At 41.8% G+C, this 72,089-nt stretch overlaps 1 protein-coding gene across 1 annotated transcript; it reads left to right on the forward strand.

The window, feature by feature from the left end:
- Positions 1-334: 334 nt before the first annotated feature.
- On the forward strand, positions 335-35,462 carry thbs4b (thrombospondin 4b; the record flags this gene model as incomplete). The annotated part of the gene is made up of 22 exons (XM_080743316.1): positions 335-416; positions 6,792-6,989; positions 9,954-10,207; positions 13,062-13,161; positions 14,576-14,658; positions 15,306-15,357; positions 15,907-16,058; positions 16,844-16,981; positions 17,753-17,830; positions 18,188-18,340; positions 19,027-19,131; positions 19,664-19,771; positions 20,959-21,118; positions 24,050-24,168; positions 25,529-25,581; positions 26,112-26,305; positions 29,317-29,495; positions 29,990-30,038; positions 30,268-30,464; positions 31,290-31,462; positions 33,144-33,283; positions 35,404-35,462. 22 exons carry the CDS (start codon positions 335-337, stop codon positions 35,460-35,462), a joined length of 2,826 nt encoding a protein of 941 aa, XP_080599442.1.
- Between the last annotated feature and the right edge of the window lie 36,627 nt (positions 35,463-72,089).

Genomic DNA, 72,089 nt, shown 5'->3' on the forward strand with positions numbered 1-72,089 from the left:
AGCAGGTCACTCCTTCTCGGCATGGGGCCGTCTGAGGAACGCTTAAAGCATCCGAGGACCTGGTGCTCCTCCCTCAGAGCCGTCCTCATTCACACACACACACACACATACAGTAGGCAACAGGCATGCATTCAAATGCAGACACAAAGGACGGTCAGTTAGCTGGCTGCTATTAGGCTCCACTGTGAAAGCCTAAAGAGACAAACACACACTATACATTAGGCTACTTATTAGATACAAAACATAGGCTGCCAAGAAACCAACATCTGGTCCGGATAGAAATCAGTCACAGCCAGAAGCCCCCCGCTGATCCGGGATCAGCTGGAAGATCAAGATGGGATTGTGGACGTTGCTAATCGTGGCCTCGCAGCTGATCTTAAATCTGTGGGTGCAACATGCGGACGCCCAGGCTTCAGGTGAGTGAGACCTAAATGAGTTATTATGAGAGTTAACCTATGTATTATTGAATGTTCACAGCATGTTTAGCATTAGTAAAGTAAGTAATGAGTAATAAAAGCACATTAAATGACAAAGCCTCGTAAATGTCGGTGTGGCAAAACAGAAAGACAGAAATAACTTGTGGCAGGGGTCTTCAAAGTTTTCAGGCCAAGGACCCCTTAGTTGAGAGAGAGATGAAGCAGGGACCCCACAACCTTTTCATAGATTCCATATAGTTTCATTGTTTGACAGCACAATAGATAGATAAGGGGAAAATCAGTTGCCCAGAGTCAGCACAGCAGTTTCATCAGTGTATTTTGGACTTGACCTTTCACTCTGTACTTAGTCTGCTCTTTTCCCCCTCTACATGAAACCTCTTTGCCTAAAACTGCGAGGCGTTGTGAGCTTGTAGATCTGCTATTTTTGGCAAAAGTTCTCAGAAAAAAAAGGTTTCTATCACACAAACATTTTAAGGACCCCCTGTTGTAACTCTGAGGACCCCCTAGGGGTCCCGTACCCCCTGTTGAAGACCCTTGACTTTAGTTTACTTTACTAGAGTTTAAAAGGCCCCTTTTACTGTAGCCCACGTTAAGTTTGATTAAGCATTTTATCTGACATAAAATGTGATTTTTATCCTCCACTTCCCATTATCTGTCACATAAAGACTTCATTGTTGTACCTTTGGGGCATTCTAAAAAAGTGCCTTTGAGCTGCTGAATAAATGGCTCTAACAGACAGCAGTAAATTAATGGAATAAACCGCATCCCGACCCAAAGTCCACACAGAAGGAGACGTGCCATGTGACACTCAAAGCAACAATAATGTTTTGATAGACATGGATATCCTGCAGTGGTCTAGAGGAAATCTAGAGGACATGGCTACTGAAGATATGTTATGTAATGGTTGGATACAGGTGACGGATGATATGATAGTGTGTGACGTGTGTCTGTCTGTGTGTGACTGTGTGTGTGTGTGTGTGTGTGTGTGTGTGTGTGTGTGTGTGTGTGTGTGTGTGTGTGTGTGTATGCGCAACTGTGCGTGTGCGTGTTGTGCAAACAGCTTAAGACTATACTTCCAGAGGCGTCAATTGGGTATGGCAAGGTATGGCAGCTGCCATACCTTGGCTACAGGGGGAAAAAGTAAATGTACTTCTTAAAATAAATTCATCACGCCTGTTGCTAAGGTATGGCAACATGACTGGTGTCTTGCACGTGCACTAAAGGTGCTCGTGCAAGACACCAGTGATGTTGCCATACCTTAGCTTTTGCTGAACTGACGCCTCTGTATATTGTACTTTGTTGTTTGAAAATAGCAGATCTTGTACAACTTTCAAGAAAAAAGTGTGTGTGAAAGAAAGAGAGAGAGAAATTGAGGGTGAGGGGAGAGAGAGAGAGAGAGAGAGAGAGAGAGAGAGAGAGTGCAAAACCAGGGGCGTCACAAGGGGTGGGAAAGTGGGACTGAGTTACTAGGGCCCAAGGTGGAGGGGCCCTAGTAACTTGAGCTATTGAAAAATAGCAGATATACAAGCTCACAGCGTGGCACCGAGTGCCGCGCTGCGAGCTTGTAGATCTGCTATTTTTAAAAAGTCGTGAAAATGTGTGAAAATCTTTGAATGAATGTACTTTTTAAGCGAACATTTGTAACTCAAATTTTGCTTTTGGGGGGTCCCTGGAACTAAATATTTTGAGATGGGGGTCTGTGGCCAAATACATATCATCTTTGGGGGTCCTTGACATGAAGAAGTTTGAGCACCACTGACATGGAAACATAGGTTTCTTGCACACATTTTCACAGTTTTTCAAAAATAGCAGATATACAAGCTCGCAGCGCGGCTGTGAGCTTGTATAGTATCTGCTATTCTTCAATGGTTAACATTCATGGGGGCCCCGCAGTGAATCCTTGTACCCAGGGCCCAGAATTTGGTGTGACGCCCCTGACTGTGCAAAACAATGGGAAAGGGAGACAATTTCAGTTAAACTGCATCACACAGCATGCACTCCTCAAACCAAAACCAGATCTCCCAGGCAGGTGACATGAGCTCAGGGGGTTAAGCAGTCTGGCATGGATTTAAACACACTCCAAACTATCTGCACACATGGGAGTAATCACTCCAATCAATGTCTCTGCAGCGCTGAACTTGAGAGAAACAGATACACATTTCTAAACATGCATGCCATGATGTATGCCTGGCTGGCACACATGTTAAATTGCTCTCCCTCTAGCCTAGCGCGCCGCACAGACATATGCCTTGCCTTGAAATTACGCACATTGCCTGCATATGTGCTGAGTTTCCTCTACTAACATCAAAAGGAAGCAACACTGTAATAAAAATTAAGTTACAATGATATTTCCTGAAGTCTCAAGCCTCAAGTCTGAAGTCTACATACTTGCAGTGGTGGGCTGTGTGGGCGGTAACAAAGTACATTTTCTTGACTACTGTACTTTGAGTATCTGTACTTGTATTGTTGGATAGCCTACTGCATTTCAAAGAGTAAAAGTACATTATGAAGTAACCACTTAAGCCCTATTTCAAATGTAGAGAACATAGCAGACCTACAAACTCACAGCTTGCTGCAATGTGACACACTGCTTGTGGATATGCTAGTTTCACTATTCATGTTTTTTCTTTTTCTTATTTCTTTCTTTTTACAATTTCTCGAAAATCTTTCAATGTTTGGGGAAAATGTCTACATTTACATACGGCAATGCATTGAAAGAAAATGTACTACAGCAAGTACTACAACACCTTGACCCAGCGTCATTCAATAATTGAGGAATATTTGACCGGGAGTATATCTACTGTATACTTTGACTCAGCACTGAGTACTTTGTCTATATCACTGCATACAATACTTGTGAAAAGGGAAAAATCGAGGACATTCCGCGATAACGGCAAAATGTCTTAAATGACATTTTTTTCCTATTGATTACTTAGTAAAAAAAAAAGTCAATCAATAGGGGAAAAAAAGTCATTTTGTGAGTGAACTACTCCTTCAATGGGATTCAGTTCAAGTAATGTTATGTAGCTTGTGGTCTGGGGTTAACTTGGGGGTGAAATGAGACCTTTTCTGAGGGGTCCCAGGGGTACGGAAACCTTGACCCTCACAATGGCCTCTGTCCAAAAGACAGATGACGTGCGTGCGTGCGTGTGTGTCTGTGTAGGCTACATAGTTTAAATAATACCGGTGGCAACCATAAAATTCAAGCACAATTTATGGGCCAAGTCACGATGAGTCAGGCAGTGATAATTGTTTGTATGCGTCACATCCACTGGGATGGGTAGTGTTGAATGCTAGACTAGTAGACTGGCATCGGCAGACGGAATACAGAGCGAATGAAACATGAGCTTGCGGATTCGCTCCGTTCCCAGGCTGTACTTGAAAAGCCTTTCACTAATCGGGACAGTCATGCTATTAAGGAGAGGTTCAGGTCGAGCCAGGAAGATACAGCGAAAGAATGCCTGTTTTGTGTGGTACAGTCACATTTAACTTACATGCCCTTTTAAGACGACTTGTTGTGTCGCTTCCTAATGCGCTGCAGTCGGTGTGCCCACTGGTTGGAATGAAGAGAGGCAGGGACGTGTAGAGAATGTTAGAGAGGCAGGGTCTGACATTTCTAAAAGGGCCTTTTGGTGAAAATATCGGAAATAGCCAACCTCCAAGCTCACTGAGCTTGGAGGTCGGCTATTTCCTGGTACTTGATACCTCACTAAACGTAAGCATAAAAATACTGGATATGTGGCGTACGGCATGGATTTCTACACAGTGAAGGCAATGTTGCATTCAAGTTCAGGAGAGTTTGGACACGCGGCAGTTCTCTTGAATACTGCCTTCGGGTATGGCATGGAAAGAGGGCATTTGCATTTCTTTTACCATAGTAAAAAACTGCATTCATGGTCTGGAGAGGGCACTTTTTTTTTACAGACGGATAAAAGGGCAGGGGCTCAAGCCCCCTTTGATGTCTATGTGTGCACGTGGCTGAAGAGAGGAACATTGAGGGCAGATGGTATAAATAGAAAGCAAGAAAGAAAGAAAGAAAGAAAGAAAGAAAGAGAGCTCATGTGGGGATCAAGCTTTGCAGTCTTGGCTGAGAAAAGGCAATTTCTGGGAGCATTTGGGAGCAATTTGGTGCCTCACGACAGCAGACCTTGGGACCGCTGTGAGGACACTTGTGTATTCACGTTGTGTTCAGATGGTGGACTATAGAAATTCACTGCACATCCTCCATCATGTGGCCAGCCCAGTTCCTGACTCACTTTATTAAAAGAAATGTCTAACCAAGTCAAGAAGGTCTCTCTTGCATTTAATCCCTGCCAATACAGTAAATTAATTTCTGTAAGTGGAAGAAAAAGGATAAAGAAAAAAAAATCCATCATAATGGCATTTCTAATAAAAGTATAATTTGAGCAATGCATTTACTGAGAGAGACTCTAAGTCGAGCTTTGAAAAACCTAAAATGACACAATACACACGAGTAGTGAACAAAGTTCTCAACCCCAGTACTTGAATCCAAGTAAAGATACCAAGTTAAACTATAAATACTAATTACAAAGTACATTTTCTTTTTAATATCAAAGCATTGTTGTATTGACATTTTCTCCCAAAGAATCTAAGATTTTCCAGAGGTCTTCAGAAAATATCAATAATAGTGAAAATAGCTGATCTACAAGCTCACAACATGTCACATTGAGGTTCAGTGAGAGCTATTAGATTGGCTATTTTCACACTACAGTATATACAGTATATATGAAATAGGGCTTAAGCATTTTAATTCAACATGTACTTTTCCCCTTCCAAGAAATGTAGCAAAGTCAAAAGTGCAATATTTGTCTTTGAAATGTAGTGGAGTTCTACAGTACACAAGCAAATGTACTTGGTGACTGTCTGTCCACTGCAATACCATGGTCACAGTTCTGTCTTGCCAAGGACAAGCTAAAGTCTTTGAGACAGACAGTCAGACAGACAGGTTTGGCTCAGAGAGTAAGCTTGTGTTGACTGATTATAACTGCATCTCACTGGAGCAACAAGCGTTCCCGCTCAATTATCATCATCTGTCTGCCTACTCAGTCAGCCTGTGTTTACTCTCAACTCCGTGACGTGAATACACATCTGGGCTGTCGGACAGAAACCTCATATCTCTGTACCTTATTTTTTATATATCGTCGTTGTCGGATGGAAACCCTGTATGTCCAAAACCGTTCGTTTTGTATTCATGATTTTAAAACGATTTAAGATAGTGAAAACAGCCGATCTGCAAGCACACAACGCCTCGCACCTGCGAGGCGTTGTGTGCTTGCAGATCTGCTGTTTTCACTACTTTTGTGCGACGGCCTTGTATGAGGAAGCTGGGCTTTACTTTACGAAAAAACATAAACATTTGAAACTTGGAGATATGTGGTTTCTGCCCGATAGTGACGATATAAATGAATGAATGCCCTGTTTTTCCTTCATCGCATGACGTGTCATGCAAAATATTTAAAATAGCCAATCTATTTAAGCTCACAATGAACATTTTGAAAAGTGTTCACCTATAATACCAGTAAGACACCTAAGGGCGAAAAGCGAGCTGGTCGCGCCATCTGTCTTGGCCATCTGTATTTGCCATATATGGATTGTGTTAGTGTGGTTTAACAGGGCATCATCTGGGATACGATCCCTTTTATGCCCATATATGGAGATCCCTAACAAAATCCCTTTTATGCCCATATATGGAGATCCCTGCTCTGAGTATCTTTTTACACCCTATCATTGCTCATCAGGCAGATCGAAACCTCATATCTTATGCATTTTTCAACCTTATGTTTTTTCATGACCTAATGCCCTACTTCATCATACTGTACTACAGTGTCACACAAAAGTAGCAAAAATAGCATATCTACAAGTTCACACGGTGGGACACATTGTGAGCTTGTAGATTTTGGGTTTGTGGGGGAAATTCTTGAAAGTGTTTAAGTGTATCTGCTGTGGACTTTATAAATATAGAACCAATGAAAAGTATTAACAAGAGCTTTTGACTAAAATAGTAACAACATAGGATCCATTGGAAGACATGGGTTCTTTCCTGAAAAGTATCATTTTTCCCACCCGACAGCAAAAACACCATTCATCATCCATTACTTATGTGCTTTAAAAATAATATATATGTATATATGTATTATATATGTATATATTTGTATAGTTTTGTTTAGACTGATACTAGGTCTTGTTTTGGGTTCCTGTGATGCCAGTTTACCGAGGCACCACACTGTCTCTCTCTCTGAATGTGATGTATGTTTACCGTGCTTAGTGTCGCTCTGGATTGGAGCTTGTCAGCTAAACGTCCTAAACTGTAAATTGTAATCCTCCTGTCTGCAGTGTATGATCTGCTCACATCGCCCGACTGCCTGCCAGACCTCCTGCAAGGGGGCCTGATCGAGCAGGGCGTGAACGAGGCCTTCATCCTGGCCACCTTCAAGCTGCAGCCCAAGACGGGGACCACGGTGTTCGGCCTGTACAACCCCCGGGACAACAGCAAGTACTTTGAGTTCACCGTGCTGGGCAAGCTCAACAGAGGTAGGAGCAGGATCGATCGATCGATTGATTGATTGATTGAAGACTTTGAGTTTGCATAGGGCACTGTTTCTCAAACTTTCAAATTTCAAGGTCTCCCCTTAACTCTGACAGTGTACAACAAATGGAACCAAATGTACCAGTTAAGGTTCATTTTAACAGGTTCATTTGGTTCCATTTGTACACTGTCAGAGTTACAGACTTATGGGTCAATTTAGACCCCCATAAAGGAACCCACAGAGTCCCTGGAATCCATTTTGAGAACTACTGGCATAGGGAAAGGTACAGTTTCATGACAGTACAGTTCATTGGTTCAAGGTCAACTAAAAGGATACCTCAAAAAAGCTTTTGTTTCAATTAGCCAGTAGCTATGCCCCTCCCAAAAAGATTTTGTCCAATGCTAGCTAATAACTTCCTGCTTGCAAAGGTTTGCCTTGGCAAGCTGCCGGTTGCTAAGCTAGCATTGGACAAAAGCTTTTAGGGGAGGGGCATAGCTACTGGCTAATTGGGTCCTTTAAAAAAACTCTTATAACATACAGACAAATAAAACACAGTACTATGCAGAAAATATAAAAACTGTTGTAAAGCACAATGGACAAGGACAGGAAAGAAGCACGTTGTCGGGTTAGCGACGGTGCCGCTACAGTAAATATCCGTCATGCTTCTATACTGAGGAGCAATTTGAGGATATGATTTGAGGGTCTCAAATGTTTGGAGCCCGCATAACTCTGAGAGCGCACAAATGGAACCAAATGGACTTTGCACACTCCCAGAGTTACAGACCTGTATAAGGGTCCAATTTGAACTCCCCTCGAGGAACCCTGAGGGTCCCTGGACCCCACTTTGAGAACCACTAGTTCTCAGTGCATTCCTCAGCGTAGATCTGTTATTTCCTTCTCAGTAACACCGTTGCAGATCAATAATCCCTCCCCTCACCTGTGCATTATTCATTTAATCAATTCTTCTTCTTCTCATTTAAATGCACTTCCCTCCCCCCACCCAGTCTTCCTCTTGTCACCGTTCCCCAGACTGTCACCCTCTCTGTGTCACCTCACAGCCCCCTGCCTTTCTCCACACCCCCACTCATCTCTGCTACATTCCATGTTTTATTCAATTCAAAGGAGCTTTGTTGGCATGCATGGAGAAAGCGCCTGTTTACAAGCAATTGTCAAATGAAAACAATACTAAACAATACAAATTGGGAAGTTATGTACAATTAAAAGGGAATAAAGAATCTCGCAAACAGAGCTGGGGGGAGGCGTGAAAATGTCAATCTGCTCAGGAGTATTTATAAATGTTGTCGAGGGTAGCTTGACAATCATGCAGTCTTATGCAAAGGTTTAAGTTATTTAGACAGATTCCAGGTTCATTTGTTGACCTGGCATCCTATAGTTTTTGATATTATACCGTTTTAGACTGATACTAGGTTCCTTCCTGGTTTACCTGTCATCCTAGTTCCCTGAGGAACTACACTGTCCAGGCCATGACTTGTCCTGTAGTCCGGGACAACTAATCTTTATGGACAAGTTCATTAACAATCTACTTGTCTGTTGGACAAGTCTGCTAAATGTCACAAATTGTTATTGTAGCTTGGCATGAAGCTACCATTTGTCTCTCTTCAGAACGGGTACACATTATGGTGTATCATTATTTTATGCTTTAACTATTGAAAAATCACACCCGTGTGAAGTGGAGCTGTGTGTGTGTGTGTGTGTGTGTGTGTGTGTGTGTGTGTGTGTGTGTGTGTGTGTGTGTGTGTGTGTGTGTGTGTGTAGATCATGTGTACCGATTTTTGTGACATTTGAAGAAAATATGTAGGAAAAGGAGCAAAAAGTGTGTTTTGGAGAAAATTCAAGATGGCGGAAAATCTATCCTGGCGCAAATGGGCGTGGCCTATATGGGGAGATGCGTCTTGACCCAAGGAATCCAGGGAAAAAAGAATTTTAATTTTCCGATCTACGGTTCAAGAGTTACGGGGCAAAACGTAAAGTGGGCCGTTATAGGGCCACCATGAGGCCGAGTGCTGTAATTATTTTTCGATTCATTCTTAAAATCATTATGAATCTCCTCTCCGAGGTTTGAAACTGTAGCTCCTATGGTTTACGAGAGAAAAATACTTGAAAGTGATTTCTTGCATTGTCCCATTATAAGTCAATGGGGACAATTAAGCGTCGTTTTTTGCCGATTACGTCGGCATGGTAAGGCGGATCGGAACGAAAGGTAATAGAACACCATTCCCGGCCGAGCCGCACATTTTGATGTATATATTGCGCGAGTGGCGTAAATGGTGCGGCACTAGTTACGCGCCGAAGTCAGGCTACATACACACAGACACACACACAGACAGACACACACACAGACAGACCCACACAGCCACGTATAGGGAGCTGCACACAGCTCCAAAAATAGCAGATATACAAGCTCACAGCCGAGTGCCGCTCTGCGAGCTTGTAGATCTGCTATTTTTGAAAAATCATGAAAATTCGATTTTTGACCCGATTCTATAAGTGTCTTTTGAATCCTTCTAAGATTTTTTGAAAAACCTATGTTTCTATGTCAGCAATCTGGCCAGCCATCGTCAAAGAAAAGGTCCTTTTCACTTAAATGGAGCTCAGTTAGTCTGTTCTTGAGAGACTACTATGTCAGTGGTTCTCAAACCTTTTCATGTGAAGGACCCCCAAAATTATATGTATTTGGCCACGGACCCCCCATCTCAAAATATTTAGTTCCAGGGACCACCCAGAAGCAAAATCTGAATTACAAACGCATTTGAAAATGCATATATTCAAAGATTTGCACACATTTTCACGACTTTTTTCAAAAATAGCAGATCTACAAGCTCGCAGCGCGGCTGTGAGCTTGTATATCTGCTATTTTTCCACTGGTTAAAGCATTCAATAATTCTAGGCCTGAATGGGTTTTAATCACTTCTTCCCTCCCTTCCCTCCACCCCATCTTTTCCATCAGCGGTGTTGCGCTACCTGCGGAGCGACAGGAGGATGAGCTCGGTGACGTTCAACAACCTGGCGCTGGCGGACGGCCAGCGCCACCGGCTGCTGTTCCACCTGCGAGGCCTGCAGCAGCAGCCTGGCCCCGGCGGCGTGGAGCTGCACCTGGACTGCAGGCTGGTGGAGACGGTCAGGGACCTGCCCGCCGTCTTCCAGGGCCTGCCCGCGGGCTACGGGACCGTGGAGCTCAAGGCCATGCAGAAGAAGGAGCAGGTGAGACAAATGACGTGCCACAGAATAAATCGTGTGCGGTGGTTGATTACAAATGGAAATGGACCTGTTGTAAGGGTCGATTTGGATACATTGGTACTCTCTTAGAGAAACATGCTGCATGACCTTTTTCTATCGAGAGACTAGATATAGTTGCATAGTATGAAATGTGCCATGAATACATAACTAGAAAGATGCAATTCTGGGAAATTGCAACGTGAGTTGCAAGGAATCCACTGGGGAAGAAATGCATACTGCTCCCGATGAATTTATATTACATATTGTGATTGTAATTGATGGGTTTATGTTTATTATACTAGAAGCTGTAGAAATGTCTGTTCTTGATTAATTCTGTCTCGTTCGTGATTGGACATTGGAACTAATCTATTTGATTGTTCGATAATTGAATAAAAACAATCGATTAATAATCTATGTCTACCTTGGGCCTGTTATTATAGGTGAATTTTCTTTTTTTTAAAAGGTCCATGTTCAAGTCCACTTCCAAATAGTGAAAATAGCTGATCTAATTTAGATGCAAGCTCGCAATCACAGCTTGTAGATCTGCTATTTCTGCAATTATTGCACAACACTATTGTGCGACAAACTATTAAATAATGCTTAATTGGCTCATTGAATTGAAGGAATATAATTGATAGTTGAAGTCTTAAAACCCAAGCATTTTAACTGGTCACTTGCAAAGCAGCCCTGATAAAAGGGAAGGCAGTGGTTCAGGAGGTAGAGCGGCCTTCTTGGAATCGGAAGGTTCCTGGTTCAAATTTCTGGCACCTCTTTCATCTGAAGAAGACTCACGCAGGGACGTGCTGGCCATTGGGAAAAGCGGGACAACTCCCGAACGGCCGGTTCATTCCCGGCCGGACCAGGCCGGCCATTAGGAAAAAAATAAGAATAAAATGTCGGCCTTCGATCCATTTTGGGGGCTGGGCGGCCAACAAAGTAAATCGTCACTGTCGGGCAGAAACCTTGTATCTCCAAGTTTCAAATGTGTAAATCTTTTCGCAAAGCAAAGCCCTGCTTCATCATACAAGGCTGTCGCACAAAAGTAGTGAAAACAGCAGATCTACAAGCACACAACGCCTCGCATACAAGGTTTCCACCCGACAATGACGAAATATAACTCATGTAATTGACCCACTGGCTTGTCACTTGTCATGATCTGAAATGGCAAATCTTTGAGTAGCAGCAGCGCTATAGAGAGAGATCTCTCTCTATAGCGCGCAATGAGGGCCTCTACAACTCTTTTTCCCGGGCTGAATCAGGGGCCCAGCATGTCCCTGGACTGGACGTCTTCAGACTCCACCTTAGCACGTAGCACTTGACTTGCCCCAAACCTCGTTGACCCTGCAGGCTTATGCAAAGGCTAAAATGTAATCACATGACATGTTATATAATCAGATGCCAGGTCATTGTTGACCTGGCTGGCATCCTATATACTAGTGAGTATAGTTTCAATGTACAGATTATAGTTGTTTTGTTGTTCTACAGTAGAACAACATAAAAACTATAATCTGTCTGTACATTGAAACTATACTAGAACTTAGTAGAACTTCTACTGTTAGACTGTAGTGCTTTGGAGGCCGGACGCGACCGGACGCCGTGTGGTCAATAAATTCCCACACGGACGCACGGACGGCAACGAACGGTGCACGAGCGTGTAAACGCGTGCATACCCCCCGCGAGAGCCGCGACAACCCCCCACCCCGCGAATCCGCGATAACTACAAGCTATACTTTAATACATGGCTCCATTACTGTGGTATTTAGTGTTTGAGATTCGTTCTAGGCAAACTTTGTTTCTCTAGCCTACTGCAGCGCTGTATTTTCTAAATGAATTAAAAGAAAGTAGAACATAAAATCTTAAGTAACAATGCAAATGTAACTAGAATTGACAGAGTCAATTTTGACAAGTGTGCCTGCAGCTCGCTAAATGCGCGACCTTGTGCAGCGGTGTGGACTGCGAGACCATCCGCCGAGTCGTCTGCGTTTCGTTGTGAGAGGGTCGGTCCCCGTGAGAAACGCGTTCTGGCCCGAAACGGTTACGTTTTGCGCGTTTGTGACGCCCCCTAGGGGTCGAAGTGGAAATGCTTTTGGGGATTCGTTGAGTATGCCACCCCCGACCTGTGGTTGAAATTCAGTGTTGACTTGACCTATTGTTTGTGATTTATGGCTATTGTTTGCGAAACGTGCCCCTCCCGCTAACTTCGGAAGCGCGTTACGAACGAACGGTATGGACTATCGAAATATCCTTTGACTATGTTTATCGCATGGCTTCATAGATCATGTGTACCGGTTTTTAAGACATTTGAAGAAAATATGTAGGAAAAGGAGCAAAAAGTGTGTTTTGGAGAAAATTCAAGATGGCGGAAAATCTTCCCATGTGCAAATTATGGACATAAATAAATAAATATGAGCGAGAACAATAAGTGTCCCCATGCTATGCATAGGCACACTTAATTAAGACTAGAAAACTATTGTTTTGCACCATTAGATCTGCTGACATCCTTTCTATCTAAATAGCCTCTAGAGGCGCGTGCACGCGTGTGCACGTGACGTCAATAAATGAGCGTCCGCCCTGAAAAGAAAATCCCAAAGCACCACTGCTGTTAGACTGATGATAGGTTCTTGTTTTACATAATGATCCTACTATTTCTATGCATTTGATGTATTACTTTGTGCTCTCCTTGTTTAATGTAAATCTCTCTGGATTAAGAGCGTCTGCTAAATGCCTAAATTGTAAATTGTATATAAGTTTGCCATTTAAAGTTGTCTAGTTTGTGCCAATACTGCAGTTCTTCTTGTACACACACATTACTCAACCTGAGCATGTTTGATTCAAACAGGAAAGTCTAGAAGAGCTCAAGCTGGTGGTGGGAGACTCATTTGAAAACATTGCAAGTTTACAAGACTGTCACCAACAAAGAGACTCTGTGCAAACTCTGGGTAAGATTCTCTCTTTGAAAATGACCATCTGTATGTCCCAATGTGCATCACCAAAACCTCTAGTCCGGGTTCATCACTGTGAAATTACACCAGGCTAAGTAAACAGCTTCAGTTAAATAATGTCACGTTCTCTTCTCTAAGGTTATGACCATACATCAGATTTGAACCACATTCCGGTGGTTTGAAATGTAATTAAAATCCGATTTCAAAAGATGTGTCTCAGTCAGGACAATCAACACTGAAGCCTGTTTTAAAATCACACTTGTGTGAACTGAGCGGTGGAGTCTGTGCGTGTGTGTGTGTGTGTGTGTGTGTGTGTGTGTGTGTGTGTGTGTGTGTGTGTGTGTGTGTGTGTGTGTGTGTGTGTGTGTGTGTGTGTGTGTGCGTGTGTGCGTGCGTGTGTGTGAGTGTGAGTGTGCCTTGCCTGTTCTGGCCTGGCCTGAACAACAGCGCCCCTCCCTTAACATGTGTGGTCATAAAAGGTACTGTAGGCTACAGACAGACAGACAGACACGGACGGACGGACGGACGGACGGACGGACGGAGACAGACATACCCACACACACGGCCACGTATAGGAGCGTTGTGACCACCGCTCAAAAAAGCTAGTCTACAAGATAGCTGAATCTGATCTATGTTGCGATACAACCATAGGATGCAACGCATTGTGAGCTTGTTATTTTCGATGAGGGACACATGACAGAGTATAAGTTAAAGGACTTTTTTTTTTTACAATTAGGGTTCATATTTTAGATTGTAATTAGAGGAAAGAAAAGATGAGTATTAAAATGTTTTCATTTACTGCTTTCTATCATCTTCATCATCATTTTAGCGAGTTTGATTTCAGTGGTTGGGGGCATGCGTACAAGTGGATACATATATTTAAAAAAAGACACAATAAGCCCATTCCCAACATGCACCACAATCTTGCATGGATAGGTGTGACTTATGGGGGCTTGTAGTGTTACTGTAAATAGTAATAAAGAATTTGTCGACTCATTGTGTCACTTGCACGCATGCCCCCACCCACTGAAATCAAACTCGCTAAAATGGAAAAAACGATAGAACATTTTAACAGTCATCTTTTCTCAATCTAAAATAGACGAACCCTTGTTGTAAAAAGACAAAGTTGTCCTTTAAGCATTACTCATGCAAATGTCGTTACCACACCAACCAATTCAGATAAGTCAAAAGCCAAAGAGGAAAAGAATAGCAGCCACACACTAACATGCTAATGACAACGTTTCGACCCCAGGCTCCTCGTTAGGTCAAGCAGAAGAGCCTAGACTCGAAGTGTTGTCATTAAAATGTATTGGAGCATGTGTTGGTGTTTGTGTTCTATTCTGCTTTCTGATCCTCCCCACACAGCACCATAACAAGTGATGTGCATATTCTATCACCTTTCTCTCTCTAGGCGTCAACACCAAGCAGCTGTCCAACCAAATGCTGGAGTTGACCAAAGTGATAAATGAGTTGAAAGATGTCCTCATTCAACAGGTAACTGCTAAACTACTAATGGCCCCAGTGTTAACTTAACCCTCCACCCTTGACCCTTTGAAGTGAAAGATGTCCTCATTCAACAGGTAACTGCTAAACTACTAATGGCCCCAGTGTGCACTTAACCCTCCACCCTTGACCCTTTGAAGTCCCCGACACCCCGTCTGACACCGTAAACCAGTGGTGTAAACTTTAGTTACTAGTTACTTAGCAGATATAAATTAACATACATGAACCACTTTAGCTTTATTTGATGTCCAAAAAGTGTAAAATAATGATAAAATATTCATTTTGGCCTTTGTCAGACTGACACTTTGTTTACATCCTAGTCTATTCTTTTAAATGGAAACAAAGTGTCAGCCTGACAATTGCCCAAAAAAATTATTATTTTATCATTATTTTACGCTTTTTGTGGACATTTTTTAACAGAAACATATATATGGAGCATATCTTTTTAATAAAATATTTTCGAACACTATTTTTAATTTAGCATCCGTTTGACTATAGTTGACTATTATAGCTCCTTTAAGTACTTTTATTCAAGTACATTTTGAATTCCAGACTTTTACTTTTACTTGAGTAAAGAATGTGAGTACTTTCTTCACCACTGCCGTAAACATATTTATATTATATTGCACCCCCTCCAGGTTAAAGAGACGTCTTTTCTCAGGAACACCATTTCAGAGTGCCAAGCCTGTGGTGAGATAAACTCTATATATTACTAGTAATGTTAGCCAGTGGTTAATGCCACAATGATGTAACTCCAATGCCCTATCTGGGATTTGAATCCTGGTCCTCCAGAAAGCCTGTTTTTTTTGGGTAGAGGATGAATTGCGTTTGAGCTTCATACAATACGTAATAAGTGTTATACTTTATTTCTCAAAGGAAGAGCAAGTAGACCAACTATAAACAGTGTGCCGTTGTGATATTGTGTTAACCTGGTCAAAATAAAAATGTGTTCACACAAATAAATAGCTTTCATCTAATAGAGTTACAATACACCTGTACATTCATGCTGTACCTTGAGATGAAAAATTGGACAGGGGCCCTCGCGGGGGTTAATCTGTCCATGATTCCAAGGCACTCCGTCTTCAGTGATTTTTTTTTAAATTTAAAGTTGACCAATGCGTTTCGATCTACTAGGTCTTCGTCAATCAATTCATTTCGTATAGTGGGTATATTGAATTGTCAGAGTAGTGGATTTGAGTCGTCCAAGGTTCAAATGGATTGTCCTTGTTTCCTTTGAAGGACTTGGTGGCACGGAGGTGATGAAACCAAAGTGTGCCCCGGGCGTGTGTTTCCGTGACGACATGTGCATCGAGACAGAGGATGGGTTGGAGTGTGGACCCTGTCCTGATGGATACACAGGAGATGGCTTCAGCTGTGATGATGTGGATGAGGTATAATCTGCAGCACGCGAGTGTGTGTGTGTGTGTGTGTGTGTGTGTGTGTGTGTGTGTGTGTGTGTGTGTGTGTGTGTGTGTGTACGTGTGTGTGTGTGTGTGTGTGTGTGTGTGTGTGTGTGTGTGTGGCACATATCAATAACCTCTTCACTTACAGCTTAGGTCCTATTTTAAACAATACTTATAAAGGACAACTTTTTAACAATAAGGGTTCATATTTTAGACTGTCATTAGAGAAAATAAAAGATGAGAATGTAAAAAAATATATATATTGCTTTCTATTGTTTTAGCCATTTTGGCAATTTTGATTTCAGTGGTGTACAAGCTGGTGATTCCTTTATATCTATTTACAGTAACACTAGGCCTACTACTGTAGCCCCCATAAGTCACATCTGCCCATGAAAGATTGCGGAGCATCTTGGGAATGAGCTTATTGTGTCTAAAAAGACATATTTAGCCACTTGTACGTATGCCCCCAATCACTGAAATCAAAATCGTTCAAATTACTAAAATGATAGAAAGAATAAAATATGAACCCTTGTTGTAAAAGAATCGTATCAAGTTGTCCTTTAAGCCATTTCAAAATAGTCACAAGCTCACAATGTGTCGCGATGCAACACATTGCGAGCTCGTGGATTTTAGAAAGAATTTAATCTACCCCCAACGTAGAGATGCCGGGGTGAAAGTGCTTACAAATACACGCCAGCAAATTCTTATGAGCCTGTGAGTTCCTGAGCACCGTAGAGATGTTTTTTAACTCTTCCAACGTGTCCTCTCTGCAGTGCCAGTTTGACCCCTGCTTCCCCGGGGTGACCTGTGTCAACACGGCCCCAGGGTACCGCTGTGCAGCCTGTCCACTGGGCTACACCGGTTTAGAGATTGAGGGGGTGGGAGTTCTGTTTGCTCAGACCAACAAACAGGTGAGTCTATCTATGTAGTCCCTTAAAAAGACCCGCAATTGTTTTATACTTTAGCTATTGAAAAATAGCAGATATACAAGCTCACAGCGCGGCACAGAGTGCCGTGCTGCGAGCTTGTAGATCTGCTATTTCTGAAAATTGGTGCAAATCTTTGAATATATATATATTTTTTATAGCAAACATTTGAAACTCAAATATTTGCTTCTCGGGGGTCCCTGATACATAATATTTTGAGGTGGGGTCGGCGGCCAAATCCATATAATTCTAGTGGTCCTTGGCATAAAAAAGTGTGAAAACCACTGACATAGAAACATGCGTTTTTCCAAAACCTTTGGAAGACCGTCCACACCATCAATGATAACTACAGTATGAAGATAACCATTACAATTATGCTGAGAGCATCCACACTTGTGAACAATAACGTTCTCTAAACATCTTGAATTATTATATTATGTTGACGTGAAGCCCAGTCAAATTACAGTAGACGCATTCTGATAGGCTGTCTGTCAGTGTTTCCGTTGTTCATCAAATCACTCTGATCCCAACTATATCGTTCACAACTGTCGCCATTGGACACCGCGATTCACTTCATAGTCAAGTTATAGTTATTGTTATAGTGATCAATCATTCACTGGCCCTTTTGTACCGTAGCTCCAGAGACACCAAGAAACATTAAGAAGAAAAACATTTAAGAAGGTGGTGGTGGCGGTAACAAATAATATAGATGAAAGTACAATAAGTGTGTTGCGCTGTCGTTCTGTCTTTATTTAGGTATGTGACGACATCGATGAATGCAAAGGACCTGACAACGGAGGCTGTACGGCAAACTCTCTTTGCCACAACTCAATGGTGAGACAAATAAATCACCAATCGCTCAAGACTATCATTTTATTTCACTGTCGGGCAGAAACCTTGTATCTCCAAGTTTCAAATTTGTATGTTTTTTTTGTAAAGTAAAGCCCTGCTTCATCATACAAGACTGTTGCACAAGACTAGTGAAAATAGCTGATCTACAAGCACACAACGCCTCGCGGTGCGAGGCGTTGTGTGCTTGTAGATCAGCTATTTTCACTATTTTAAATCATTTTTAAAATGAAATATAAAAAATGAACGGTTTTGGACATACAAGGTTTCCACCCGACAACAACAATATATATTACGTATATCTCAAACTCTCTAAAATGGTATTTTCTCTCGTCCCCGCAGGGCTCGTACCACTGTGGTACGTGCAAGACGGGCTTCACAGGAGACCAGGTGAAGGGTTGTAAGCCACAGATCAGCTGTGGCAACAGCCTGACCAACCCCTGTGACGTCAACGCACAGTGTAACATGGAGAGAGATGGGTCCATAACATGTCAGGTATAGGCAAGCACGTGCACACATACATAGACAGATTAGACACCAAAGGGAGCATGAATGCAATTTTTACTATGGTGAAAGAAATGCAAATGCCCCTCTTTCCATGCCATACCTGAAGGCAGCATTCAAGAGAATTGCCTTGTCCAAACTCTCCTGAACTTGAATGCAGAATCTTATGTTGAAAGAATTCCCCTTTCTGTGTAGAAATCCATCCCATACGCCACAACTCCAGAACTGACTTTGGCCTAAAATCACGCAAATTGGATGGAAAATCACAACCTCCGCCCCCGATTTCTCACATGCCCCTCTTCTAGCGCCACCATCAGGTCGGCTATTTTCACCAAAAGGCCCTTTTAGACATTTCAGCCCCTGCCTCTCTAACATTCTCTGCACGCACGCACACACACAGCCTGTCTTGTTATGGTTCAGTTTGTCCTTGGAGCAGCTAGAGTATAACTATTGTCTCATGATCCCACGTGCTCGTTGTCAGAACTACCGTACCGCCGACATGAGTGTTATCGCACACACACACACACACACACACACACACACACACACACACACACACACACACACACACACACACACACACACACACACACACACACACACACACACACACACACACACACACACACACACACACAAATTGTACAGCATTGAGTCTCCTTCTCTTATGTTGACAGTGTGGGATCGGCTGGGCCGGTAACGGCTACTTGTGCGGGAAGGACACTGACATCGATGGATACCCTGATGAAAGACTCAAATGCAAAGATACCAGCTGTAAAAAGGTACAAATAAAATACGGTGCACTTCTTCCTTTAAATAAACATCCTTGAGTGTTTATTTAACCCTGCGAGTGTACAAATGGAACCGAATGGACCCTTGCGGGTGCATTTGCTTCCATTCGTGCACTCGCAGAGGTACAAACGTTACGTGGGAGTTGCAAATCGACGTTGTCGAGTGAAAACCTTGTCCAAAACGGTTCGTTTTGTATTTATCATTTTAAAAATAAACTAGTGAAAACAGCCGATCTACAAGCACCCAACGCCTCGCACCGTGAGGCGTTGTGTGCTTGTAGATCTGCTGTTTTCACTACTTTTGTGCGACAGCCTTGTATGATGAAGCAGGGCTTTACTTTGCGAAAGAACGTACAAATTTGAAACTTGGAGATACAAGGTTTCCACCCGACAATGACGAAATGCATAAATTGTGTCTGTGCCAGATAAATAACCGACCCCTCTTGTGCATTCAAGGGAGCAGAGTGAGTCTGCCTATAGCTGTACTGATGAACTCACGTTTTTTTTACATTTGTGTTGACAGGATAACTGCGTGTATGTCCCCAACTCTGGCCAAGAGGACGCCGACAAGGACGGCTTCGGAGACACCTGTGACGATGACGCCGATGGTGACGGCATTCCAAATGAGCAGGTTGGTCACTAGTGTGCACAAACAAGTGTACGCCGCACTAATGCATTGCATATATACATCATGCATGTATGTATGATGTATGTATGTACTGTATGTAGTATGTATGATGAGTGAGTAAAGAGGCCGTCTGGGAAAACGTTACTGCTGGTTCCAACCTCGGCAAGACACTTAAAACCACTTAAGCCATTTATTGCGACCGTCACGCCTCATGTCACGCTCCATATATGGCCAAGATCCCTGATGTAATCAATCTTAAGCTCATATCTGGGAAAGCCCATATATGGACATATTATGTCAGTCTCATGATAACCAGTGTGGTTGTCACGACGCAAGTCAAACTTTCCGTCGTTGTCCCTTTTATGCCCATATGGAGATCCTGATGTCATCAATATTAAGCCCATATCTGGGAATGCCCATATATGGACATATTGTGTCAGTCTCTGTTCTTTCAGTGCGACCTCGCCCTTAGGGCGACTTACTGGTATTTCGTCATATGAGGAATAGCAAAAATAGCACACGATAGATCTACAAGTGAACAATGCATCGCATTGTGACACAAAGATGACGCTTGTCTGATCTGTTTTTGAATTGCTTGACATTTTAACCCATTCAGAACGGGTACACATTATTGTGTATTATTATTTTATGCTTTAACTATTAAAAAATAGCAGATATACAAGCTCGCACTCGGTGCCGCGCTGCGAGCTTGTAGATCTGCTATTTTTGAAGAATCGTGAAAATTTGAATTTTGAGCCGATTCTGTGTCTTTTGAATCTACTAAGGTTTTTTGAAAAAACCTATATTCCTATGTCAGCAATCTGGCCAGCCATCGTCAAGAGACTACAATGTCAGTGGTTCTCAAACCTTTTCATGTGAAGGAAACCCAAACTGATATTTATTTGGCCACGGACCCCCATCTCAAAATATTTAGTTCCAGGGACCACCCCAGAAGCAAAATCTGAGTTACCAACGTTCACTTTGAAAATACATAATATTCAAAGATTTGCACACATTTTCACGACTGTTTCCAAAAATAGCAGATCTACAAGCTCGCAGCGCGGCACTCGGTGCCGCGCTGTGAGCTTGTATATCTTCTATTTTTCTATAGCTAAAGCATTCAATAATCCCAGGCAACGATTGACTAACTGCTGCTGCCCTCCTGTTTCCGATCACCTCGTGTCTCACAGGACAACTGCTGGCTGAGGCCCAACGTGGACCAGAGGAACAGCGACAAGGACAACCACGGTGACGCCTGTGACAACTGTCGCACGGTGGAGAACCCCGACCAGAGGGACACGGACAGCGACGGCAAAGGGGACGCGTGTGACGACGACATGGACGGCGACGGTACGGAGACAGACACCTACAATTTACAATTTAAAACCCATTTAGGCCTAGAATTATTGAATGCTTTAACCAGTGAAAAATAGCAGATATACAAGCTCACAGCGCGGCACCGAGTGCCGCGCTGCGAGCTTGTAGATCTGCTATTTTTGAAGAATCGTGAACATGTTTGCAAATATTTGAATATCTCGTTTTTAAAGTGAACATTTGTAACTCAAATATTTTGTTCTGGGGGGTCCCCGATACAATATTTTGAGATGGGGTTCCATGGCCAAATACATATCATTTTGGGGGTCCTTCACATGAAAAGGTTTGAGAACCACTGACATAGTAGTCTCTCAAGAACAGACTAACTGAGCTCCAGTTAAGTGAAAAGGACCTTTTCTTTGACGATGGCTGGCCAGATTGCTGACATAGAAACATAGGTTTTTCAAAAAAATCTTAGAGGGATTCAAAAGACACTTATACAATCGGGTCAAAATTCGAATTTTCGCGATTTTTCAAAAATAGCAGATCTACAAGCTCGCAGCGCGGCACTCGGTGCCGCGCTGTGAGCTTGTAGATCTGCTATTTTTCAATAGTTAAAGCATTAATCCATATTTAATCTCTTAATCCAGAGCGATTTACAATAAGCAAGGTAATACATCAGTACATCAACATCAATACATCAAATGGAAAGAAATAGTAGGCAAATCCAAGAAAACAGGGAGACTGAGCACCTATTCAGTAAAACATTCATAAATTATAACTTATAAGATTTAAAATGCGATCTAAATTACTTGTATGGTCATTGGGGGTAGGCAAGTGCTATAGTACTGTAAGTGCTATGGGCTTAGGTGGAGTCTGAATAGGTGAGTCTTCAGACCACGGCGGAAGCTATAGGGAGTGAGTCTGCAGTTCTGTGCAACTAGGAGTTTATTCCACAGTTTGGGGGCCAGGAGTCTAGGACGAGTGGATCGTCGTCCTGGGTGTTTTTAGCGAAGGTTCTGTCAGCATCCCTAACGCAACTTGCACTCATCCAGGGGTGTAGTATTTATACTGCTTCCCCCCTCCCTCTACATTCTGCGCAAAATCTCTTCACCCAAAATATCCGATCTACAAGAGCTTGTAGATCTGCCACTCAGTCTCATCTGTCACTCATCTTCGTGTTATGTAACAAGAGAGATATCATGTACACACATATTATAGTTTAGTCATACGGTAGTTTCTCGCGCTGAAAATATCCCATGTACAAGCTCACAGCTTGTGGCATCACGGCATTGTGAGCATAGATCGTCTATCTTTGACGTGCTTCACCTGCCATATAAATTAAACTCGATTCTGCCCTTTCACTTGAATTTCTGTTCTGACATCATTTATTCTGCACAGCAGCACAGATTATCACTGACCTTTAAAGTAAAGTGGATCACAGTCAAGCTGTTGAGGCTTGTGAAAAAAAAAGATCTGTTACAATATTACCATTATGGTTTTGATATTTGACCCAACTGCCTTAAGATAACTGAAATACAAACAGTGATAGTCACCTGATAGACCAAGACAAGCATTATGTTTAGACGTTTAGACTTTTACAGCACTTTCACTTTAATATGGAGTTTTATTGGTGGCGTTCTGTACAGACAGCTGCTGCTCGACCTTTTCTACAACTGCAGTTGTGCTCAATCTGCTGCTGTTTCCCAGTGATTAACTAGGAATAACAGCTCAACTGACATCCACATAAAGGCAACAGTGCCCTCCAGTGGTGGAAACTATGAACATGACCTTTACTGTCAGTTTAACTCAATGTTGAAATATTGAGTCAGTTTGTATTCTGTGTGCATTCATTGGAATGGAAAAGAACAGAGAAGAAATGTGCTTTCACTGTATCAGTCAAGTCAAGGAAATTAACTCAGTTACTGCAAACCACAATTCCTGTATGCCTATACTATAATGAGAACAAAAATAGTTACAAATCAATTTAAGTCTTATTCTTATAAAGAATTGCCTGCAAAATGTGTTGAGAATTGAGGTTTGTGGTTAAGTTAGGTCCCAGCAATACAACTATCTAAATGAATAAAGTAGGACACACACACGCACGCACGCACACGCACACACACAGGTAGGCAAATGAACTGTACTCTAGACTCTATAGCAGTGGTTCTCAACCTGTGGGTCGGGACCAGGGGGGTCCCAAATTATTTTGGGGGGTCCCCAGATGATCAACTTAATGTGAAACATTGTTTTCTCACTCAACAGTGAACAAATCAACATAAAGTTTAAGTGTATAGAGGGTATCTACACATGTCTAAAGTGACAATTTACGGACTTTTTAATACCTCTAAAATGACATATTAAACATTGGCCAAATTGTCAAATATTAGAGGCAGACATTATGAAAATAGCCGTGCTCTTGCGAGGCGTTGTGAGCATGTAGATCTGCTAATTTCACAATAGAACCGTGTTCTACAAAATGCAATGCCTCAACTCTTAGTGCTCGTCAGGGTGAGAGGGGTCACCAGTTAAAATATGATTATTTTAGGAGTCGCGACCTGAAAAGGTTGAGGACCACTGCTCTAGAGCAAAGCATATTTTTGAAATGTCTAGACTCTAGAGCAAAGCATCTTTTAGAATAAACTCAATGAGAGCTAGTATATCGTCACTGTCGGGCAGAAACCTTGTATCTCCAAGTTTCAAGTTTGTACGTTTTTTCACCAAGTAAAGCCCTGCTTCATCATACAAGGCTGTCGCACAAAAGTAGTGAAACCGGGGGCGTTGTGTGCTTGTAGATCGGCTGTTTTCACTAGTTTAGTTAATTTTTAAAATGATAAATACAAAACGAACGGTCTTGGACATACAAGGTTTCCATCCGACAACGACGATATGCATTGCATTTATTTGCATTAATAAAATGCCCACAGAAACGATACCAACCAAGTGTGTTTGCTGAATGCTCACCAGGTCTGAAGAACTTTCTGGACAACTGTCAGCGGGTGAAGAACAGGGACCAGTTGGACCGGGACGGAGACGGAGTGGGAGACGCCTGCGACAGCTGCCCTGACATCCCCAACCCCAACCAGGTCAGAGCAGACACAACCCATCCCTCAGTGTTTCATTTAAAGGACAACTTTAGTTTTTTACAACAAGGGTTCATATTTTCGAGAAAAGAAAAAGTGAGTGTTAAAATGTTTTCATTTGCTTCGTTCTATTGTTTTATCGCGTTTACCGTGTTAAAATGTGGGGCATGCGTACGCATGGGGGCATGCGTACAAGTGGCTAAATATGTCTTTTTAGACACAATAAGCCAGCAGTTTCTTTATTGTTATTTACAGTAACACTTCTAGCCTCCATAAATCACATCCAACCATGAAAGGTTGTGTTGTATTTTGGGAATGGGCTTATTCTGTGTAAAATGACATATTTAGCCACTTGTACGCATGCCCCCAACCACTGAAATAAGAATCTCTAAAACAATAGAAAGAAGTAAATGAAATAATTTGAACACTCATCTTCTATATTATTCTTTAATTACAATCTAAAATATGAACCATTTGTTGTAAAAAACTAAAGTTGTCCTTTAACTCTGAGAGCAAGGGACCTCAAAAGGGGGTCCGGGAACCCTAGGGGGTCCTCAGAGTTACTGCAGGGGGTCCTCCAAATCTCTGTGTGATACAAACGTTTTTTTCTCCTTTTTTATATGAACCATTTGAACCCTAGTGTCCACATTCAAAGAACTTAAACCAAAAATAGCGGATCTACAAGCTCACAACGCCTCGCAGCTGGTAGATCTGCTATTTTCGACAAAGAGCTTTCGTGTATTGGGGAAAAAGAGCAGACCAAGTACCGACTGAGTGAAAGGTCAAGTTTATTAAGTATTCAGCGGTTCAAGTGGTTAAATATCTGAAAACACAAATTAGCCAGTAGCTATGCCCCTCCCCTAAAAGCTTTTGTCCAATGCTAGCTTAGCAACCGGCAGCTTGCCAAGGCTGTTGCCAAGGCAAACCTTGGCAAGCAGGAAGTTATTCTAAGCTTGCATTGGACAAAAGCTTTTTGGGAGGGGCATAGCTACTGGCTAATTGTCATGAATCCAAAATACACTGATGATCGTGCTGTCAAACAATGAAACTATGGAATCTATAAAAAGGTTTTGGGGGTCCCTGCTTCATCTCTCTCTCAACTAAGGGGGTCCTTGGCCTGAAAACGTTGAAGACCCCTGCTATGCAAATGTAAATTTACCACGCTATTGTCGCTACAGACATCTGTAGTAAATGTAACATTTGAGCGTTGCCTCGGCACTCCAATGCTTGCCAAGTGTGTGGGTATGTCCCTGCTTGCACCATAACAATATGCTCGTATGGGGGTCCCTGGCATATCTTTTCTTTCCTTTTGACATGAAAAAGTTACTGCGTTAATATTGAACAATATCTGCTCTCTTCTCAGTCTGACATTGACAACGACCTGGTGGGAGATTCCTGTGACACCAACCAAGACAGGTAACATGCTGACCTCTGAACTCTACCTGTTGACCGTACAGTGCATGTGTTGTTGCTCAAACTAAAACATGGGCACCATGATAACAATGCACTTCATACAATGCACTTCAATGCACTTCATACAACGTGCCGCGTTACGACACGTTGGGAGCTTGGAGGTCGGCTATATTCAGTACTTGATACCACACTGGACTAAGCATAATCGAGTGAATACTAGAGATGTGGCATAACAGCAAGGATTTCTACAGAGAGAGGGCAATTCTTTCAACATAAGATACTGCATAATGCATTCAAGTTCAGGAGAGTTTGGACAATGCGATTCTCTTGAACGCTGCCTTCAGGTATGGCATGGAAAGAGGGGCATTTGCATTTCTGTCACCATAGCAAAAACTGCATTCATGGTCTGGAGAGGGCACTTTTTACAGACGGATTAAAGGGCAGGGGCTCAAGCCCCCTTTGATGTGTGCACGTGCCTGAGCTCTTGTGATTGTGTAATTGACTGACCTGAGCGGACTGTCATTCCTCTGCAGTGATGGTGACGGTCATCAGGACACCAAGGACAACTGTCCCCTGGTGATCAACAGCTCCCAGCTGGACACCGACAAGGATGGCATGGGTGACGAGTGCGACGACGACGACGACAACGACGGCATTCCTGACTTTCTGCCACCGGGACCGGACAACTGCAGACTGGTGCCCAACCCTGACCAGATCGATGACAACAGTGAGTAACTTTAACCCATTCAGAACGGGTACACACTAGTATTGTGTATTATTTTATGCTTTAACTATTGAAAAATAGCAGATATACAAGCTCACAGTGCGGCACCGAGTGCCGCGCTGCGAGCTTGTAGATCTGCTATTTTTGAAAAATCGTGAAAATTAGAATTTTGACCCGATTCTATAAGTGTCTTTTGAATCCTTCTAAGGTTTAAAAAAAAAAAAACCTATGTTTCCATGTCAGCAATCTGGGTAGCTATCATCAAAGAAAAGGTCCTTTTCACAAAACTGGAGCTCAGTTAGTCTGTTCTTGAGAGACTACTATGTCAGTGGTTCTCAAACCTTTTCATGTGAAGGACCCCCAAAATTATATGTATTTGGCCACGGACCACCATCTCAAAATATCTAGTTTCAGGGACCCCCCAGAAGCAAAATTTGAGTTGCAAAATGTTCGCTTTGGAAATACATATATTCAAAGATTTGCACGCATTTTCACGACTTTTTCAAAAAATAGCAGATCTACAAGCTCGCAGTGCCGCGCTGTGAGCTTGTATATCTGCTATTTTTCACTGGTTAAAGCAGTCAATAATTCTAGACTTATATTTTATACTTTTTACAAGCTCACAGTGCCGCGCTGCGAGCTTGTAGATCTGCCATTTTACCTACTGTAGCTTATAGGGAGTGTCACAGGACACAGAAATATATTTGGGGTTCTTTATTCCTAGTAAGTTGGTGGTCAGTAACTTTGTTACTGTATTGCCTTATACTGCCCATAAGGTGTACTACAGAACGAGCGCGCCGGTCCCAATCTCACTGGTACCTCTAAAACACTGTATTTGGCTCGTAGTCGTATAATGGCATGCAAGCCAGGAAATAAAGTAAAATAAAACGAAATAGACATTTGCCCAAGTTTGGCTCTGAAAGTGGAGAATGACTATCTGTTTACACTATAGTATGCAGTACACAAGAAAATAATAACAAATTACAGTAGTGGCTCTTGCCTTTCATGAACAGTATGTTGGGATGGCCAGCTCACACACTGAAGCTGGTCCCTTATAAACTTATCCCCTTTTCCAAGAGAAATTAGGGCAGATAAGCTCAACAAGTTGAAACAACTACAAGTTCACAGCTTTCACCTCTTGTTTACAATCAAGGTAATCTCTTCAAAGAGTCCTCCACATCACAGGATGCTTGTTGCTTGTTTCTCATTCAAGACCTTCCCAAAGAATGTTATGTGCAACCTTTGACCCCAACAGGCCAAAACATGGAACTCTTAAAGTGACAGTGCCACACAGAGGGCTTACAAAGTACTGCAGGCATATTTGCTCCTGGGCTTAAGTGACAGTGCCACATAGTGGAGTTTATATATAACTGCAGGCATAGGCTACTTGCCATTGGGCTAAGCTACATAACCATTTTTGCCACTTTAAACCTGCATTCCTATTTTAAGGAAGTTAAAGGCAACAATAAAAATTAAAATAAATTAACACTTTTTCAATAACAGCGAAAATAGCAGAACTACAGACTGCTATTTCTCACTGTGTGTCATGATAAGGCTCAGGAAAAGGCGGGGGACCCAGAATTCAGGATACACTGGTGGAAACCAAGAGTTGTACTGTAGTTGTTGAACCAAACTTTACTTAATCTTTACTGTATCGTTTTTTCAAGGTATAGCTTTATTCGTCCCACTAGTGGGGAACTGGGTTTACAACAACCACAATAAACCAAACAGTCCACAACTTTAAAAGAGCAATACCTAATATAGACACAACACTGTACAGTACAATACAAGATCTTGTTAAAAGAAACTTCACACAAGTTCTAATATTAAAAAAGAAAGCAGTCGACAACGGCCAAGTAAAGTACAGAAAAAAAACAAAAAAAACAGACCATATTAACTGAATAAAAACCATGCTAAAAGAATCTCCATGGAATTTTTTCCTTATTTCTTATGGAGTTCAGAAGACCAATATCTGCTGGGTCAAAGACCAACCTGATTCCCCACAGGGATACTGCAACAACAGCCCAAAGGCAATATCCTCGTTGCCGGGGAGAAACCCTGTATGTCCAAAACCGTTCCTTTTTTATTATTACCCAAATAAAAAAAAAAGCAATTTAAAATGGTGAAAATAGACGATCTACAAGCTCACAACGCATCGGAATGTGAAGAATTTCAATACTTTTGTACGACACTCATATATGATGAACTAGGACGGACATTCATTTAGGAAAAAAAAAAACGTAAAAGCTTAAATATGGAGATACGTGGTTTCATGCCTGCCAGCAACAATATGTTATTTGGGCCGTTTGTTTTGTGTTCCAATCCTCTTTCACCAACAACATGGTCGGCAGTGGTGTGGATTGTGGAAAGTAACAAAGCACATTTACTGTAGTGAAGACAATTCTGAGGTACTTTTACTATACTTGAGTATTAGAAATTTGGTTTGGAATATATATATATTAAGGCTGGGACTTTAACTGATTAATTGCGATTAATTAATTACAGAAATTTAACGCGATTAAAAAAATTAACGCATTTTAATCGCACTTAGTTTTTGCACCACATAACCTTCAGTTTTCGCATCCCAGCCCTAATATATATTTTATTTTTCAAACTTGTGAAATGGAACAATGTATATATATTTTAGTTTTTGTCGCATTCCTAAGCCAATAATTTGATTATAATAAACGTACCCCCATTCATTCTGGATGGAGACCCAAATGCAAGTATTCATCCGGAATCAATGGGCCTACAAATTGGCTTAGGAATGCGACAAAAAAATATTATTGAACTCAAGCCTATGGCATGAGTAATCAATAGAAAAAAAGTCATTTTGGGGTTGAACTACTCCTTTAAGTATATTTTCATGACAAAGTTGTTGTACTTTTTTAATACTGGCCTTGTACTTAGCTGTAACGTGTACATGTAGTATTGCTTTTACATCCATTAAAACAAACAAAACCAGAGTACTTCTTCCATGGCTGTTGTTCTGACGTTGCTGTGTGTCCCTGCAGACGACGGGGTGGGAGATATCTGTGAGTCGGACTTTGACCAGGACAAGGTGATCGACAGGATCGACAACTGTCCGGAGAACGCTGAGGTCACGCTGACCGACTTCAGAGCCTATCAGACGGTGGTTCTGGACCCCGAGGGCGACGCCCAGATCGACCCCAACTGGGTGGTCCTCAACCAGGTCAGATCTACAAGACTATAACTCGGTTTAATTCACTCAAATGCTGACATACATCATGTAAACACACATTTTCATCATCACTGTCCGGCAGAAACCTTGTATCTCCAAGTTTAAAACGAGTATGTTTTTTCATAGCGTAAAGCCCTGCTTCATTATACAAGACTAGTGAAAACAGCAGATCTACAAGCACACAACGTCCGCATCTCGGTTAAGAACTTAACCGAAATGCAAGCAGTACACTATAGCATCCATTAGCCAGCTATTATTATGGACTAACCCCATAGCCTTCCGTACGAGTCAGGATACCTGGCCTTACAACCCAGATATCTCTGCGTTATACAGGGATGCTCAGATCCATTATTCATAAGCACAAGTTTTGGTGTACATCAGGATTCACTGTTTTTAAACTATCCATTCTAGTATTTTTCATAAATGAATGCTGGAACCTGAAGATGAATTGTGTTTAACAGTGAAACACCCCTTTCCTCTCGCAGGGAATGGAGATCGTTCAGACTATGAACAGTGACCCAGGACTCGCTGTTGGTAAGACCATCATATTTGTCACATCAAAAGTGTACAGGTGTAAAAGAGCGTGTGAAATGATTTGTTGCATACCCACAAACTGCAGTTTTGTACTCCAAAAAGTAAAGGCAGAGAATAACTCGGGCTCTTGCAGAAGTAAAGACAGTTGAATACATCACTCAAATATAGCTTGTGTCCAACGCATTTGAAGTTCACAATGGAATGCTGAGGATGTTGTGTGTTGCTCCAGGTTACACTGCCTTCAGCGGCGTGGACTTTGAAGGAACCTTCCACGTCAACACGGTGACCGACGACGACTATGCCGGCTTCATCTTCGGCTACCAGGACTCCTCGTCCTTCTACGTGGTGATGTGGAAGCAGACGGAGCAGACCTACTGGCAGGCCACGCCCTTCAGGGCCGTGGCCGAGCCCGGCATCCAGCTCAAGGTGAGAGAGAGTCCAACTTTATGACACTTTACATGACGATTAATTGTCACTCAAATAATTGCGATGAATGATTTCATTGTGTTTCTGTCGTTGACAATTACATTTCTGTTTGGCTTTTAGGCTTTGAAGAAGTTGCACATGGCAGATATGACACATAACCTAAATATACAAAAGAATGACGGACATGTTTGACAACTTTATACTTAAAAAGGAACATTGATAGTGGAAATAGCCGATCGCTATTTACACATTTTTTGAAAATGTTTGAAAATATATGAAATATATATCTTTCAACATGGAAATGATTGACAATTATGACAAAATAATTGCGAATATGTCATATTTTGGAAAATTAACCCATTAAGACCTGAGGCCGATTCTAGAAATGTCTTCTTCTTCAGTTTTCTGAAAAACCTAGATGTTACTACCGGTATATCAGTGGTCCTCAAAGGTGGCAAGATCCCTCCAAATTATATGTTTTTGGCCACCGACCCCACCCCCATCTCAAACTATTATGTTCCAGGGACCCTCAGAAGCAAAAAAAAATGTTTGCTTTAAAAAAGAATGTACATGTATATTCAAAGATTTTCATAAATTGCATATCTACAGCTATGAGCTTGTATAATATAAAAGCAGCACCTCTTCTACCCCGGATTTGAACCTGGTTTCCTGCTTAAGAAGTGCTGAAATGTTTACAAAAGGTTTTGAAAATGTGTGTGCATGGTGACGCCAGGTCAAACGTGGTTAATACACCAGTAATCTTTCGTCTTTTCATATGATTTACATCATATTACATCATATCTTCTCACCTTCCACATTGTGCAGGCTGTAAAGTCCAGGTCAGGCCCGGGCGAACACCTGAGGAACTCTCTGTGGCACACGGGGGACACCACGGACCAGGTGCGTCTGCTATGGAAGGACCCCAGGAATGTGGGCTGGAAGGACAAGGTGTCCTACCGCTGGTACCTGCAGCACCGCCCGCAGGTTGGATACATCAGGTGAGAGCAGGGGCGTCAATTGGGTATGGCAGGGGTATGCAGCTGCCATACCCTGGGTCCAGGGGGGAAAATAAGAGTTACTTTTAAATATATATCCATGAATGTCTCTTTGTCTATCTGTGCTGGTTATTATGTTGTTAACTCATTGAGTGCCTATCCCGAATTAGTTCGGGATATATTATCGCATCCCAGAGTGCCTATCCCGAACTAGTTCGGGATATTAAAAAAAAAAAATATATATATATATATATTTTTGAAAAAAAAATGTTTGAAATTTTTTTTTTGGACCCCATCAAATCTAGTGAACATGATTTCAATCGCGATTTTGCATGTTCCACCCCCATACAACCCCATCTAACATACAGGGCAGCCATGTTTGTTTACATAACATGTAAAACATAATGGCGATTATCTCAAGAATGCCTGAACGGATTTCCAATCGGATTTTTTTGTTTGAAAGCTGTGAACAAACTGCACAAATCCACTCCAATGCAATCCAGGATTGCATTGGATTTTTTAGAGCTCATTCTTCTCTGTTTTTTTCCCATGCATGAGGTGTGCAAGGTTTAATCATGGCTAAGTTGACGAAAATAAGGCATCTAAAATGCTTGGTAGCCAATAGCTAACTTCAAGCTAACTTCATCCTCTTCCTGTACATGCACAAAGGAAAGTGTTCAGGCAAGTCATGGCTGCAGGGCTTCTGCATATACCAGCATATCTCTATGGGATTTTCTATGGCCACTGGGCGCCCTCTAGTGGTGAAAGGGGTGGCACTAAATGAGTTAAATTACAGTAAAATAACTACGAATGCAAAATTTTACAAAATGGTCACTTTAACAAGGTATTATAATTATATTCTCTACACTTGTATTCTCCCCATCTTGACAAAATGGTATATTCCCAGGTTCCACAGGTCAGCTGCACAGGTGCAATGCATTATTGTTAATTGTGGCACGTTTACTAACATGCTAAGTTTAGCTGCACGTGAACAACCATTCCAGGCTGCCATATCCATATCCAAGAAACCGTAGAAAACGGACAAAACTCGCTTTTTTCAGACATTGTGAAAATAGCCGATCTACATGCTCACAACGCCTCGCAGCGCGAGGCGTTGTGAGCATGTAGATCTGCTATTTTCACAATAGAACCGTGTTATACAAAAATGTAATGCCTCTTTTCCATGAGGACTCCCATCTTTGCCATACCCTAGCTTTTGTTGAACTGATGCCACTGGGTGAGAGGATTAGCATGTTATGGTTCATTATCCCTTATTTACGCCATCACAGCTTGTAGATCAGCTATTTTCACTACTTTGGGTCCCTAGGCAAATGTCTAATTTCTCTTTTGGGTCTTGAGCTAAAAAGGTTATTTGGTTCCATGTGTACACTCTCAGAGTGGTCTGTCCTCTGCAAAAACTATTCCCGCAGAACCCAGGCGTGATCTATTTCACACTGGTCAATTCGGAATGAAAAACCAGGCTTTCCACTGAGCATGATGACATTTAATGTCCCCACTTATTGTTCTTGATAACCTCTGTAGTCTCATTTAGCCTCACAAGCTCACAACGCGACGGCTTGTGAGCTTGTTAGATCAGCTATTTTTTACTTTTGGCTTCAATGGTTAAGTTAAGAGGTGGTATCCCCACCAAGTAGTAAACTGTTGATGTGTTGTTTTTGTTCAGGGCCCGCTTCTACGAGGGAACTGAGCTGGTAGCAGACTCCGGTGTGACCATCGACACCACCATGAGAGGAGGACGACTCGGCGTCTTCTGTTTCTCCCAGGAAAACATCATCTGGTCCAACTTGAAATACCGCTGCAACGGTACGGCATGCATGTCTTTACGAATGGACAGGGAGACATTAAATTGTTTAATTTATTATTACAAAGGCATTTGCATGGATTAAACCCATTTAGAACGGGTACACATTATTGTGTATCATTATTTTATGCTTTAACTATTGAAAAATAGCAGATATACAAGCTGCAAGCTTGTAGATCTGCTATTTTTTTTAAATCGTGAAAATTTGAATTTTTACCCGATTCTATAAGTGTCTTTTGAATCCTTCTAAGATTTTTTGAAAAACCTATGTTTCTATGTCAGCAATCTGGCCAGCCATCGTCAAAGAAAAGGTCCTTTTCACTTAAATGGAGCTCAGATAGTCTGTTCTTGAGAGACTACTATGTCAGTGGTTCTCAACCCTTTTCATGTGAAGGACCCCAAACTGATATGTACTGTATTTGACCACGGACCCACATCTCAAATTATCTGGTTCCAGGGACCACCCAGAAGCAAAATTTGAGTTACAAACGTACGCTTTGAAAATACATATATTCAAAGATGTGCACACATTTTCACGAGCAGATCTACAAGCTCGCAGCGCGGCTGTGAGCTTTTTTTATCTGCTATTTTTCAATGGTTCAAGCATTCAATAATTCTAGGCCTAAATTTAAAGTTCTCAGTCACCACGACTGCTTTCTGTCATTTGGATTCCATCAAATTCATCTCTTGGCTTTCAGTATGATACTTAGTTGCGAGCCACTGCCATTGTGATGCAACGTGTTGCAAGCTTTTGGATCGTCTGTTTTTGGCTCGTGAAATCATTTGTTCATCACTTTAATGTTGCTCATTTCAATCACGTTATATACTGCTAGCTTATGCAAATGTGTAGTCATTAAGTGTGCCTGCCATGCAATGGCAAAACACTTATTGTAATCCGCCATACTTAATTAATGACGATCCCACAAATTTGGTGCGCTAATAACTGCCGCACAATTTACGCCACTGCCGCAATATATACATCAAAACGTGCGGCTCGGCCGGGAATGGTGTGCTATTACTTTTCTAAGAGAAAAGTTGTATCGTTTAATTGATATTAATTTATTAGTGAATTAATTGTACCCATTGACTTATAATGGGAATCGCAAAAACTCACATTCAATATTTTTTTTCTCGCAAACCATAGGGGCTACAGTTTCAAAACTTGGAGAGGAGATTTATAATGATATCAAGGATTAAATAAAAAATAATTTCGTCAGTTGGCCTCATGGTGGCGCTATAACAGTACACTTTACCTTTCGGCCTGTAACTCTTGAACCGTGGGTCGGAAAATTAAAATTCCTTTTTCGCTGGATTCCTTGGGTCATGACGCATCTCATATAGGCCACGCCCATTTGCGTCAGGATAGATTTTCCGCCATTTTGAATTTTCTTCAAAACACACTTTTTGCTCCTTTTCCTACATATTTTCTCCAAATGTCACAAAAATGGATACACACGATCTATGGACTCATGCAATAAACATATTTAAAAGATATTTTGATAGTCCATACCGTTCTTCCGTAACAGGGTTCCAAAGTTAGCGGGAGGAGCCCGTTTTGTAAGAAGTAGCCATAAATCACAAACGAAACATCCAGTCAACACCAAATTTTAACCACAAGTGGGGGGCGCTATACTGAACATATACCCAAAAGCATTTCCACTTCGACCCATAGGGGTCACCACAAACGTGCAAAACGTAACCGCTAATGCTAATGCTAACAAATGCTAATGCTAACAAATGCTAATGCTAACAAATGCTAATGCTAACAAATATGCTAATGTTAACACATACAAGGTTGCACACACTTAGCGAGCTGCAGGCACACTTAAAATTTCTTAGAAATTTTCTTTTCTAGTTTATTATTTGATTCATCATTCATATTAACATTAACAATCAAAATCTGAAGATCTGCAAAATAACTAGTAACTAAAGCTGCCAAATAAATATGGCGGAATAAGAAAATATGATATATGCCTCTGAAGTAGTGGAGTAGAAGTTTAAAGTTTAAAAAAAATACTCAGGTAAAGGTACCTCCAGGGTATTCTTGTGTAGTGCTTGAGTATATGTGCTTGGTTACTTTCCACCGCCGCTCCTGACCCCCTGACCTCTCTGTGACCTCTAGATACCATCCCTGAGGACTTCCAGGAGTTCAGCACCCAGCATGGAGTCGACTCCCTCTAATCTGTGTGTGTGTGTGTGTGTGTGTGTGTGTGTGTGTGTGTGTGTGTGTGTGTGTGTGTGTGTGTGTGTGTGTGTGTGTGTGTGTGTGTTTGTGTGTGTGTGTGTGTGTGTGTGTGTGTGTGTGTGTGTGTGTGTGTGTGTGTGTGTGTGTGTGTCTGAGAGAGAGAGAGAAATTGTGTATTTGTGTTCATCAGACTGTGTGTTCATCAACATTTTCATGTCAAGGACCCCCAAACTATTCGTATTTGACTTATGGACCCCAATTTGAAAAAAAAAAGAAAAAAAAATTGTGCCAGGCCCAGGGGCCCCCATAAGAGAACATTTGTGACATTTTGTGAGATTGTAGATCGATCGGCTATCTTCGAACAGCCTCATTTTGTTGGGACCCCCCGGAACCCCCTCAATGACCCCCCCGGGGATCCCTGGATCCCACTTTGAGAACCAGTGTTTTATATAGTGTGTGTATTTTGAACATAATCTTTGTACTGTAAGTTTTCTCTGTGTATATTATGGCAGTTCCGAGTAGGCTTACTACCTGACTGACCTAAAAAAAATCACTTTGTTTTATAACCAACTGTTTCTCCATTGGAGATGTGATAGAATACAATTGTTTAGAAATAAGGTAAATTATAATAAATATTAACATTACATAACGTACTGTAGTAGAACAATTTGGTGTTCTAATTTGGTGTTTTCAATTTTCATACAATGCCCAACTGTATCATAAATGTATATCATTTAACATGGATGACCCTGGAAAACAAAATGTTTTTTTCTTTATTCTTTGATGAAACTGTGCATAACTATCTACAGATTCTGGGGGAAATAAAGGATACACCGTTGTAAAGAGCCCTCTAGTGGTGGAGTAGGCTACTGCAATGTCTTCTTAATACACTCAAAACCAACACATTTTCACACTCAGCTCTTACTGCGGTGTCGAGTTTTATTTTAACTAGAAGCTGTTTATTTAATGTCAGCAATTAAGCTTCTTTTTTCTATCAGCATGGCTTGTTTTTACACTTTTCTTATAAGAACTTGATCAGACATATGGTTTTGTTTAATTCCTTATAGGGGACGATCACTACAGGTGCATGGGGCTTCAGTAAATGTCTTTGTTCACAGAAACTGCTGCTGATAGGCGTATATGCTGTATTCTACTTGACTCGAGCTCACGCCTTTTGCTGAAAAGTTGTGATCGCCCCGTATATTCAGTGTGATTGCTCTATCACCTTACTGTGCCTTTTCCCTCCAAACATAAGATGTATCATGAGCTTAATATGTCCAGTAAATGCTGAGACATATTGATCATATTCACACAGCACAGCACAGCAGCTATCTTACTATTAGGAGATGGTTGATGCCACAACAAGACCAAAACCTATTTGAATCCATGTCACACGAGTTTTGCAGAGCAGAAGAATGTTTATGACTGTTTTGTCTCTAATATCATGCCCAAACCAGGGACACCAGTTTGAAAGTGATTAAGTCTGTCTGTGGGTTTTATAAATATTTAACAAATGAAAAGTATTAAGAGCTTGTGACGGTTTTGATCGGCAACAGTTTTGAACATATAGTACAAGGGTTCCACCCTAGAGAGACAATATTATGATCAATAACTTCTCTCATGATGTGATACTATAGTCGTCTAAACAGATTGTTTATGTGTGATGATGTCACATCTATGTGGGCTTTGAATAAATCTCATTCATTGTTTCATAGGAATGTGACCTTGTCAACTGATGGATGTCAAATAAAATCTTACAATCAACATTAACGTTTGTTGCACTGATATGACTGGACCAGTCGGAACTAGAAAATGTGCAATTTGTGAAATTGCAAGTGTGGTTGCCCGAATTCCCCGACGCGAGTTGTGGGGTGCACCCGAGTTATAATAAGAATAGAGAGGACACCAGATATCCCCGCCCGTCCACTTGCATTGAGTTGCTCACCCAGCGCATGAGGCGTTTTCACCCCTCCTTCCGTGTAGTAAAACCGTGACGTAGTGGGGCCTTTGTGACGCATTTTGCGTCATAGTTTGTGTTCATGGACGCGCATTCATGAACGAGCACTTCCGGTATGAACGCGCGTCAATACAAAGAAGCCTAGACGCGCGTTCATGTTTCTGGCCCCAACTGCAGTACCTCAAAACAGCCACCATGTCCATTTGGTTTCAGGGCGCCCCCAGGGTTCTGGGGGCTTGGGGTGCACCCGAGGAAATGGTGCTGATCGGATCCTATGGCCTACTAACAGTCAGTTAATGCTTGATAAACCATATGAGTTTGACGTATGAGTTTGATTTTGACATATCTTTGCTTTTTTTCTTACATCATTTGACAATTTGCCCATTGTTTGATAGTTCTTTATGGTATAGGTCGTTGATTACTTTTGATTCCTTCCCCCCTCCCCCCTTTTTTAGGTATTAAAAAGGTCTTAAAAATTAAATTTGGTATTATTTGAATTAAATGAAATCACTTACCCTACCTTTAAACATTACCTAATTTACAAGAAGTCTACACATTTGAGAATGTAGAATAACTATTTTTGATCAACTTCTGCCTTTTATCTCTCCTAATGGTACCACATACAGCAGGGGTCGGCAATTAGATTTGGCCTCGGGCCAATTCTTTTAGGTAGGTTATCCTACCTACCTGGTCTCATCTACGCAAAGCCATTTGAGAGGCACCACGGCATTGCCGTGACAGTTTGGACTGCTTGCAAGGATTTTAGACACAGCACCAAAGATGAAACATGGATATGGCACCAGTTAGTTTCCACCAGAGACAGACAGGAGCGGTTTGACCACAGGTAGCCTACAACGGTACTAGTCTGGGATCACTTCACTTTTCGGGCTTGTATCCGGTCTGGAGCGGAAACCACAAAACGTCATGTTGTAGTACTCAAAGGACTACAATTTGGCCGGAACTATCCACCGGAAACAGTTTTAACCCAAAATAATTCCCCTGCGCTCAAGGACATACTTTTAGGGCCTACCTAATAAAGTCCTTGATGCGGAGTAGTTTTGCTTTTGAAAAATGTGTTTGGTTTATGCATCTTTTAGTCCAACTCGTAGCGACTGGAAAGACTACACTAGGCTACTCGAGCATTTTAATAGAGATTGGGGAAACAAACGGAGGAACCAAATCAAAGCGACGCCGCTTCTTCTAGTGGTTTCCGCGCTTTAGGCGGAAACCAAACGGCCTGTTGTGAACAAACACCAGGCTTTCTCTCTGAAAGCCTGGTGGGCGAGGTTACAACGGTACACACAGCAGCAGCACCACTCCACTGCTGCGTGGTGGGTGACTCTGCGGACTGTGTGTGTGTGTGTGTGTGTGTGTGTGTGTGTGTGTGTGTGTGTGTGTGTGTGTGTGTGAGAGAGAGAGAGAGAGACGGTCCAGAGCAGCGACACGTTCGTTCGCTCGTAGTGCTACCAATCTAGTGGGACTGTCAGTATTGTTTAAATAAAAAGTAAAATAAAAATGAATAAATCTCAAAATAATCTGAGGGGCCAGAAATAATTTCCGAGGGGCCAGTTTTGACCCGCGGGCCGCGCCTATTGCCGACCCCTGACATACAGCATGGAATTGTGGACAAGTCTTGGGTCTGAGAGGCTAAGATGATGTCATCAAATGGTGGTCTGTGGCTCAACACCTAATAAATAATGGACCTTGATATGAAAAGGGTTGAAAACCACTGCATTTAATAGTGGATAATTTATTTATTCACGCCACCAGTAAAAGTCCATGAAATCAAATTTACTTGAGTAAAAGTACAAAGGTATTGGTATCAAAATGTACTTAAAGAACTAAAAGTAAAAGTACTCAGTAGGCAGAATATCCTATTTCAAGTTTTCAAATGTATAAAAATCTTTTGAAAATAGCAGATCTACAAGCTTGAGCTTGTAGATCGTCTATTTTCAAATGGTTGAAATGCTGTAAATAGGGCTGAAGTGGTTAATGTATGTTTTGTAATAATCAAAATCTACAGAGTAACTAGTAACTAAAGTTTTCAAATAAATTAATATGAGTAAAAGTGGGACAGTATTTTTCTCTGAACGAATAGAAGCAAAAGTATTGCCAATTGAAAATACCTCAAAATTGTACTCATGTACTGTACTTGAGAAAATGTACTTATTTACACCACTGTGGTTGACCCGCCCCTGGCCCGAATTCACTAAGAACGCCCCTCAGTAAGAACCGCCCCTGGGTCTGGATTCCATGTATTAATCTATAATTCACTAGGAGAGACCAAGCATCAGACAAAAATAGGTTTAAGGTTGTTTATTGAAAGACCGAGAGCCTGGTCGTTTATGGGCGCATCGCATGCGTGGCATGAGATGTGCGGCATAAACGGCCAAGAATGCAGAGTGCTAATGGTCATCTAAGGTCAGCACTACACGCAAGTGTGCAGTGTGCAGCTTAGAGGGCCAAGGGCACGAACAACATTTAGCTTTTGGTGTATGGTCGTTTATGGGCGCATCACATGCGAGGCATGGGATGTGCAGCATAAACGGCCATAATGCTGAGTGCGAAATAGTCATCTAAGGACATCACAACACGCAAGCGTGCTGTGTGCGGCTTAGATGGCTAAGACGCCCGAGCAGCATGGGGGAGACGGCACGGTCATCGGGGCATGAATGACGTAGGTGCCGGCTAGGTCATCAGGGCTGGGATGACATGGGGGTGCCAGCGTGGTCATCTAAGGTCACGCACCATGTGTGCAGCTTATGGCCAAGGGCATGAAATGACACTCTATCACCACACGCAGGTGTGTAGTGTGCTGCTTAGATGGCCTTGGGCATGAGAATGGCATTTTGGGTGCTAGCATGATCATCGAAGGTCATCACCACACGCAAGCGTGAAGTGTGCTGCTTCGATGGTCAGGAGCATGGCAGAGGGATGGCAGGCATGAGGAGGGAGGTTCCGGGGGGTCGCGGACCCAGGTACTTTGGCTTAGGGGTCAAGAGCACGCGTCCGTGCTGGAGGATGTTGAGAGACCCCACCTGGAACCTGTAGAGAGGATAGAGGTAGAACATAAAAGAAGAGGGAGGGAGGGAAGGTGGATTACTGGAAACTATGCACACCGCCATTTTTCTAAGTTGGGTTTTTATACCACCGTGAATGGTAAAGGAGGAGTTGTCGGCTTGGTAGGAGATAGGTGAGTGGTTGGCACAGGGTGGCATGGGTGGAGTAGCCAGTGACTGGTTAGGAGTAGTTGATTGTCCTCTGCTTGGCCACACCTCCCGAACTTCAGTTGTTCCAACTCCATAAGTTATATCAGAAAGGGCAGAGAGGTCCAATTACCAGCTGCCTCGCAGACTATCAACATAACAAAACATACATTATACATCAGGAATCTGTCAGAATGGATGAAGGCTGCTTGAAGTGCCTGTTAATCACCTTTACTGTCATCTTCGGGGTGAGTTTGTTTCAACTGTTTGAAAGCAAGAAGTGTAGTGTGCTTTTGTTGCCGTTTGTTTAAATGAATACATAAATAAATAGCTTGTGCTATGATGGTTGTTTGCCTGCAACTGCACAATTTGGTTTCATTTGTATGCTATATTTCTAATCTGCTTTTGCCATGGGCCCCTTGGAACCCCCTGAAGGTCTCTACACTGAGAACCACTACTCTACAAGAATGTTCAGACATCATTTTGTGAACTTGGGGACAAACAATAATAGGTTCAAATACAGGGATTAATATAAACTTGGTAGGCTACAGTAAGTTGTAGGAGTATATTTTTCAAAAAGATATGGCACAGAAAGTCAAGGGTTTATCAGCGTGAACTGTGCCGTATACGGCAAAGTTCACGCTGATGTCTCGAATCAGACGTCCTGACAAGGACAGATCTAATTTGAATAAAGTCCATCTCAACCGACTTTATTCAAATCTTGTCTGTGCCGGACCGTGCGTGATGTCTGTGAAACCAATGAAAGCATGTAGCGCTGCTCTGCGTATCGTTGTGGCTGTGCCAAATGACAGGGAAGTGATCCAACAGAGTGACAACATTCTTTTTTGGAGCGGTGAAAGCGCTCCCAATAGACAGGTATGTCCGTGGGTATGTGGGTGGCTGGGTGGCTGGCTGGCTGGCCGTGTCCGTCCGTAGCCTGGCAATACCTTGAGTGGCCACACACAACACACTAGTTAAAGGAGGGGCGCTGTTTTGTGCAGGCCAGGCACACTCACCACTCACTCACAGGCACAGTTTACACTCACTCACTCACTCACTCACTCACATAGGGTACAGCTGCTCAAATTCACCGCTCCACTTCGAACCGAGGTTCGATTTTTTCATTGTCTTTGCTCTTTTGCACTCTCTTTCTTTCCTATGTCATTATCATTATTATTATTATTATTATTTTAGATGTTTTAGTTTTTGTTGTTTTTGCTGTTATTGTATTGTTTGCTGTTATTATATATACTAGATGCCCGAACCACCTAAGCTGACTCCTTTCCAAGTGTAGGAGCAGCAGTTCTACTCCAAGTCTCTCTCATAGCATTGTAAGACTATATGCAACATATTGCTGTACGTATGTGAACAAAATACAGAATATATATTCAAATAGTAAATGAGTTTAATATGTATGTTAAAGCAGGACTATAGACGGGTTTCTTGTTTACAAACATTGAGACTAAATGCACAGCTGACTGTATCATGTAATCAATTCCGTCCAATCCCCAACCTGTTGTTTTGGGGAGCGCTGGTTTCATTGGCTAATTTTGGTACCGGACCCTGCGCACGCATCTAGATCAAATACAAGATAACTGCCCCGATAGTATTATGCAATGTGGTCCTGTGGAGTGAGTGTGGAAATATAGTGGCCCTCTATCAAAGCGCACCCCTGTACTAGATTAAACATTAGTGTAGCACACAAGTAGTGGAAATAGCTACAAGCTCACACAGGTCTACAGCTAGTAGAACGGCTATTTGCACTATGAAATGTGCAAATAGTGTTGGACATGCACGGTTATACTGTAGTCTGACAGTTTCAATATACTATTTGTATTGTTTATTATGTCTTAAATAAAGAAACATAAATCTGTATTGTGTACATTTATGTAGGCCTATCAAACAGAGCACTCCAGTTTGTGGTCTAGTCTCTCACACTGATTCCTCTGCACTGAAAACACACAACGACTCTTCTATTCTGCACCTTGCAGAGCAGCATGCATGCACACACACACACACACACACACACACACACACACACACACACACACACACACACACACACACACACACACACACACGCATCCTGTTTTGGAAAGGTTCGACGTGGAAACATCAGCGGTCTCCGTCTGTGACGTCACTTTCGTTCTTTCTGCTTCTTTCAACCACAAACCACATCCCATGAAAACAATACAATCAATGCTGTTCCACTACTTGCCCTACATGCACACGCACACGCACACTACACACGCGCGCGTGCGCACACAGCCACCTAAGCACAACACCGCCTACACACTGACACACTAACACACACCATTATCTACACACCAACGGTGTAAATTGCAAAGTGTTTTAAACAAATAAAAAAATTAAACATTGAGGGAGTAATTCTATTAGAATTCTACATTATAATCTATCAACCCATTAAAGAACACATTATTATACACATTTTTACTTTTACAAACCATTATTTTATGCTTTAATAGTGTTCCCATTGGATGACATAAATAGACAGACAGACAGATGCCAGGGCAGCAAGGCTGTCCAATAAAACCATGAATTAAAATAATGAACAGAAATAATACACCGGCATATACTGTAAATCTTTTTTATTTTTTTTATTGAGGGTTAACCATTAAATAAATGAATGAAAACGCTGTTTATGGATATAATGTACACATATTTTGTACAAACTCTTAGATTCAGATTCAAGATTCAATACTTTATTGCCATGTCAACAGAGTTTATTGGAATTTGTTGCAGTGCAGCTCTTAAAACATACAAATAAACAGACAAAACACACAGTCAAACACGGGTGGAAATGCATATAAAAATACAAAAGTACAAAAATACATTCAATTCATCATGAGAAGGACTTGGTAAATACAAAATATAATATAAGAAAAATAAATAACAATTCATTGATCATGAGAAGCAGCTTCAAGCTGTAAAGTGCATATGAAAAAAGGGTCTGCATTCAAGAGGTGGACAGCTTCAGGATAGGTACTATTCTTGAAGCGGGTGGTCCTGCATTTAAGAGACCAGAGTCTCCTGCCTGAGGGCAGGGGTACAAACAAGGGGCTAGCAGGATTTGGTCTGAAAGAGGCATAACCACAACCCTATACTGTGTGTGTGTGTGTGTGTGTGTGTGTGTGTGTGTGTGTGTGTGTGTGTGTGTGTGTGTGTGTGTGTGTGTGTGTGTGTGTGTGTGTGTGTGTGTGTGTGTGTGTGTGTGTGTGTGTGTGTGTGTGCGTGCGTGCACAGGTGGCAGGTATCCCAGTGCTGGCTGTAGGATTGTGGCTGATTTCTAACAAGATGGCTGCAGCTCTGTTTGAAGACACTTCAGCCGTCTTCTTCACTGGTACGATATAAAATGGCAAATCTACAAGCACTCAGCGCGTCGGAGCACGACACGTTGGGAACTTGTAGATCAGCTATTTTCGCAGCACGAACACACACTCTCCTCTTCTACTGGAGATGTGGCGTAGGCTACAACATGGATTTACATACTTCCTAAACGTCAAGGATGTCTACAATTACAACACCAAAAGCAGCAACACAGACCACTTTCAACCCAGATTTGGTTCTCCCGCTATACCACTAACATGTGGAACGCCCTACCGAAAGCCTTAAAGGAGTGTAAATCCCTAACTTCCTTAAAAATCGGTCTGAAAAGTCACTTACAGATGGCTGCTACTCGAAACTTGTAATAGACAAAGCCTATACTTACCTCCCCTTTTCCACTGTAAATATATTTTATTTATTTTCTTCGTTTATTTTTGTTTTACGATTGTTTTTGTTTTTTTTGTTGCTTTTTTGCTTTTGATGATATCCTCTGCATAGTATTGTGTTATATCCATCTGTCATTCAATGTTATATGAGATACAGGTTTCCTATGTAAATAAGCCGAAAGGCTTTCTTGGATCTCCTTTTAGTTGACCTTGTACTGTACTGTCATGAAACTGTACCTTTTCATATGCAAACTTCATATGCAAGTCTTTAATCAATCAATCAAACCCCCACGGTGACAAAAAAGGCATTCTTTCATCATTGAGTATAGGCTACTTTATTTACAGTTTGCCAATAGTAGCCTATTATGTTGTTGGCTTCCTTCTGTCTCGCAAGACAATGGAGTATGCGCCAGGGATTAGTCTGTTGATGGGTTACAGGCCTTGCTGTGGCTGAACAGTCCGATTCTTGAGTGACAGTCTCTGTTGCAGTTTCCACAGATGTACGGTGTGCCTGCCTCTGTGGGTGCTGATGCCACCTTCTGTTGCCTTCGCTCTTTCCTCTCCTCCCAGAGGTCCTCTGTCCTTTTCTCACTCCACTGAATGCCTTGCTTGATGGCGAGCCTCCATTTGCTGCGGTCCACAGCTACAGCTTCCCAGCCTGCTGGGTCGATGTTGCCTGCCTTCATATCTTGTTTGCAGACATCCTTGTAGCGAAGGTGAGGCCTTCCTTTTGGTCTGGAGCCAGTGGCAAGCTCCCCATAAAGCATGTCTTTTCGTATTCTTCCATCTTGCATGCGACTGACATGGCCAAGCCAGCGTAAGCGCCTTTGACTGAGCAGAGCAAACATGCTTGGTGTTCCTGCCTGAGCCAAAACGTTCTTGTTGGAGATACGGTCCTGCCAGGTGATGCCAAGAATCCTTCTAAGACAGCGTACAGTATTTTCTGGACTATAGGGCGCACCTGACTATAAGGCGCACTGTCAATGAATGGTCTATTTTCCAACTGTTTTCATATATAAGGCGCACCTGACTATAAGGCGCACATAATAGACGCTACCGTTGCGTTATGCATCAAACAGATGGAGCTGTGCTAAAGGGAATGTCAATGTCAATGAATGATCCATATATAAGGCGCACTGGACTATAAGGCGCACTGTAGTTTTTTGAGAAAATTAAAGGCTTTTAAGTGCGCCTTATAGTCCGGAAAATACGGTAAATGGAAGGAGTTGAGTCTACGTTCTTGATGGGAGTAGAGAGCCTATTGGTACAATGTTATACAATGAATGCACTGTAGGGCTTTTTATGACACATGACACAATTATGACTTTTCAGTCATGATTCCAACGAGAGGACAAAGGAAAAGTTTGTGAAAATCTGGCCAAGCAAGAATATGCTGGCCACAGTGTCCCCGCCTATGTCCCTGATCATGCTGTTCTTGAGAGCTGCGTTCGAATAGACCCCCAACCTGCCTCGGATTGGCTAAGCGAACTTCCATTTCTGTGACGCACACGGAAGCGTGCTTCTGAATTCCGGAAAGCTCGCCTTAAAAGCCATTTTTTTGTCAAACTTTCTATATCAGGGCAGGGGCTCAAGCCCCCCTATGTGTGTCAAGCATGTGCACACATAGACATCAAAGGGTACTTGAGCCCATGCCCTTTTACCCGTCTGTAAAATAGTGCCCATGAATACAGTTTTCACAATGGTGAAAGAAATCCATGCCATAGGCCTAAAGGCACAGGGACGTGCACACATAGACACTAGGGGGTGCTAGAGCACCTGCCCTTTTCCCTTACTGGATCAATGTGCCCTTTTTATGAAGTTCGTTTTTTGTACAGTGTTTGTTTGTTTTGTACAGTGTTCAGTATGTGGCCCATGGTGACATCGGTCAATTCTGGATTAAAAGCTTCTAATATAGGCTATATTTATGCCCCATAATGCTCTGGAATCTTGCCATACACATAGGCTATCTGTGATCAGAGCAGCATATCTATTCTACATCTAGCCTGAGGCAAGACCCAAATTAACTAATATAAAATCTTTGTTTCTGGGGGTCCCTGGAACAAAAAATGTTGAGATCTGCAGACAAATACATATCATTTTGGGGGTCCTTGACATAACAAAGTTTGAGAACCACTGATTGAGGCAACATTTAGCTTGTCAGGGTGGTTGTGTTGGAGCGCCTCAGTGCTGCTGCAGAGTTCATGTATAACCTCTCTTCTAGAGTAGAGAGAGACACTAGAAACTCTGCTGGAGAGACAAAACAAACTGCTGAATGAAATGAATTGTGAATTTTAACTTTTGAAAGAAAAAAAAAGACTCATTGATTGATTGAAGACTTTATTAGAAGTTTGCATAGGAAAAGGTACAGTTTCATGACGGTACAGTTCACTGGTACAAGGTCTACTAAAAGGAGATCCATGAAAAGACTAAGCTTATTTCCACTGGAAACCATTGAAGTATCTCATATAACATTGAATGACAGAGAAATAGAACACAGTACTATGCAGTAGATATGTAAAGAAAAACAAAAAAGAAAACAGTAAGTCTAAACAAACAGTACAAAGAAGGGGCAGGGGAGGGTAGGGTTGGGCTAGGTTCATTTTTTTTTACCAGTTGCGAACGGCTGCTGCCTGTAAGTGTTTTTTCAGGGCAATTTTAAAGGATGCTAGTGATCCACACTCCTTTATGGCCTTCGGTAAGGCTTTCCACATTTTGGTGGTATAGCAGAAAAACGAGTTTGACCCTTTGTTGGTTTTTACTCTGGGTTGGAAGTGATCTGTGGCGCTGCCTCTGGTGTTATAATTATGGACATCCTTAATGTTTATAAAGTATTTTGACAGGTACTTGGGTATCATAGTGGTGTAGTGTATCTTGTACACCAGGCCCATTGCAAGTTGCTGTACTCTGTCATCTACTCTGAGCCACCCCACTCTTAATTGGTGAGTAGCGGTGAGGTGAGTCTGATAGGGAAGGTTAAGCAGGACCCTAATTAGTTTATTTTGGGCTGTTTGGAGTTTTGTTTTCAGGGCTTGTGGGGCGTCACGATACCATACGTGGACTCCGTAGTCAAAGAGGGGCTGGATTATTGCACCAGCTATGGTCTTCAGTGTGTTGAAATTGACCATTGGGGCGATCCTCTGTAGGAAACGAGTTCGTTGATTGATTTTATTTATTACTTTAGAAGTCATCTTTTCACTGGAAAGATTAGCTTCAAGGATACATCCTAAGTAAGAGATTTCGTTTTTTCGTGTTATGACCTTGTCACCCACTTTGATTGTGAAGTTATCGACTTTTTTGAGGTTATGATTTGATCCAAAGAGGATGGACTCAGTTTTTCCCAGGTGAATTGATAATTTGTTGTCATTAAGCCATGTGCAGATCTTACTTAGTTCAGAGTTAAGTGTCTTTTCAACCTGCAAGTGGTCCTTGCCCGAGACTAGGAGAGCCGAGTCATCCGCGAACAGGAACAGGTTGCAGTCACAAACAGATGCCATGTCGTTCACGTATATTAGGAACAACAGAGGTCCCAGTATGCTACCTTGAGGAACACCACAGCTTACTGGGAGGGGGGGGACAGGGTACCGTAATCTCCACCACCTGTTCCCTCCCCACCAGGTAAGACTGCATCCAACTCACTGCTGCGCTGTCAAGACCGATGGCTTTTAGTTTCTCAATCAGAATAGAATGATTTACGGTGTCAAATGCCTTCTGGAGGTCCATCATGACCATGCCGCTATATTTGCCGTCATCCGCTTCGCGTTTGATTTGGTCAGTCAAATAGAGAAGGCATGTGTCAGTGGAATGAGATTTTCTGAATCCAGATTGGAACTCGTAAATCAGATTATTCTCATCGAGATATCTTGCCATCTGTTCGTAGACTATTTTCTCCATGACTTTGGATATGGAGCTAAGAATGGAAACAGGGCGGTAGTTTCCAGGGTCTAGTTTGCTACCTTTTTTATGCAGGGGGGTTACTTTTGCTAGTTTGAAGTCCTGTGGGACATGGCCCTGTTCAATGGAAAGGTTAATTATGTGGGTAATGATTGGAGCAATGGTGGCGGCTGAATCTCTGAGAAATCTAGCTGGAATTTTATCAAGGCCAGTGGCCTTGTGTTGAGGTAGGGCGCTCAGTTTTTTAAACACTTCATCAGTTGTCACTGTGGCAAGTTTAAAACTGTCTTTTCTGACGCCCAGTTTATTGTTGAATTTCTTAACAAATTTTACACCATACCGCCTAGATGGGGCGACCAGTCTTTCGACCAGTGAACGGGCCATGGTGGTAAAGGTTTTGTTAAGATGGGTAGCCACTTCACATTTGTCAGAAATGAGAGCGGCGTCCGTTTTGATGTTTATGCTGTGGCATATGGTTTTAGGTTTTAAGCCTAATTGGTTGTTAACTCTTTGAGCGCCAGCGCCCTCTAGGGGCCAAAGAATGCCAGCGCATCTCTCATAGGCGAGCGCTTTAGCTTCCAGGACTTCAGCTTCCAGGACCTGACGTGCTCACGTTCATGCACGGCATGGAAATGTCCCGGATGAAGATGCTAACAGAATGGCTATTCCCATTTTGTCATCTAAAAGATCATTTTTGGGCGATTTCGCCGTAAATAAACCTCGCGCCGCTTTCCTAAAACACAAAAAAGAGATATAAGCCTTTAAAGATGCGGTCTTTCATTGGATTAGGCGGAGATTGGCGATTGCGTTCGCAAATTACGGCCGGCCGGGACGTTGTTAGCTTTCGGCTAGTAGCTACAAAAATCAAGCCAGGCTTCAGAAGGCCTCTTATCATTTTATTCATTTAATTAAATAAAGCCGAACTACTTCGGGATCGGCACACTCGTGTACTCATCGGAAGCGGTGCCGAACATCGGGTGAACATTGGGGAGCTCAAAAATGTATTATAAACCATTTTTAATGGAATATATTGTCGGACAGAGTAGAACGGCTAGCTGGCTAGTGGCTAGCGAGCCAGGACCACCCACGACTCTACAAGCAGCTCGGGGTAAGTGAATTAATAAAAAAAAGATTGTATTGGATTGAAATAAAGCCGAACTAGTTCGGGATCGGCACCAGATGAGTTAAGCAACTTCCATACAGTAGGTCTCGTGGTTTGTTTTTGTATTCGTCGATTTTGTCGACGAACTAGGGCGTTCGTCTGGTTTCTAAGCTTCTTGCACTGAGCAGTAAGATGCTTGATTTGGATTTTGAGGTCAGGGTTGAATTTTTTTCTAAGCTTTTTGCAGCACTTTCGTTTTTCATCGTACTTTTTGTCTCTGAGTTTAGCTGATTCGGCAATATCTGAGTTATACCATGGCTCTTGGCGGGCTTTAACCCTGGTGGTTTTCAAGGGGGCCACGTCGTCTAGAGCATCGGTCAATTTGGTTTTAAAACCACACCATGCTCCTTCGACATTTGTACACTGCAGTTCTGGGGAAAAGTCTGTATTCGCTAGTGTGTGATTTAAAGCCTCACTGGAGTAGTTTTTAAGGCTTCTAGCTACAACTGTTTTGTGGCCACTAGCCTTGGGTTTGTGTATTTTACGCGTAGAGAAGATCATGTAATGATCACTAAGACCGCATACAATAGCCCCGCTAGCGGTGACTTTGGATTTGTCTGTGGTTACGATGAGATCTATGAGGGTTTGGGAGTGCTCCGTCACCCTGGTGGGTACGGTAACGAGCTGAGTGAGGCCATATTGATTACATAACCCATTAAAGGACTTGAACAGGGGTGTTTCTTTACGCAAAACATCAACATTCCAGTCGCCCAAAATGTAGTACTCAATACCGTCCACCTTTGCTAAGCTCTCATCAATCAGCTCAAAGAAGTCATTCTGGTCAGGGGGTCTATAGACAGCGCATATTAGTATATTTTTAGCATGTTCAAAAATTATCTCGACCCATACAGTTCTCAAGAGAGCTGTGGTGTAGGTCTGGGCGAATGATAAAATTTAAATCATTGTGAATATACATGCAAACACCACCTCCCTTCCTGTTCCTATCATTCCTAATGACAGTGTAATCGGTTATTTCAATGCTAGCATCTGTAAAAGAATCATCGAGTTTAGTTTCCGAGAAGGTTAAAATTTGGACCTTACCATCAAGAAACATAGCTTTGATTTGTTCCAGTTTGGGTTTCAAACTGTTGACGTTGAGATGAATCATTTTCAGTCCTGGCTTCACAAAAGTACTTTTCATGTTGGAGGTGTCCAAATAACCATTGACAGGGCTCCCCTTTGTTCTCGTCCACAGCTGGAGTGTCCGTCTGTAGTGGGGGTGGGGGGGGGGGGCGGGGGGCGCTGGGGGTGGGGGTGAGGTTAGGTTCCTTTGTTGTCTGTGACCCTAGACAGTGAGATATCCAGGATAATTCCTCGGTGCGGGGGATGGGGAAAGTGGCGCAGAATGGTTTCCATCCTAAAAATGTAGCCAGCCATTTCGATCGCTCCGTGTGTGTGTGTGTGTGTGTGTGTGTGTTCCTGCCTGTAGGTTTGCACATCGAGGTGGGAGCGGGGGCTCTGATCATGGTGGCGGGCTTCGCGGGATACTGTGGCAAGCTGGGAAAAGTCACTGGTACCCTCATACAAACGGTGAGGAAGCCTGATTTTCAAGCTGTTTATTAACGTTTTCTTCACCACTTCAGTTCAACTCCACGCCACGGCCGAGTTTTTTCACTAACTTCGCATCACCAGTCTTTCCACCTTGGAGGAAAGCCTGGCTGGTATTCGTTTACAACAGGCCGTTTGATCTGGTTTAGACCACTCCTAGACCGGGTGGCAGAAGAAGCTCCGTCGCTTTGTGTTGGTTCGCCCTGTTTGTTTCCCCAATCCCCATTTAAATGCATGAGAAGTGTAGCCTAGTCTAGCTCTGGTCCAGCGACGCTCTGACAGGCGGCTGACTAAAAGACTAGACCAGGATTTGTGTACCCCTACGATGGCTCAACTTCAGTCAAAATACACAAAACTACTTCGCTACTCACCTAACCAAAGGTAGGTGAAAGTCTATTCTCTGCGGTGGGAAACCTCTCAGCACCTGACTCCACCCACTCTGTAAAATGCATTATTTTTGTCATGAAATAAAACGCATCCAACTCGACCGCCGCTTATTTCTGGGTTGTGTCTGCGGTGGCTCGAGTTGGATGCATTTTATTTGTGTTCAACACCAAGCGCACGCACAAAAATGAGCACCCAAATGTTGTACACAAATACATATTAACACATACATAATCCCCATACTTCTATTCACCTAATTGTTATGTTATTTTTTTTTCATCATACAGTAAATACCTGTATACTATTGGTAGTGATGCTATAGTTTCATTTCAAAACAGATGTAGTTCTATTACATTTTTACTGATCAACTATTCACAATTATAGCAAAGCATAAGCAATCATTCTACACATTTATCACTGTCTGTCTCAATACATTACACTCCTCCATGGGCTGCTCCTAGCTCTGGTCCATAGCGTTAGTGAAGTTCTCCCTAACGCTATGTTCGTCTAGCTCTGCACCTCCTTGGGAAAACCTGCTTGTCTGGTCTGAAAATAACAAAAACTGTGTCGCCTCTCACCAAACCAAAGGTAGTGGACAGTTGAAAGCTAACCCCACCGGGCGCGTCGAGCGTCGCGTCAACGTCAATGCTGGGAACGCTCCCGTTTTAATTAATGAAGGGTGCTCCAATGCCGACATCAACGTCAACTTCGGACACCCAAATTTGCCCACTTCATTTTTTGACTCCGCCCGACGCCGACATGACGTTGTCTTTTTGGTGGAGCCCTAGCCTTACTCTACTTAGTGGACGCAGTCCTGGCCCCCCACCACGCGCTTAAAATACATTTCTTGGGCGAAATGAAAAATATTCCACCTGACGGAGACACTCTTCCTGGTTGAAGACTGTTTTTGCGAAACATCGCTTCCAACGACACATAGCTGAATAACACCCAATGCGACTAATGCTCTGTTAATACAGTCCTCTGACCTGCGCGGCAGTAGAGAGTTGGTGCCGTGATGGTGACGACAAATAGTAAAAAACTAGAAGAAATGGAGTCTGCATCCGGTGGAATATTTTTCTTTTCGACCTATAAATGTATTTTAAGCATGTGGTGGGGGGCTGAGACTGCGTCCACTAAGTAGAGTAAGCTTTCAACTGTCCACTGATACCTTTGGTTTGGTGAGGGGCGAAATAGTTTTTGTTATTATCGGACCGGACAAGCTGGCTTTCCGGTTTTGCCAAGGAGGTGCGGAGGTAGAGGAACATAGCTTTAGGGAGAACTCCACTAACGCTATATGGACCAGAACTAGAGAAATGACATGTGTGAAACCTTCAAACTAATAGGCCTAACCACAACGCTATACTGTGTGTGTGTGTGTGTGTGTGTGTGTGTGTGTGTGTGTGTGTGTGTGTGTGTGTGTGTGTGTGTGTGTGTGTGTCTCACACACACAGGTGGCAGGTGGCACAGTAACGGCTGTAGGATTGTGGCTGCGTTTTGAAAAGACGGCTCCGTTTGCAGAAACTACAGCCGTCTTCTTCACTGGTACGATATAAAATGGCGAATCTACAAGCTCTCGGCACGTCGCAGCAGGCGCGTTGGGAACACAAACACACACTCTTCTCTTCTAGCCTACTGGAGAAGTGGCGTAGGCTACAACATGGATTTTCACTCTTCTCTTCTACTGGAGATGATGTGGCGTATGCTACAACATGCATTTACAGGTTCAGGTTCAACTTCAGGAGAGTCTCAGAACAAAGCAATTCTCCTGACGCTTCCTTCAGCCTATAGCCTATACTTACCTCCCCTTTTCCACTTTAAATATATTTTATTTATTTTCTTCTTTTTTATTTTTCTATACGATTCTGAGTCTGTGTGTGTGTGTGTGTGTGTGTGTGTGTGTGTGTGTGTGTGTGTGTGTGTGTGTGTGTGTGTGTGTGTGTACCTAGGTGTGCAAATCCTGGTGGCAGTGGGGGTTCTGATCATGGTGGTGGGCTACGTGGGACTCACTGGAGCCATAAAGGAGTCCAAGCCCTGGCTGGGATTGGTCTGTAGTTTATTCTCTGTATAAAATCCCATTTAGACGCCTTATTATGCATTATTTTCAACCATTATTTTATCCTTTAACTATTCAAAAATAGAAGATCTACAAGCTTGTAGATCTATTTTTGAAAAATCTTGAAAATATGTGCAAATCTTTGAATATTTTGACCCGATTCTATATAAATGTCTTCTAAATCCTTCTTCTAAATCAGTGGTTCTCATCAAACCTTTTCATGTCAAGGATGGCCGCGGACCCCCATCTCAAAATATGTTGTTCCAGGAACCATCCAGGAACCACTCAGAAGCAAATATTTGAGTTTCAAATGTTCACTTTTAAAGAGATATATTCAAAGATTTGCAAAGAAACGATCTACAAGCTCATGAAGCGTCGCAGCGCCGCAATGCATTCTGAGCTTGTACGTATAGATCTGCTATTTTCAGAGTGCGCAACCTGAGTGCAACCAAACATGAAATTACGTTGAGAACCAGCAGATAACGATGGAACCTTCACTTTGTTTTCCTTCTCTATTATGTGATAGTTCTTCGGCTTCATGATTGTCATCTTTGCCTTAGACGTGGCTGCTGCGATATGGGGTTTCTACAACCAACCCAAGGTATACAACACTCACGCGCGCGCCAGGGGGGCAGAAAAAAAAAACGATTCAAATTCGAATCGTGTTTCTAACATGTTAAGATTCAGAATCGATTTATTAGATATTATGTTGTGTTTGTACAAGTTAAAAGAATGTGTGCAAGCATGAATAAATCAGACATGTCTTGGATTTACCTTTGTTTGTTTACATTATTGCAATAAGTTGATAAAACCTTTACAATTATAAAAGCTACGTAAATGTACTCTGCTTTCATGCCAGCAGACTGGAGTAGATCCTGATATCCTATTAATTGAATTGAGAATCGTTTTGAACAGAGAATCGTTTTGAATCGAGAATATATATTTAAATCGGAAAAGAATCATTTCTGAATTCGAATCGTTTGGATTTGAGAGAATTGAAAAAGATTGTGAATCGTGACCCCAAGAATCGATTTTGAATCGAATTGTGGGATACCCAAAGATTCGCAGCCCTATAGCGTGCGCACACACACGCACGCACACACACACGCGCACGCACGCACGCACGCACGCACGCACGCACGCACGCACGCACGCACGCACGCACGCACGCACGCACACATTTAGTAGTGTGAGGCTCACATACAGCCTGGGACATGAGTGCTTTCACTTTTGGTACTTGAAGAACATGTTGATGTCAATACTTTTGTGCATTTTGAATTCCCGGACTACTGTACTTGTAACAGAGTATAATTATCTACATTGAAGTATTGATACTTTTACTTAAAGGGATATTTCACTTTAAAAAAAAACGTTTTGTCATGTTATCGTCTAATCAGGCTTTTGGGAACACCCAGGACAGTTTTTGAATTTCTTCATTCAGTATTTAGATATTTGATATTCATTTTCCCCCTTCCAGGACCTTTCTATACACACCCATTATCACTTCAAACTCCATTTTAACCATGATAGATGCAATGAAAACAACTGTCCTTTTTTCTGGGGACTCCTGACACCCTCCGAATACGTGAGCAGGCCGTGTTTTTTTTATGTCTTTTTTCGTTTATTTTTTATAATCTTTTCTTGTATTTAATACTTTTAATTTCCCCAAAAGATTAATAGAAATCAATGAAAAATGTTGTCGAAGAAACATGGCCTGCTCACATATTCGGAGGGTGTTAGGAGTCACCAAAAAAAAAAAAAGGACATTTGTTTTCATTGAATCTATCATGGTTAAAATGGAGTTTGAAGTTATAATGGGTTTGTATAGGAAGGTCCTGGAAGGGGGAGTGACAGGTGTTTATCTGGTTGCTTGTCAACATGAAGACTGTAAGCTGCTCTGCTTTCTCGCTCGCTCCCATTCAATTCAATTCAATGGAGCTTTATTGGCATGAGAAAACATATGTTCACATTGCCAACGTAAGTGACATAATAAAAACAGTACCCCTCTCTCCCTCTCTGTTTCTCTGTCTGTCTCTGTCTCTCTCTAGGTAGTGAGGGAAGGAAGAGAGTTCTATAATCAGATGTACAATCACTACAAAGCCAGCCACATGAATAAGGATAGCCTCCGCCTCATCCACGATTGGGTATGCACGCACGCACGCACGCACGCACGCACGCACGCACGCACGCACGCAGGTTTGATTTACTATACATGCATGGCATTTCTTTTAATGATTTGCCATAATTCACACATAAGAAATTCACTTTAGAAAAAACAGTTGGTCATTTTATCGTCTATTCAGGCTTTTGGGAACACCCTGGACATATTTTAATTAACTTGATTCACTATTTAGATATTTGATGTAAATGTTACTATGGCCCTCCTCCTCCAGGGCCCATTCCTATACAACCCATTGTAACTTCAAACTCCATTTTAATAAATTCATATATATAATAAAAAAAAAAAAAAACATTATCTTGTTTGGTGACTCATACTCTCCTCCTAATACGTGAGTTGGCAATTTTTTTCTCTAAACGTTTTCATTCATTTTTAAAAATGATTTGGGAAAATGGAAAAAATGAAATACAACAAAAAAAAATATCAAAAATAGTTATACAAATTATCGAAAAAATAGTTCAATATTATGTGAAAAAGAGTTCAAAGTGGAACTAAAGAGTCTGTTGTCCTTGTTTCCTGGGTACAGTTGAACTGCTGCGGTACCTACGGGCCTGAGAAATTCCTCCAGGACACCTGCACCTCCTCCGCCACCAAGGTATAGTAACACATAGACCTGGAAAGTATCTGTGTCACTTTAGATTTTAACCACTTTGACCATTTTTTTAATACTTTGGTTATTAACTCATATGCTGCTATTTTAAACATAGGCTGAACTGTTTTCCTGCCAAATTGTCCTTACCTATTAACGTGGGCACGCGCACGCATCGTGCACGATCTGTGCGCGACTCATCTAGTAGACGTGTAGACTCGGTGACAGCTTTCGAATAAAAAAACCCCCATTGAAATAGGCATATCCGTTGCGAGGCTGTATCCCTGCTTATCCGCCAGTGTTTACATGAAAAAACATTGACAGAGACAGCTGTGCGCTATGGTAACACGTGGACACGTTCGCGCACATAGCAGACGATATGTGCGCAGATCATATGCCAGGCGGGTAAAAGAATCAAACAGCTACAAAATAAAAATAAAACGCATGAAAAAATACCATTCTATGGCCGTGCAGTCAGCTCACTTGTTTACAATGAAAAGCTATGCGAGTATATGCGTTCGGAGCTGCGATTGGACGTCAGACCGGATATGGAAACCTAGATCCGGTCCAAACGGGAAATACGACCGGATACAGTTAGGAGGCGGCCTAAAGAGCCAGATCTACAATCTCATTAAAATCTTCAAAATAAATCTTGCTTGGGGCCACCATAATCCTATAGAACCGGCCCATATCACATAACGCTGCACATAATTCGGAGCACATATTATTATGTTCGAACGGGCAAGGACTAGTAGGCTATAGGCTATATATAATATATATATATATATATATAAAAATATATAAATATATATAAAAAGACAAATTCCCACTGCCTCTTTATAGGAAGGGACCGCACACTCCAATGAAGGATGATGGACAGGATTCAATGCTTCATTTCTTTGAATCCTGTATTGAATCCTGTCCATCATCCTTCATTGGAGTGTGCGGTCCCTTCCTATAAAGAGGCAGTGGGAATTTGTCTTTTTATACTTCATTTTGCCTACCAGCACCTCCACCCTAGATGTGCACGAGAGCTACCTGATTATATATATATATATATTCTTTTTTTTTTTAAGTTAAGTTAACATTTGTAACTCGGGGTCCCTGGAACAACATATTCTGAGATGAGGGTCCAATAAATATACTGTAATATACTGAAAAATCATAAATCATAAAGAAAACATATTCTTGACAAACTTGACAAAAAATGTTTTGCCTAAGTTACAATGTAACAGCTTTGAGAACACCTAATTTCTATTCCTTTCAATTGTACTGTACAGTAGGCTACATTAGTTTGTTTTGATTGTATCTTTCCACTTTTGCTTTGGCAATGTTAACGTATGTTTTCTCAAGCCAAAAAGCCATGTGAATCGAATCGAATTGTGTGTGGGTGTGTGTGTGTGTGTGTGTGTGTGTGTGTGTGTGCGTGCGTGCGTGCGTGCGTACGTGCGTGCGTGCGTGCGTGCGTGCGTGCGTGCGTGCGTGCGTGCGTGCGTGCGTGCGTGCGTGCGTGTGTGTGCGCGTACGTGCGTGTGTGTGTGTGTGTGTACCGGTATGTGTGTGTGCGTACGTCCCTATAGGGCTGCTTTGCAGTCATTGAGGAATTCTTCACGAAGCAGTTGATGCTCATGGGAGGGCTGGGCGTCGGCATCGCCCTGGTGATGGTAGGCGGGCTCTCATAACGTGCGATAGTTAAGCAATATTAAACTCGAGGGTCGTGAATTATCATGATTATCGGCACTTTTGACATGACTTTTGTTTCATCTGTACTATTCTCAACCTTTCTTGTTCTCTCTTTTCACAGATTGTTGGAATGGTCCTCAGTATGTGCTTCTGTGCTAAGGTCGAATAAGCTGTCTGATCGGCGGCTTCTCCCATCGCGTGCAATGGGGTTTGTTGACTGTTGGATGGTGCACCGGTATGATTCATACGCCTGAAACTTGTCCAGTGAGAAAGGTTCTATGGTGCAAAAACTAAGCATGATTAAAATGCGTTCATATTTTTAATTGCGTTAATTTTCTGTAATTGATTAATGGAAATTAATCAATTAAAATCCCAGCCCTAGTCTAAATAAGCGAGCAGGCACGCACGCAGCCACTCACGCAAGTAAAAGACTATTATTTTAATTTTTTATTTTTTTTAATCACAAATTTGTGAAATTGTGAGTGTGGTTGCCGCCTACAAATTCACGCCCCCTGTTGAGACGGCGGCCCCACTTCGGGTAAGGGGGAACAGTGTACTGCAGCTGTCAATGCAATCCTTATGAGAGGCATCATAAAATAACGAAATTTCACTGGTTGACTACTGAGGCTGTAGTGATTATTTTTGTCTTCTAATAAAGTGTCCAATTTGTTTGATTTGTCTTTTTTTATTTGATAACTGCCATCGCAATATACAACCCACAACATACTATATAATTTACTTAATCAGTTGGAAATCTTAAGTTTAAGTGGCCGCATGGTATATACATCAGTAACGTCACGAACCAGGATTGCAGTGACTCATGAACATGAAACCTTTGTTTCTATGAAAAGAACATTTTGAAAATCGCTAAACAAAGGGTAGTTATTAAATGTAGTATATCAAATAATGTAATATTAAAATATGCTTTCACATAGGATCAAAGGTTGTATGGTCATGATTCACTGCCATCCTGGATGGCTTGGTTCTAGGCTTAACATAATTGTTATAAATATTTTTGTAAAAGTCTATGGGGAAAATGAATGACGATTTTTAAGTGGCACCAGTAAACCGCTTCCGCTGCGATGCTCTATAGACAGTATAGGCCAGGGGAATCTGGTCAACTAATAAGGTTTAAAGGAGAGCGGCAAGGGTTTAGGTCAGGGGTGTCCAAAGTGCGGCCCGGGGGCCAAATGCGTCCCGAGGACAACTTTTATAGGGCCCTCGGCTTCATTCCTAAATTGTATTATAAACGGCCCGCCAGCACCGTCAAACAAGAATATTTTCCCAGAGTATTATTTGTCTGGATTGTTTCCTGGCTATTTTATTGTATTTTTTACCTTGCATGTCTGGTTACATTTGGTAATGTGAAATTAATTGTTTTCAGAGCAAACACCTGACAGAAGACCATTGATATGTAGAGCATTGATGATGATAGTTAAATAAAATTGTTAAATGTGATGCATGCATATGTATGTTACTTTATTAGGCTATCCGACCGAAAGTACATTATGTCAGGAGATAGTCGGCCCTGGGGTGTTTTAATATTTTCAAATGTTTGGAAGCCCATACATTAAGAGGTTTCTGCCCAACAACAACTATATGTATATTTGCATACACAGCTTGTAAGAATCACACATGCAGGTAATGTGCCTCCAATGTGTCTGCATCTTTATTAAAAACACATCAGGACTTGAGTAATTTCCCCGTCCTCCAAGCCTGTCAGTTTGCATTGATGTTTGCGTCACAGTGCATGCATGGCAACACTGGCTGTGACTGCAATGCAAATGTATGAAATGCATATGTGTATTTATTTGCATGTACATGTATGTGAGAATCATGCATGCATATAATGTCCCCCAAACATTTTATTGAAAGCCCATTAGACTTTGGTTATATCCTATCAGTTTGCATGTTATATTTGTGTCACAGTTGCAGGCATGGGCACATTGTTGTGTTGAATCAGGGGGACAGATGCTACTGTGAAAGCCCCACTGCCTTTCCTTGAAATGAACAACCAAAAGGCAAACTGCTCTTTACCTTGAAATGAACCACGCACCACACACACACACACACACACACACACACACACACACACACACACACACACACACACACACACACACACACACACACACACACACACACACACACACACACACACACACACACACGTTTTTTTTTACCTAGAAACCCTTTATAATGAGCAACCTCTTTTTCTCCCCAATTTAGTCGTTATGCCAATGGATTCCTCCCAGGCCCACACACATTTCTGTGTTGTCACTGCTGTTTCTATAATATCTATAATGTTACTGACTATTAAAGTGCCAGTTTGCACACACACCAAAAGTTCAAATATGGAAATAAGAGTTTTCTGCCCAACAGCAACATTATATTCTATAACTTCCACATTAAAAATGCATGTAAATATAAGCCTTGCATTGTCGGAATGCATATAGACGTCCCTCAAATGTTTCTGTACCTTGATGAACTGAATACACAAAAACAAGCCCTGGGCTTATTGGGTTATCCTTTTAGCATTCTTTTGTATAAATATGTGCCACCGCGCCTTTTCTTTTTTCAAACTGTTAATAACATATTCGATAATACAAGCAGATTAGATTCAACCCATTAAGACCTGATTTAAAACAAATAGCAGATCTGTTTCAGTCTGCAGAGTATTATATTTGAGTCTCAGTGCTCTTGCACAACAGCGTTGTGGTTGTCAGAGAGACATTTGGCACAAAATGTGTGTCTGGTTTCTACCCTAAGTCCTCTACTAAAGACTTCCTCTTGCAGTACCAAACCTACACATTATAGGGCACAAGTAGGTCACCTGCTATAGAAACCTTTAACCACTGGGCAGGGGTGTGCAAAGAGCGGCCCGTTGACAAATTTTACACAGCCCGCAGCTTCCTCCCTAAATAGGCCAGTCAATCTAAGCTAAAAGGGGCATGACCCAAAATAAATTGCAATAGTAATCATTCAGGGTTTTTTATGATCCTTAGGCTCATCCAAAACACATAAAAATCTTCCAAAATTTTCTTTGTGGATCAAAGTAAATTCAGGTGGTTCAAGTTTGGGTCCCTTCACTTACTATACAGGAAAAAAGACCCCCCCAAAAAATCTTCTTTAAGTAGCATGTGAGGGGTCTAACTAGATTTTTTTTGGTCTTTTTTTCCTGTATTGTAAGTGAAGGGACCCAAACTGGAACCCCCTAAATTTACCTTGATCCACTAAGAATATTTTGGAAGATTTTTAACATGTGTTTTGGATGACCCTAAGGATCATAAAAAACCTTGAACCATTACTATTGTACAGAGTCCCGCAGTGGCCACTGGAGGGAAAAAAAATATATAATGCTAATTCGTGGCCACGAAATAGTAATTCGTGCCCACGAAATACTAATTTGTGCCCACGAAATACTAATTCGTGGCCACGAAATAGTATAGTAATTGGTGGCCCCGCAGCACAGTCAAACAAGATGTTTATAGTATAAACAATGTTATTGTATAATTTATCAGTGTTCCTTGTTACCTGCTATTTTGTTTTACCTTGCACGTCTGGTTACATTTGGTTGAGTTATTTGTATTTAATTCAGAGCACACACCTGACAAAAGATACATAGGCCTAATGATAATGATAGCTAAAATATTGTAATTGCGATGCATATCGTCGTTGTCGGGTGAAAACCTTGTATGTCCATAACCGTTAGTTTTGCATTTTAAAAAGGATTTAAACTAGTGAAAACAGCCTATCTACAAGCACACAACTGATCTGCTGTTTTCAATACTTTTGTGCAACGGCCTTGTATGATGAAGCAGGGCTTAACTTTGCGAAAGAACGTACACATTTGACACTTGGAGATACGAGGTTTCCAGCCGACAGTGACGATATGTGACTTTGTTATGGTCCGACCGAAATTACATTTTGTCAGGAGATAGTCTGCCCTTGGATGTTTCAATATTTTCTAATGTGGCCCTCTTTGAAAAACGTTTGGACACCCCTGGTTTAGGTGATTACCAGTCTTAAGAGGTTTCTATAACTCCTACAAGTGGAGGGGATAAGTTCAAATGTCATGCTTTGGTTCATTTCAAATTTGTATATAGTAGCAATTCATAACTTATGTGTTTGATGTGTGGAAAGGTCCAAGGTGTTAAGTGGTTAAGGAATGAACTGTCATTGGGTCGCTTAGTTATTTTCACACTTATTACAAAACTATACTTGACACAAAATAATTTGTATTATCTTACAAGCTTCCCCAATAACTAATTAATATTCTTCATCTAGATTCTATATAGAATCCATAGCAACATGAACAGAGGCAGAAACAACAGCCTGCAGAATGCCTTGCTGACCAAGCAGTGTGTTCAACAAAGCCTTGTACCTAATAAGAGAATAATGTTGCATTGCATTATGTAACATTCTCTGATGCTCTGATTTCTTTCATCAAAGGCACAACATAGAGTTTTAGCATTTGTGACCCTGGAGTTTCTACAGTAGAATGTGTAGAATGTGATTAATATGTAATTCATGAATTAATAGTTTCTTCTTCCTTCTTTGACCACTTTTTGAACAACTGTCTTCTGTTTATAGACAACAAAACTTGTGCAAGTAGCACAGCTTGGGTGTGGCTAGATGAGCGGTAAGCACTGGGAGCTGATGGTAGGTGTTGCGCTCCACTGCAGCAATCCATTTCCAAGGGGTCTCTAGCACATTGTAACAAGGATAGACTGCTGTGTTCTCAGCTGATAGCGACAATACGCCTCTCCCACCTACTTTAGTATGGACAAAATTAAGGCCTACAGTGTGAATATTTACCCATACCGAGGAAGGCTATACTGATTTTCTCCAAATATGTACCAAACACATCAATACAGCATGGAATTGTGGACAATTCAATACAGCATGGAATTGTGGACAAGTCTTGGGTCTGTGTTACACCCCGCCTAGGGGAACCTTAAGGCACAACACAATAAGTGGGACCCTCCTCTTTTCAGCTCCCAAGAACTACCAGCAAGGGACTAATGAACCTTCGGACTAATGAACCTTCGGACTTATGGGCAGTCTCCCCAGCAACCAGGGTTTTCAGCCTTTATGGGTTTTAAAAAGCAATTGAACTCAGGGTGGGCATTAACTCAAACAAAGAACCAAAAGAAACATAAGAACCTGAAGAACCTAAACACTTAACATAAGGACCTGAAGAACATAAAAAACTGAAGAACTTGAACTTAACAACCAAATCAAAAGAAACCAGTTACAACTCACTAACCCAAACTCACAATCAAAACACAGGCAAAACATAAGGACCAACATAAGGACAACCCACCCCTACGAAACCAGGCTGTTAAAATAATAACCCTTTACAATAATTCTAAAGTGCAACATGCTGGCTGACAGTCTTGGTGAACTCAAGAGGAGAGCCCCCCAGGAGCAGTGGAAAAGCCAGCCTTTTAAACTTTCCTCCAGAAGACTGGTACCAATCAGCTCCCTCCAGATACCTGTGAAATCACTCACTCACTCATTCAATCAGCCAGGCACACCTGCATCCCATCACTCACATACACAGGCACACAGGATACACAGACAAACATAGTCTACAGCAGCGGTGTCCAAACTTTTTTCAAAGAGGGCCACATTAGAAAATATTGAAACATCCAAGGGCCGACTATCTCCTGACAAAATGTAATTTCGGTCGGAAGTCACATATGCATCGCAATTACAATATTTTAGCTATCATTATCATTATTTATCTTTTGTCAGGTGTGTGCTCTGAATTAAATACAAATAACTAACATTACCAAATGTAACCAGACGTGTAAGGTAAAACAAAATAGCAGGGAACAAGGAATACTGACAAATTATACAATAATATTGTTTATACTATAAACATCTTGTTTGACGGTGCTGCAGGACCGTTTGTAGTACCATTTAGGGAGGAAGCTGCGCGCTGTGTCATCGGGCGCACTTTCCACACCCCTGGTTTAAGTGGTTAAAGGTTTCTATAGCAGGTGGCCTACTTGTGCCCTATAATGTGTAGGTTTGGCACTGCACGAGGAAGGCTTTAGTAGAAGACTTTAGTAGAAACCAGACACACATTTCCTGCCAAATGTCTCTCTGACGACCACAACGCTGTCGTGCAAGTGCACTGAGACACAAATATGAAACAGATCTGGTGTCACATTTCCTGCCAAATGTCTCTCTGACGACCACAACGCTGTCATGCAAGTGCACTGAGACACAAATATAATATAATAATTTAAATCAGGTCTTAATGGGTAGAATCTAATCTGCTTGTATCATTGAATATGTTATTAACAGTTTGCAAAAAGAAAAGGCGCGGTGGCACATATTTATTCAAAGGAATGCTAAAAGGATAACCCAATAAACCCAGGGCTTGTTTTTGTGTATTCAGTTCATCAAGACAAAATTTAAAGACAAACGATATACAGTAATATGCAGAAAACATCATAATACAGTATATGAATAAAGGTACAGAAACACTTGAAGGACGTCTATATGCATTCTGACAATGCAACACTTATATTTACATGCATTTTTTATGTGGAAGTTATTATAGACTGAATTTCCCCCTTGGGATAATAAAGGTATATATCTATATCTATCTATCTATAGCTATAATGTTGCTGTCGGGCAGAAAACTCTTTGTTTTCCCATATTTGAACTTTTGTTGTGTGTGCAAACTGGCACTTGAGCCAGTAGCATTATAGATATTATAGAAACAGCAGTGACAACACAGAAATGTGTGTGGGCCTGGGAGGAATCCATTGGCATAACGACTAAATTGGGGAGAAAAAGAGGGTCCAAACATAATGTTCATCCCAGAACTAACCAGCGTTGCCAGGCCTGCTCATTATAAAGGTTTTTTAGGTAAAAACCATGTGTGTGTGTGTGTGTGTGTGTGTGTGTGTGTGTGTGTGTGTGTGTGTGTGTGTGTGTGTGTGTGTGTGTGTGTGTGTGTGTGTGTGTGTGTCTGTGTCTGTGTCTGTGTCTGTGTGTGTGGTGGTTCATTTCAAGGTAAAGAGCAGTTTGCATGTACATGCAAATAAATACACATAGGCCTACATTGCAGTCACAACCAGTGTTGCCATGCATGCACTGTGACGCAAACACCAATGCAAACTGGCTTGGCGGACAGGGAAATTACTCAAGTCCTGATGTGTTTTTAATAAAGATGCAGACACATTGGAGGCACATTGCCTGCATGTGTGATTCTTAAAAGCTGTGTATGCAAATATACATATACCTGTTGTTGTTGTCGGGCAGAAACCTCTTAATGTATGGGTTTCCAAACATTTGAAAATATAAAACACCTTAGGGCCGACTATCTCCTGACATAATTTACTTTCGGTCTGACCATATAGCCTAATAAAGGCACATGGGTGGGTGACGTGACATAGCGTTTTCGCTGTCCTCAGTGTCAAACATGTATAAATAAAAAATATATTTGTCAAAAACCTTCTGAATATTGTGCAGGACATTAAGCTTTATGTGAACTTACTCAAGATTAAAACATTTCATTCCTCATTTCTTCAGAATTTTCAACCAAACATGGCAAAACTCATATGGTGTGACTGTCCCGACCTTGTTTCTCAAAGTGGGAACTTGAATAAAACTAAGAAAAATAATTGCTAAAATTCATTTAAAAATGAATTTAGGCTCACAGAAATGTCTATTTGTGAGCCTATATCTTTTCAAAGTCAAAGCATAATGTTTTCAGTCATTTCTGATCAAAAAGATTTTGTCCCCCAAACCAAAATCATTTGGTGTGACACTAGTTTGGAAAAATTAAACAGGCAATTATTTGGACACCTATTGGCTAGAGAGGTCCTTCTTCTGTAAGGCTATTCAGCACTCCCAGCACAACTGCAAGACAGGTGTCTGAGGTGAGTTATGATTTTAACATTTTCATGAAATGCCATCTTGTTGAAACTTTGACAAGTGTGGCACTTCTGGGTGTCTGTTGGTGTGACACCTTTTCATTAAAAAAAGCTTAAGTTATTTGAAGTTTTGGTCATAATTCCATGTAGATCTAGGTTGCTTTGTTATAGCTAGCATATTGTTAGCATGCTAATGTGTACCTAGTAGCCTCAAGGTAAACCTAAATGCAGAAAACGTAATATGGTGTGACACTTTATCATAATGGTGTGACATGTCTGCTTGTCACGCCATATGACTTGATTGTCACACCATATGATACTGTATTTAACTACAGATATAACAATAAATAACAAAGTCCCGTGTTTCTTTTGTCCATTTAAACATTTGTTTTAAACATTTTTACATAAAATGTAATTTAGCTTCATTCAGTGATACTTCAAATTCATCAGACAGAGCAGAAACCCCTTCACAGAAACCTTAACATATTGTTTCAATCGAAACAATATTTTCTCTTTGTCTTAAACTATACATTCCATTTTCTTTTGTCAGCTGGAAAATGACAAGTGCTGAGAGAACGAGAAAGTACAGGGAGAAACTAAACAATGACCCAGCAAGGAGAGAGGAGCCAAAGGGGCGAGACTGCATTTTCTACGAAGAGCAGGAGGTTGTCTGTGGCATAGCAGAACCGCAACAAGGCAGCCGGTTTGCTACCCTCACCAAATACGACTGGCTGATGTACAATACAGTCTAAATGTATAATCTAATCTGATCTAATACTTTTGTACTTTCACTCACTGGACTGGACAGTGGACAGTGTTAAGGTAGGACCCCAGACAAAAATAGCGAAAATATCTGATCTACAAGCTCTCAACGCGTCGTGCTGCGAGAGCTTGTAGATCAGCTATTTTCGGAGTTGCACAACCCAGCTCTCTTTTTAGCTAGTAGAGATGTGGTGTAACGTCATGATTCCTAAATACATTTGTTCAACACAAAATGCTGTGTTCAAGTTCAGGAGACTTCGGAAAAAAGCAATTCACCTGAATGCTGAGTTCTGTTTCCACTAATTGTGTTAATAAAATGTTGCCTTGGCTCCCAGTGTGGCTATGCACCTTATTGTCTCTTTAAGATCCTTCTGCCGTGGGCCGGCAGAATACTTAGGTGATAGGTGTGCGTAGCATTCCTGTGCACATCCTCATCATCCATCTACTACTACAATTCTTTCTTATCCCATGTTAAAGCCCTACAATAATATCCTGTTCAGACATATTAAGGCCATGTTATTTAATGTTAAAGCAATTTTACTGTTGCTGTTTTTCCTGGGTAATTGTTTAATCAATCAGTAATGTTCAGTACTCACTAATAGGTAGGTTAAAACACAGTTTGCTTTGACACATGAAGATATGATCATACGGTGTGACACTAAATCATTTGGTGTGACATTCCAAAATAGTGAAAAATCATACCTTTATTAATGATGAAACCAAAAAAATGTTATGGATTACATAGAAAATAGTATCAGGAAGAGTCACAAATATTTGTGTAATTTTAGAGAAAGTTTTGTCAGAATAAATTTAAAATATGTTGAAAGATTGACAACATGGGCCTCACACAGAGTGTTGATTATGAAAAAAATATACAGATTTAATTAATTTTCACAAAACTATAGTGGATCACAGGTTAGTTATGATAAAGGACTTTGATAAAGTGAGTAACCTAAGAAAGGTGTACTCCATTTTCATTTTATGAACAATTATTGTCATGTCACACCATATGACGATTTTAGGCACAAGTACAACAAACTGCTGAATAAAGCCTGATTCCAATAAAATATCTAAAAACAAAATGTGTTTCCATAAGGTTGAGAGTGAGTAGAACAAAAGTAAATAATTTTTATGCCTGCTATTTAAAGTTTTTTTAAAAAACACATTTTTTGGGGCGTCACGTCACTGACCCACATACACATGCAGGCATCACATTTAACAATTTTATTTAACTATCATCATCAATACTGTACATATCAATGGTCTTTTGTCAGGTGTTTGCTCTGAAAACACAAATTAATTTCACATTATCAAATGTAACCAAGACATGCAAGGTAAAAAAATACAATAAAATAGCCTGGAAACAATCCAGACAAATAATACTCTGGGAAAATATTCTTGTTTGACGGTGCTGGCGGGCCGTTTATAGTACAATTTAGGAATGAATCCGAGGGCCCTATAAAAGTTGTCCTCGGGCCGCATTTGGCCCCCGGGCCGCACTTTGGACACCCCTGGTCTACAGGTATAACATGAATGAAATTATGACCTCAGGGTCATAACAGTCTGAGAGGCTAAATTTCATCAAATGGTGGTCCGCAGCTCAACGCCTAACAAATAATGGACTTTGATATGAAAAAGGTTGAAAAACCACTGCATTAATGGACCATTTATTTATTTACGCCACCAGGGGGGGTTGCATTTTTAAAAATGTTTTTGCTACTTCACTAAGCTGCCCTGGTTCACCAGTGATGGAAAAAGTACTCACTTTTGTTATTCAAGTGATCGAAGTATCAATACTGCAATATAGAAATACTCCGTTACAAGTAAAAGTCCAGAATTCTAAATGTACTCGAGTGTAAGTACAAAAGTATTGGTATCAAAATGTACTTAAAAGTAATTCAGGGGGCAAATCATTAAGGTTGAATAGACTTTATTGACAAGAATGGAAGCATACAATATAACAGCAGCAGAGATATAAGCAATATAGATGAGCCATATAATGAGCATCCTATAGCCTAAACCAGGGGTCTTCAACGTTTTCAGGCCGGGGACCCCCAAACTGATGGGGAGATGGAGCAGGGACCCCCTTACCACCTCGTAGGGTGGGGGGGTCGGGGCTACGACATATTTTTTATTTTAAACATGTACAAGTTACAGCGAGCAGGGTGGGCCGTACCACAACCATTTCTAAACATACTACTTATTAACTGAGAACAAATGTCAATACTATCAACAATATGTCAATTGCATAGTAATCATGTATTCAAGCTATTCAAAATGGATTTTATTTTTTAAATAAATGTGGAAAAAGGCAAAAAAATAATAATAATAATAACTTTTTTGAAATCTTTTTTTTTTTTTTTTTTTTTTTAAGCAATAATTTCGCGGACCCCCTGCAGTACCTCCGCGGACCCCCTAGGGGTCGCGGACCCCCTGTTGAAGACCCCTGGAAACAGCAGCAATGGATATAGCATAAACTAGACTACATGCGGAACATTAAGATGGCCATGGATTCGACCTTCGGATCATAGTGCCGCGTCCACGATAAATGATAAAGCTATTATCGTATTATCGTGACTGAAGCTCTCCGCGGTCACATGATCCGAGACCCCACGCAAGGGAAAGCCTAATTCTGAGGTGGAAGTTGGGGACGGAGGTGGGGCGCAGAGTTTGGCAACTGAATACTGAACAGGTTAGCACCCTTGATATATTCTGAGTAGGGGGGGGGGCGGAATATAGGACTCCGCCCACCTGGGGCGCGCCGCCAACCTCTGAGATCTCCCCCCTGAACTAGCTACGTCATCCTTCCTGCGCTCCATTTCAGGGGGCAAATCATTAAGGTTGAATAGACTTTATTGACAAGAATGGAAGCATACAATATAACAGCAGCAGAGTAGAGATATAAGCAATATAGATGAGCCATATAATGAGCATCCTATAGCCTAAACAGCAGCAATGGATATAGCATAAACTAGACTACATGCGGAACATTAAGATGGCCATGGATTCGACCTTCGGATCATAGTGCCGCGTCCACGATAAATGATAAAGCTATTATCGTATTATCGTGACTGAAGCTCTCCGCGGTCACATGATCCGAGACCCCAAAGGAAGGACACGCGTCCTACCTCCCCCAAAACATGCAACGCTCAGAATCCATGACCAGTCCTAACCATCGGTGAGGATGGTTTAGTTTCTGCGGTCCTGAAAAGTGAGTTAGTTCTGCTGCAGAGTCCGCTGACGCACACATAAGAAACGCTACAACCCACCTCTTGACTTTTAAAGTCAAGCCATGCCAAAACGTGGCCCAACCGATATGCGTAAATTCCCCAGCTTAGAGCGACTGCACCCTGACGGAACCGAACAAGCAAATGCGCTGCTATTTACCTGCTAGAGTCTGGCTCCGCCGTGCTTCCAGGGCAGCCGTCGCTGGCGAGAGAACTGGCTCCCGCTGCTGGCGCTAGAACTGGCGTTCCTTGGCTCTTTCGCGGCATGACGGCGGTGTCGGTGTGCTGCTCGACGAGCCTGTGCCCTACGCGTCTCCGTCGTGGGCTCGCGGGCCGCCGGGAAGTCAGGAAGGCTGGCGGGCCGGCTGGCCCAAGGCAGCAGCGGAAGCAGCTGCGGCCGTTGCAGCAATACCCTCCGCGGTGCCAACCGACTCCCGACTGGACTCCCAGCCGCACACAGCAGAAGACGAAGCTAGAAACATAACCTACATGACATGATTAGTGGAACCTGCAGCCAAAGCTGCCATGATAACCTGCTGTCATAGCCGTGGGCCTGCAGCCGCTCCGGCCTGAAGCTGAAATAATAAACAGGATGAATAGCAACCAGCATGTATTAGCTTTAGCATGAGCTGTAGGAAAACAGTACTGTAGCCAAGTGCAGCGGCTACGGAAACACCACTAGAGCATACGGTGTGCTATGTGACCCAGTAGCTGGGAGGGAATCCGTCAAAAAACATCAACTTTGGGCACTTGGTGACAAGTTTTTGATTTTTGGTATAGTGTTAGGTATGGTTATAAGGTTTACAAAAACCATCGCAAACAAGTTGGGCTTGCCCCCTAGTGGTCTGTTTGCGATGAATCAAATATTCGATACATCAGTATATGGTTGAAACCCCAAATAATTGATAAAAGAGATTTTTCAATGGATTCTGTTACTATTGGGTATGATAAACAACATACTAAAATATCTGGAAAAAATAACTACCGGAAAGGCACCATTTTCAAGATGGCGTCCACGATGGCTGCCGGGAGCTGAAAATGCCTATAAACTGGGTTTTAATGTGTAAAAATTCCTAATAAATCTGCACTTGGTGAAGAGTTTTAGATTTTTGGTATGGTGTTAGGTATGGGTATAAGGTTTTCAAAAACCATCGCAAACAAGTTGGGCTCGCCCCCTAGTGGTCTGTTTGCGATGAATCAAATATTCGATACATCAGTATATGGTTGAAACCCCAAATAATTGATAAAAGAGATTTTTCAATGGATTCTGTTACTATTGGGTATGATAAACAACATACTAAAAAATCTGGAAAAAATAACTACCGGAAAGGCACCATTTTCAAGATGGCGTCCACGATGGCTGCCGGGAGCTGAAAATGCCTATAAACTGGGTTTTAACACCTTCTAAGCCACGGGGAGCCCCTTAATGTTAAAACCGTACTATATCGCACATCCCCCCAGGGACTCTCAGCCACGTCGTACATTCCCGGACTTTGTCTTTAAAACCGGAATAAAAGCTTTTGATCCGAAAATCGGCGATCGTCTAACCTTCCCTAGTCACCACTCGTGCACTGATAGCTCATGCAGACCGTGCATGAAGCAGAGGTGACGTCAGCGCCTCTCCTTCTCCAAGGCTACTCCCAGCCATCCGTTTGCTGTCTGCACACTCGAGCTCCTACAGCAGACATGCTTGGGGCTATGCTAGCGAAACGTTTCAGTTCTGTTCTTCAGTCACACATGGACTATTTGCGGGGACATTTACGTGAAAGGATCGCGCACGCGAAACGCACGGGGACATCGACGATCGGCCAAAACCCCCATTCTATCCCAACGGAAATCGAGAAAATCATGGTGAGTTACTGGCCTGGGGAAAAAAAAAAAAGAAAAAACAGCGGCGCTGTTCAAGATGGAGGGGCTGCGGGGTCATGTTTATAAACATAATATTATGTCTCAGATCACAATACAATAATAGAAATTTCACGGCTAATCTACCAACCACCATTCTATTTCGGACCTCAAGGTGTTAATGTGTAAAAATTCATAATAAATCTGCACTTGGTGAAGAGTTTTAGATTTTTGGTATGGTGTTAGGTATGGGTATAAGGTCTTCAAAAACCATCGCAAACAAGTTGGTCTCGCCCCCTAGAGGTCTGTTTGCAATGAATACAATAGTAGATCTGTCAGTATATGGTTGAAACCCCAAATAATTGATAAAAGAGATTTGTCAATGGATTCTGTTACTATTGGGTATGATAAACAACATACTAAAAGTTTAGGAAAAAATAACTACCGGAAAGCCATTATTTTCAAGATGGCGTCCACGATGGCTGCCGGGAGCTAAAAATGCCTATTT

Source organism: Nannobrachium achirus, assembly GCF_963921795.1.
Source record: "Nannobrachium achirus genome assembly, chromosome: 15".
NCBI classification, from domain to species: domain Eukaryota; kingdom Metazoa; phylum Chordata; class Actinopteri; order Myctophiformes; family Myctophidae; genus Nannobrachium; species Nannobrachium achirus.